The following is a 64,082-nucleotide window of genomic DNA, read 5'->3' as shown; positions in this document are numbered from 1 at the left end:
CAAGACATTTGGATTTTACTGTATTAACAGCATATAGATAACGTATTAATGGCATACATAATATATGGGTGTACAATTTGAAATTTGTTTTAATGGAAAAAACACCAAACGAAGTAACGGTGATCTTAAATTATTTATTCAACCTAGAGAACATTTTGAACATTTTCCGAACAATCTTTAACTCTAAAGCTAGAAACGATGAACATTTCTTCCCAATTAGGAGAAATAGTTTTATGCTCCCTGACTGAATGTTCGGTTGACTTGGATAGACGTTGAGTTTAATAACATATCCAGACTAATACTACACAGAATTTTCATCTAGTGCTACAGCCAGTGTTTTGTGTAGGCCTACGATTAGGAAGTATCCAGCTTTTAAAGGACATAAAGTCACGCATAATGCAGACGATTCTACTTAAGATCCGTTATCAACTTGTTTTTGTGTACTTTCCAGAGTATAAAACCCACGTTGACATCACGGTCTGCAAAACAAGGATGTGTTCTCTTTGGCATGTAGTCAGAGCCACTGGTCAGAACTTCTGCTTAATTTTGTTTGGATAAGTCCTTTCGATTTAGAGATAACGTTATTTTAAATTGGAAAAAAATATTTGTATTTATAATGTCTGCATTATTGGTATTTTAGTTGTAATGATTTCTACAGTTTGCAAAAGGAACTGATAGAAGCATTATTAGAATACAAAGAAAATATTAATTAGATATCAGAACGACATGAAAAATTCTCATTAATTTAAAACAAAATGTAATAACTAAGTTTGTAATAAGTGGCTTTAGCTAGAATGGTTATGAAAACACATAGGCTGTTATAAAATATTTTATTAGGATTAATAAAATTAATGTTATTGTTAGACACTATTAGTTAATTTACTATATGTTAATTACAAATACAATGCTAAACTGTTGTTTTAGAAATAAAATAAATGCACTCAGATGATTAATATTACATAATTAAGTAAACAGTGCAACGGAAGATAAAATAAATAACCATAGAATGATCTTAAAGGAACGGATTACCTAAATTAGATTAATTATTTGCGAAGTACATTATATATATATATATATATATATATATATATATATATATATATATATATATATACAGGGTGTACATAAAGTCCTGCACGGGTATAATATTTGAAGACCACAGGGGAAAAACTTGGTAAGTCCATTTTTTCGTTTTTTTTTATATTTTGTTGCCATGCAATAGAAGCAACTAAGTACTTTATTGGGGAAAAATCATATTGGGGAATAAGTTGATATGTCCACAGCAACAAGCATTTGAAAATGTAGTGTACAGGGGAAAAACTTGGTAAGTCCATGTGATACAGGGGAAGAACTTGGCTAGTCCAGAGAAATTATTCTTTGTAGTGATGGTCAGCCTGATTTACTCCATCTGTGAAATGAAAAACAGTGTTGTCTTCTGGTTTATAGGTTATGTTTTAAGCTCTGATTTACACATGTGCTGTTTATAGGTTATTTTGTAGGCCTTATTTCACACGCACTCTCAATTATAGTGGTGTACTATTAGATTGTGATTTAAGTGTATTAAACATAATGACCAGTGATTGTGAGGATTCGGATAATACTGTTATGGATATGAAAAATAGTAAGAAAAGTTTTGGGAGAGTGAAAGATGTACAGAAGAAGATGAAGTTACAAAGTCATGAAACAGGTGAACCTTGTTCTTGTAATAAAACATGTTTTGACTCCCTACCAGAAAATTGCAAAAAAGACATTATTGTCAACATGAACAATATGAAAAGTAATGATGAAGTAAATATGTACTTGGCTGGCCTAATTTCATTAGTCCCAATTCAACAACGGAGGCCGAGGAAAAATGAAAATGAAGGAAGCTTCCGTGACTGCTCAGTTTGTTATCGTGTAAGAATTAAGCAAGAAGGCGTTGTGGAGGAAATTCAAGTTTGTAAACAGGCCTTTATTTCCTTACACGGTATTACCAGGGGAAAGGTAGAGATTCTGGTTTCAAAAATTAAAAAAAATGGGGTGTCGCCTAGAGATTTAAGAGGGACTCACCAAAACAGACCTAAGAAATTGAAAGATGAAACTATTGCGGTAGTTAAGGAGCACATTAGTTCATTCAAAAGTAGGAACAGCCATTATAGTTTAAAAAAATCAGACAGGGTTTATTTAGATGAGAGCCTAAACATTCAAAAAATGTTTGACCTGTACAAACAAAAGTATCCAGAGCATGCAGTAATTTATGATAGCTATAGAACGATATTTAATAATGACTTTAATATAAGCTTTGGATACTCCAGAACCGACACATGCTCAACTTGTGACAAATACACAGCAGAGACTCGGGCTTTAGATTTGAAACTGGGGTCAAATGAAACAGATCAAGGTGTGAGAGAGAAGCTTTTGAAAGAAAAGCGTGCCCTAGATGTTAGCCACGAGGTGCATTTAAGAAAGCAAGAGACTTTTTATGTCCGGAAGAAAAAAGCTAAGGATACCGCAATGCAATATGAGACAAAAGAAGCTATTAGTATGGACTTCGCCCGAAACTTTCCTTGCCCGAATATTGAAACAAATGATGTTTATTATAAGAGACAACTTTCTGTGTACATGTTCAATATACATGTTCTGTCAAATAGGGCCAGCTATTTTTACGTTTATCCAGAAACAGTGGGTAACAAAGGAGCAGATGAAGTTTGTTCAATCCTTTCTCATTTTGTCCTAAATTTTCTCCACCCATCAGTTAGAGAATTGGAAATATTTTGCGACTCATGTGGTGGGCAAAATAAAAACAATGTTGTAATCAAGCTTTGTCACTATCTAGTTCATACTGTGAAGAGATTGACTTCTATTAAGTTTACTTACCCAATACGGGGACATTCTTATCTAGAATGCGATAAGAATACTGCTCTAATAAACAAAAGAGCGAGGTGTGAAATTCCAGCAGACTGGTGCCATGAACTGGAATGTGCAAGAGTAAAACCATATCCATTTGAAGTGATAAATGTTGAGAAAATACCTGACATAATCAAAGGTTGGACGAATCATTTGGATTTACTCTATGAAAAATCTCTTTCCTTTGCAACTAGGCCGATGAGAGAACTATTGATTGATGAAACTCACACAGTTCTGATCAAAATTCGTAATAATTTCAATGGGGCTTGGGAAGAAGTTCCATTGAAACCCCCCGTTCAAAAGAAAAGGAAAGCGAAACTTCAGTTTCCTTTAACAAAAAAACAAGCTGAAATCTTTGATCTAGAGAAGAAAAGGAAACGAATGGCTCGACTCATGAACAACCTTACTAATGGAGAGTTTCCTCTTCCAGAAATATCGTATGAAGGTAAGAGATATTAATAATATTTTAAGATTGTTACGTGACAATGATTATGACGTATTATCCAGCAAATATCTTGTTGTTCTGCATTTGTATGGTTTTTGAATCCATACTCGATCTAGACTAACCATTAGGATAACAACAATTTTATAGATACACACAAGCGTTTATCCTCAGATAACCGTGTTATTTATGAATGTGTTTTTTAGGGCTTTTACCAATATCTGAAGAGAAGTTCAACGACATAAAAGCACTGAAGCAGTTTTGTGGGCCGGAAGCTAAAGCCTACTTTGACAGCCTACCTCACAAAACTTGAAGATAAGATTAATTGTAGCCTACAGTTTAATATTCTAATACATACATTTCAATGATATTAGTTTAATCCTCATTTAAATTAAAAATAATTAAAAAACACAACGGCTTTACTTATTTACATACCTATACTAAAGTGAAAATCTAAATTAAAGGGGAAAAACTTGATAAGTCCAGGACGTGATTTGGAAAAAGTTAAATAATTAGGATATAACAATAAAAAATTATAGTTATAGGTGAAATAAGAACATACAACTACATAAAGCTGTTAAATAAATAGTTCAAAAATTAAATATATCAATATTTTTAATGTTTTATGACTTTTAAAGTTAAAAAAATGCTCTCCTGAAAAATTACCGAAATGTGACTTACCAAGTTCTTCCCCTGTGGTCTTCATTTTCTGAACGATAACAGATAAATCAACAAGATTTGGTACATCAATACTACCCCTAAAAAATCTACTTTTTGAAGGAACTATCAGTTTTCTGTAATATCATGGGGACGTCCCGCAAGGAGTCGGAAGGAAATCTTAAATAGGAGCATAGGTCATTTTAAAGGGCTTATCTAGCAGAGTTTAATGCCGAAAACCGCACTCAAAAAGATTGATCCAGTACAAAATGGCGGCTGTTCAAAGGTTTTACTTGGTTACATTTTATTAGTAGCCATAACCCCAGTAAAGCAAAACTGCAACCAAACGAATACTGCAGCTAACTACTACATTATGCTTGTCAGTTGTACAGAAGTGAATTATGACGTTAGTTATCCTCAAGGGTTACAAATTTGGTCCTAATATATTGATAACGGGGAAAACCTGATAACAGTAACAATTAGAAATCTCTTATCTTTGGGTCGCAGTTAGGACTTTCCTATTAGCCAGTCTATTTATAGTAGGCTATTCTAGTTTTCTTGTTTTAGTAGTGCTGTCCATCCCGCATAGGTCAATATGGACATCATTTTAAAGGGCTTATCTAGCAGAGTTTAATTCCACAAACCGCACTCAAAAAGATTGATCCAGTACGAAATGGCGGCTGTTCAAATGTTTTATTTAAAAAATATGTTTACTTACCGAATTTTTTCAGAGTAAATGTTCGAATTGTTCACCTCCGGTTATTTGACAGTTGTAAAGACGCACATAAAAACTATTAACAGAATTTTGCAGATAAAATTGAGGAATCGTCTTACATTCTTGAAGTATTCTTTGTCTCAGTTCATTTAAATTTTGAGGCTTAGTTTTGTAGACGTTGTCCTTAAGGAAACCCCAAACAAAATATTCTAATGGAGACAGATCTGGTGAACGTGCTGGCCATTCTACAGTCCCCCGCCTTCCGATCCACCTTTGCCAAAAAACAGTGTTTAAATAGGCTCTTACGTCGATGCCGTAGTGTGGGGGTGCTCCGTCCTGTTGAAACCAGATATTCTGGAAATGTTCTCCAAACATGTTTCAAAGTGCTGGTGTAATTTCATTTTCCAGCAAACGTTGGTATGATATTGCATTTAAATTTCCTTCAATAAAGAAAGGACCCACCAACTGGTTACCTATCACACCAAGCCAGACATTGACATTTAGTGGATACTGCGTATGTGCCTCCCGTATCCAGTGAGGATTTTCGCTACTCCAGTAACGGCAATTGTGCCTGTTTACGCTTCCATTCAGCATAAATGAACACTCGTCCGAAAACACAATATTGATTACATCAATTTCGTTGCGATCTATTTTGGCCATCATAGTTTCACAAAATTCTATACCTCGATCGAAATCACCTTCGTTGAGTTCGTGCACCAAATGAACTTTATAAGGCTTAAAATTAGACCCTTTCAGAAGTTTTTTAACAGACGAAACAGAGATGTCATGAAGTTTGTGCCGCTGAGCGTAGGGACTCTTGCGGATTCTCAATAAATGACTGCAATACATCTGAAGAGTTGTCTTCGGTTGTCGCAGTAGCGGGCCTTCCTGACCTATGACGATCGAAAACACTTCTTGTTTCCATAAAGCGTTGAACAGTTCTCTCTACAGTTGTTCTAGAAATTGGCTGCCTCTCGTGAAAGTAGTCATTAAATAAATGGCATGCTTCCTCGTGTGATCGTCTGTTATTTCCCCAACCAACCATCATAAGAAGTGTTATACGTTCACGTTCGTCAAGCGACATAGTGTAGTTGAAGAACTACAAGCAATACGACAAACTCTTTTGTACTAAAGCGCACTGATAGAAAGGATGGACAGCACTACTAAAACAAGAAAACTAGAATAGCCTACTACGAATAGACTGGCTAATAGGAAAGTCCTAACTGCGACCCAAAGATAAGAGATTTCTAATTGTTACTGTTATCAGGTTTTCCCCGTTATCAATATATTAGGACCAAATTTGTAACCCTTGAGGATAACTAACGTCATAATTCACTTCTGTACAACTGACAAGCATATAGTAGTAGTTAGCTGCAGTATTCGTTTGGTTGCAGTTTAGCTTTACTGGGGTTATGGCTACTAATAAAATGTAACCAAGTAAAACCTTTGAACAGCCGCCATTTTGTACTGAATCAATCTTTTTGAGTGCGGTTTTCGGCATTAAACTCTGCTAGATAAGCCCTTTAAAATGACCTATACTCATATTTAAGATTTCCTTCCGACTCCTTGCGGGACGTCCCCATGATATTACAGAAAACTGATAGTTCCTTCAAAAAGTAGATTTTTATGTGTAGTATTGATGTACCAAATCTTGTTGATTTATCTGTTATCGTTCAGAAAATATTATACCCGTGCAGGACTTTATGTACACCCTGTATATATATATATATATATATATATATATATATATATATATATATATATATATATATATATATATATATATATGGTATCTAATTAGTTAAACTTCTCCGTATGATACTGACTTTATAAAAACCTGAATACAAAAAAATAAAATTCGATGCAACAAAAACAGTTTAAAATATAACAATTCTGCGAGAAGCAGCGGAAAGCATTTTATTGAGTTGAAATTCGGCGGGTCGTTGCTAACTCAGTGACGTCATGCGCGCAAGCCGTCAAGTTTTCGCCCAGCGTATGAGCACATCCTTGTTTCCTTACATCACATATTAACATAAAATAGGTAGGTATACTGGATTCTACTTTTGAGGTGGCTAAATTAGCTACCTTAATGCCTTCTTGCTTAATAATTGAAGCATACAAAAAGTTTCCCAGTTTACCAGAAAACAATCGCAAATAAGTCAAAAAACGGTATTTAGCGGTTCAAACGAAAATGTTTGAAGTTTGTTTGTTACATTTGGTAGAATTGCTAAAAGTACGTAGGAAAACCCTATACGAGGTGACATAGTAGGGGATGAAGACATCAATATTATTATAGATGACGAATGTATGTTAGGTTTTTTCTTTGTGTTTAAGGTCATAGACAATTTAGTGTGGAATTTTGAATTGGAACTGGACTTCAACAAATTTCCAAGATGTGCAGTAGTACACCTTTACACCATTCACCGACCCACAACGAAAATTTGATTATGTGCATGTTTTAGGTTCCCTGGTTAATGGCCTGTCTCATACCCTTCGTGTTATATATGATATTGGCAGTCGTAACAAGAGCACGTGCATGAAAGAGATCGAAAGAGAAAGAAACGTGAAAAAGACGTGCTGGCGGATTGTGCTCGCCCACTATTATTGACCTGTTTTTAGCCAAAAGTCATATTCAAAACTTGGATTTCACAATATTGGTTAACAGTTCTACTAGATCTAGGTAAGCAATAATTGAAAGCTATTTTAATTGAGAACATACATCGAGTGCAGAGATGTGAATCAAGGTTGCTTTACACCGATAAGTTATAAGCATTTGTATCAGCAATCAATATAGTTATTGCAATTCATACCTTTTCATCACCTGATCGGTAATGTTTATTATTGCTCTTATATGTTTCTGTTTTCCCACATTCTTAGAATTCTACAGTGACAGGGGTTTTTGCCTTTGAAAACAGACACACGTATAGATGTACTTAACGGAGTTTTTAAACTGCTTACTCGTCTTTGTAATTTAGTTTTTATTTTAAACGGTAATACATTGAATAATACACTAACGATTATTTTGTACTTGGCAAAAGGCATAGACGCAGCAAACGCTCGGCGATGAACAAATATAGACATGCAAAATATGAACTTGGAGTTAAATATAATTTACAAAGCACGATATTTCGTTACTTTGGTTGTGTAATTTTAGGTTTTCATGCACAAAGTGTGACAGAAACACGTTATAGCGGTTAGTAACTATCGTTATAATTAATGAATGTACACGAATATAAATCGACGAAAGATACTCAAAAAGTCGTCATTGGTCGAAATTATAGGCAAGAGTGTACTGTATAGGTTTAGGTGGGCCGAATTCACGTGCAATAAAGCTGAATTTTTGCTTAATGAGTCTATTTGGTATGGACCACTTCTGAACCTATGAATCCCTCGGAAAATTCCCGTGGCCGCTCAGTCAAAGATTTTGGAAGACTGTCTAAACGTACAAAAAGGAAAAGAGCTCATACAATTAATGCAATTTCAATTTAGAAAATAAGTGCTTGTATGAATCTTGGACATCTACTTGACCTTACAACTTTTAGGCTGTTGACTCTTATTAGTAGACCCAAAAATCTTTCATGTAAATAATGAAATTCTGAGAGTCAGGCAATCAGTATATTTCAGACGAAATGTATATATTATTGTGTCGTTGGTGCTGTTACTTACATTTTAATCCACTTGACTTCATCATCTAAGCTGACAATCGTTCATTCTTGACCAAATCTCATCTCGTGCAATATATAGACCTATAAATGTTTGTAATTTCTTATACTACTTATAAAAACGTTTCATTTTTTGAACAATTCTTTGATTGACGTAGTTTTTACCCCCGTATTATTGCTTTTTAACATAATATTATTGTTCATAACAAATGTAGATTAGAGTGCACAGTCATGTATTCTACACCATTGTTATATAATTACATACATACATGTACACGTTTAAAAACGTCCAACATATATATACTATAAGAGTATAAGCTAAAACGGCAATTGATACATTAGCTTGAAAGAGATTTAACAGTGCTTTTTAATATTATGGCTGATTTATAATTAGCTTTTAGTATATCATTAAGGAAGACTAGTAAACTATATTATATATGTATATACTCTACTTGATACGTTAAAACCCTACTGTTATCGATCCATTACAAAAGTAATTAATCAATTACTAACTCGTTGGATAGTACCATGATCAATTTACGTGACTGAGATCAAATATTAATATGAATTTTCCATAAATATATTTTAGTACAACTGTTTCTATTTTGAAGTTATCTTTGAAAACTTTCGTAATAATAGAAAATGGTTTAAAATATTTGTTTATGCTTTTTTAAACGCCTGCGGTAACGGAGTTTTTTACGACTGTTTGTAACCTTACCTTAAATCTATAGCTATTTTTGTATAGCTACAAAAGTCCAACAGCTGCACAGTTGTCTGGAGTCCAACCGTTGGTCTTCGAGGATGAAAATCCACACCGTAACCTCTCATGCCATGAATCAGATATCCCATTACTATAATATATTATCTATGTAAAATTATTCATATCGCACAGTGGTACGTTCTAAACGATTCAGTTACATAAAATACATTACTCAAAATAAATGTCTATTAAGAGTTTGTCTAGAAGGAATACACAGATTAGTTTTTGGTTTTCCTAGTATTGGACCATTGTGCTGCGCAGTGCATACACTGCTCTCTCTTCCATTCGAGTAGAGAGCTCCGTAACTGCGACGCGCTACAGCCCATTCGCACAAATTGTTTTTAGCTCAAAAACTGTTTATTTAACCCCAAAATATGTATAAATAGTTTGCTACCCACTATAGAAACGATTATAAGTAATTTACAGGTTAAAATAAACATTAAGATTACCACAGGTCAACTCTTATAGGACACTGTTGTTCGGAAAATGGTCTCTGACAGACAGACTTGGAATATTGCCTCTGGCTATGGACGGGGGTGCTGAAAACCAATATACTAGAGGAAAGGTAATACAGCTACGGTGTTTCCCAACGTGATACTGTAGACATGTACCCTCTTGAAGTAACGTGGAAAGCAGAAAGAGAGAGAGTGATATCTGGGCGAATAGTTTTTAGTGGGTGCGAGTCCCACTCAACAACAGAATACACTGACCGTGATTAGTACGAGGGCTGTTTTTTTTTCAACTTCCGACGTGGTATAAAAATAAAACTAGGGAGAGTAATTAAATAAATTTATTATCAAAAGTTAGGTACATTATTAGTTACTTTTCAACATAATCGCCATTTAAATTGAGGCATTTTTTCATACCTGGGTACTAGCTTCTTAATACCTTCTTCATAGAAGTTTGCCGCCAGTGATTTGAGATGGGTTTTCACGGCGTCTCGCAACGCGTCGTCTGTTCGAAGCTCTGCCCTCCTAGCATCTTCTTCAGTTCCGGGAAAAGATGATAGTCACTCGGCGCTAAGTCAGGACTATACGCCGGATGGTCAAAAACATCCCATTTAAAACCGTCAAGAAGACGCTTTGTCAAAGCAGCACTGTGAGGACGGGCGTTGTCATGAATGAGCACTACTCCCGATGTGAGCATTCCTCTCCTTTTGTTCTGGATAGCTCTCCGCAAACGTTGTAACGTACCGCAGTATCCTTCCGCATTGATTGTGGTACCTGGCTCTAAAAACTCAACAAGCAATACACCTTTTTGATCCCAAAACACGGTGGCCATAATCTTTTTTTTTGTTGAAAGTTTTTTTTGCATTTTTTGGGTTTGTTTGGAGAGTTTGAATGCATCCATTGTTGGGACTGCTGTTTAGTTTCTGGGATGTCGTACAGAACCCATGTCTCATCTTCTGTCACGATTTTGATCAAAAAATCTTCTCCATCAGCTTCATAACGGTTCAGAAAAGACGTTGCTGACGCCATTCGCCGAGCTTTGTGGTCATCAGACAACATCTTCGGCACTCATCGCGCACAAAGTTTTTTGTAGCCTAACTTGTCAGTTACGATAGAGTATAGGGCTGACCTTGAAATCTCAGGAAACTGATTGGACAGCTCCGTAATCGTAAACCTTCGATTGCTTCTTACACTTTGGTCAACTCGATCAACGAGGTCATCGTTTGCGACCGACTTCGTCCTTGGCCCCCTTCATCATGAATGTCAACTCGTCCATCTTTAAATTTCCTACACCAATCACGCACTGCACTGTCACTCATAAAAGCTTTCAACCGTATACTCGTTCCATTCTACTGTGAATTTCTGCTGCAGATAACCCTTCAGCTTGCAAGAAACGAATGACACTTCTCAACTCACACTTGGCGGGAGATTCTATCATGGTAGCCATGTTTATGTGTCGCTAGATAAATTGGAAATGGCGTCGGCCGTCCCGAAAATGAGTGAGGTTGTAGTGGGAGAGGTGCGCAGTCGACTGCCGCACATTGCTGGCCGATACCGCTCGCCCAGCCATCTAGCGGCACGATCGGAAGTTGAAAAAAAAACAGCCCTCGTATTTCCTCCATTGCCATAAAAAGTACAAACTAACAACATTAGATATATCACACTAGATTGCTGTTATACTAGCAGTTTTGTTTATAAAAAACTTTCTATATCACCTTTTTATTATTGTCCATTTGGCAAAAATCTTTTTGTATCGCATTAAATTAACGCTTTAATAAGTTTGTAAACTAGGGAGGGTTTTGTGTATCCGCTCTTCACTTAATAGCCAGCCCAGCCATATCCTATTTGAGACATCACTTTCAAACCATTTTTATTCATTTCTAGTCACAAGAATGTTTAATTTCTTAAGCCATAACTTTCATAGTTTTATTTTTTTAATGGAGAGGTGGATCCTTTTTAAGCCTTATTGTGCTCGTCCTAATGTGCCACTAGCCTGTGCGATGATCTTATCAAACTGAATAAGGAGGAGAGTTGATACAGTACAATGTCAATGCTATTGATAAAAAGTACTACTAACACCAATAGACAGGATTGAAACCTGCGGCCACCTTAGACCACTCGACCATAGGCACTCTCAAAGTTGTCTTGTGGTTTCCTCTGTGGAATAGTTGGAAAGAACTGTTCAGATAATTTAAATAAAAAGTTTGTCACTTCCAACACACGAGTTCAATGTATACTGACAATATTACATTGTTTACTGATGGGAACAACTAATTCATTCACTTGTTACGTAAAAACAGATTAAATCGGTTGGAGATTTTTGTATAGGTTGAATTTTCATTCAGTTGTTTTTTCTAGTTTAGCAGTTTCAGTTTCAGGTTGATTTAATTATATCAACTATTTTCATTCAGTAGCTAAGTGAGACAGTCCAGTTAACAGCAATCTATCTGTGTTTTACTGAAACTTGTCAACACTTCTCAAGAAATTAATATTCTTCCACCATTTGTATTCATTAAATTATAGAAATTGGATAGTGTTTTTTTATTTTACAGGCTTTCAATTTGAAAAAAATAATATAGCTTAACTATGTTACAGAATATGAGTATAAATGATTTATTACATTATTATTATTATTAACAGTTATTAAAAATAACCTTTTTACCAACATATTTAATTTAATTTATAGTTACGATAAAGGAGATTAATTTATTTAATTAAGTTAAATACAAATTTTATGTCAATAATAATTCAATTGGTTGGAGTTTTTCATATTGGTTGAATTTCTCATCACCAGATGTTTTGCTCAATAGACCGAAACCAGTTTGGCAATTTCAGTCCCTTGATTCAGTTCTATCAAATGTGTTCATTCAGAGATTGAATTCGGTCAACTGCATTCTACTGGTTTTACTGAACTATTCTACACTTTTCAATAGGATGATTTGTTCCACCAGTTGCTTGTGTATTGTAATTTTCGGGCTTTAGATTTGAAATAAATATATTATTAATTGCGTTGCAGAATTTCAACATTCATTATTCTGTTATTGAGCGTAACTACTTAAAATGACCAACATATTACATTTTCCGTGATGTTAAGATAAAGGAGATTAGTTTATTTAATAAATTTCATGTACATTATGTGTCAATAGTGGTAAAAATTTATTTTTTAACTCTTATTTCCTTTCACAAGTATACAGTGTGTTTCAAATTTGATGCACATTGAAGGGATCTTGGAAACTATAAGAGATAAAACAAAGATTCAATATACAAAGTTATGCGTAATAACAAGACCAACAAATTAATGTGGTCAAGTTCATTATTGGTTGCTTTGTGTTCGTCCACTCACTGCGCTCAAAAAACTGTTTTTGGTCAAAATGTTCAAATTGTCCCAGCTCTCTTATTAGTATCTATATTAAAATGTTTTTTGCATGAAATCTGCATGAATTTCTTTTAGTTTTTAAATATTATAAATAAAAACAACCAAATGAAAAGGTAATTTTAAAATTCAACTGGTTGGGCCATCATTACCATTGCTGCAATTTTCCATAGGGCTTTAAAATCTCAAGACTAGCATCATTGGAGTTTCTGTAAGACTGAATTGATTAGAGGAAAACGGGAAGACAAATGTGTAATATTTCAATAATAACAGGACATTGTTAGTCCATTATCCATCGAAAGGCCTTAATTGTTAAATAGATTTGTCGTTAGAGAATATCAACTTTAATTTTGTTACAATAAGGTTTAGGACCATTGTGCCATAGAGTAAAGAATTTGTTAAGTTTCAATTATTATAACTTCAAATAACATAGGTATGGTGGAAAGGTTTAATTCAATATGTTAAGTTCAGCTCCTTTTTACCTTCTGCATAGTGCAGCGTCTTAAACTCACCTTTTCCTTTAGGTGATAAAGAGCTAAACTCAACATTCCCATTGAATTAACCCATCATCATACTTGCGTTATGTGTAGAAAACTCGGTTGCTCCACCATGCTTTGGGATTGTGTCTAAATCATTGTAGTGCACTCAGTTGTTCACCTGATGAGTCAATGAGAACACTTCATCTAGATTACAATTGACTTTGTAGTATAGATGTCTCTGACGTTATAATAATGCAAAAAAATCATTTGGAGTGCCTTTGTCGCAGACTTGATTTGGATCTCTTGAGATGGACATGGACTCCAGATTCCTGTATTTAGGCCTGTAACAGCATCAGATTCCAGACATTGCACTAAGCAGAAGGTGATATGGAGCTGAACTCAACATTCACATTATAACTTACCTTGCACTAAGTTATGTGGTTATGTTGACATCTTATTGAAAATGTTTCTTAATAAGATGTTATTTTTCACTCTTTTCACATAAGATTTTATAAGTACAGAATATAAAGATCAGATGATGCATTTTTACCCTCTCAGGAACAATATTTGCAATAGCAAAAGCTATTGTATATGTTTTATATATTTAAGTTTTTAAATATCAGAATTTTCAACTTTAAAACACTTTATTTTCAAATATATTATTGCTCAACCATGTTTGATTCACCTTCAAATATTCTTCTTCTCAGTTTTTAAAAATAAGTTTTTGTTTCCTGTCTGACTGTTGTCAAATAATGGTCATGAAGGGAAGTAGAAATGTTCTAATTCCTTTTCTCAAGCCTAGTGAAAGCAATCTCAAATGTCAATCAACTTTTGGAGATAAAACTCCAGTAATGTCATTCCTACTACTGAATTTTTCACTCCTGAAGACATATCTCAACTAATTGTGAGAGATATCTCAGTAGACCTCAACTTTATTTATACCACCTATCTTTAAATAGGTCTATTAGGAATTGAGTGTTATTAACTTCAAAGATTAACTTTTGGCATTTGAAATTAAAATTTTAAAATAAGCATGGAAGGCAATGTGTCTCAGATTCGTTAATAGCATTCAGTTATGCTGTGTGTAAAATAAAAGATGCAACAGGCATAATGATTTTAAGTTAGTATGTGGAAAATAGACTTGTGAACTAAATCTACTTTAATGAGAATTATTACATACTAAATTTGATGAAACAGGTGTTATACTGATCAAAAATTGGTTAGTCTCAAATGAGCTTGGTGCCAATTTCTAAGACATTTATTGCTTGTGTAACTATATATGTATATATTTAAAGTCAAAAGTTATACAATATTTGAGCATTACTTAATGTCCTCAGAAAATGAACAATGTCTTTTTTATGATTACATTAAGTATATTGCACAATACATACTCTCATTTAAATTTCAAATTTAAATCTTCTTAAATTATAACTATTTATTATAAACAAAAAATTTTAGCTTCAGTCAAGTACGGTCACATGAAAATTATCCGTACTATTACAGATCTGAAGAACAATTATTTATATCCAAACTTATTATAACTGTTGCTAAGATTGATACAGCCTTCATTCTTGTTATAGAATGAACATATGCAGACTATTTTCGTACCTTTTCAATGAGGACACTCGCATATGGTTTCAGTTTTAGCTGAAAAGCTTGGCTAAACAAAATCAATCAAGCTATTTAATCCTAATTACCTATTATAGAAACAAAAACCAAGTTATGTGAGTCCAAAGAGGTACTAGTGGATTACATGTTCACATTATGTAACTGATTGTCAAATGCCTTCTAGACAGGTAAAAACCTGTTTATTCCATCAACACCAGAAAACTTAAATTTACTTAAGTCATTTCATGTACTTTGGTAACATTACATCATGTAATTATAGTGTGTAGAAACAGTTTGGTTAACAAAATTTATGATAATGATTACACACATATTTATTAAAGAATAGCAGGTCATTACAAATTTTGGTTTTTTGGGGGGAGTCAAAGGCTGAGTGTTTAAAAATACAATATTTTAAGATTGAGTTGAATAAAGTGAGAATTCAAATTCTATCTCTGACCCAAGTACTAATTCGTACTGTTAATCTCTTTCTGCTTAACTCGTCCTCTTATTAAGATCCTCAAGTGGGTCTGTGCCTATACAAAAGAAAATAATAAGTTGAAAAATGATGCAATAAAGAAAAATGATGTTATTAAACTGTTTTTATTTATTTCCATATGCTATTGTATACAGGAAAAGAGTACAAAGATGATTCATAAAGTTGCATTTTTTTCAGTATTATTATTAATTATTTTGGGATCCTCATATGATGATGAAATTGGCTGGGCATGCAGATTTAATCTATTAACACCTAATTTTTAATTTTTAAAAATTTTAAAACTTTTACACTGAAAAACCCTGATTTTATTTTACTGTTTATATTAAAAATATACTTTTGTTAGTAAATGAAGTTCCACAAAAAATAGCTTTAATAATGTTCTCTAAACAACAATCAACCTAATCACTGATTTCATCCTTTACTGAGTTCTAGCAAGAGAATACAGGTAAGGCCTAGTTGTTAGACAAAGATGACGATTGCAGACAGTAAAATCAAGTTACTCATGGAGACTTTGAACACATTCTTCTTCACTGAATCAATTCCATGTTCAACACAGCAAGAGCTATCTAATTCAACGCAGTAAGGGTTATTAACTTTTGAGTAGTCACTTCAGTCATATTTAATTGTCGTTACTGAAATATATTATTTAAGTGTACATTTTGAACATTATAATACAAATGTTTATTTCAATGAACTTATTAAAGAAATTATGGATTTGCAAATTTAAGAGCTGTGAGGAGGTGCACTGCGTCTGCAACATGCTGCAAAAATAAATATTATATTAAAGTTTCAATCTTGCCTGGTATATTTTACATTATTTAATATTTTCAGAGAAAAACTATTATTTGTTTGTGATATCAAAATACTTTTGATATTACCACTTTTTATGTAGTTTAGAGCCTTTACCATCAGTTCATTATCTTAACTGAAATCTGTGGGCTACCATTTTTTACATTTCAATTGCATAAAGATCATTCAAAGAAGATTTTTTTACTGAAATATGTTTCTAGGATATGATTGTGAATTAGAACTGATTAATACTGTAAGCTGATAATAAGCAACATCTCAGTGTTTTCTATGTAAATATTCAAATTCTTACAAAGGAAATGGTTGAAGATATGAAATGCAGTACAAATAGTCACTGAATTAAACACGTATGTGATCAGAAAAATATGCAAATTTAAATTTTTATTTGGCAGCATGTTAAAGTGTAAGCATATTTTATTGCTGATTTCAAGATTCAAATTGTAAATTTTGTGATATTTTGTTAGTGTTTCTATTACAAAAACTGACAGATGATGGAAGAACAGTGTTACTTTATAAATGGACTGAAAAAGCTGAAGACACAACACATCGTAAAAGTTTTTTAGACCTTTTGTGAATAATAATTTATGTAGGTGGGTTGCACAGTATTTTCAATTGATTAGTGGTCATTTCTCATTTTTTAAAAAAACATTCTTTGTGATCATATCTATATTTAATGTTCCTATTTCCTTCATTATATCTCTAGCTGGAATAGTAAAAAATGTGTAATTTTCTATTACGATCAATACTAAATGTTTTTGCGTAGTTAGAAAACTTAGAGCATGTTATGTGTCCTCTATAAAATGGGATATATATACACATACATACATACATATATCTGGGGATTAGTACATGAAATTTCCAAAAATGCTCCTAAGTATTTCTTAACAATTATTAATTTTAAATTAAATCATCAATTTCTTGTGACTTTTCAAATTAAATGCTTTAAAAATATGTTCCCACAGATACAAAGTCAATAAAGAATTAAACTTTTCTTTTTCAAACTTTCAGTCGCTTAAAATTTTTACATAACAATAATAAAATAATTGTTTCCAATATTTAAAATTATTAACCAACATGAAGTAACATTTTCCCACATTAAAATTAAGACCTGTATTGTTCATGTAAATAAGTTATATGTTAACTATTCATCAAAGTGTAATATAGGTCAGTGACGGAAGACTAGGTAAGAAAAAGACCTGATGATTGGCTTAAGAAATAAAGAATATCTTCGATACTTATAACTATTACATCTCCTATGTGCACTTCATGTCCTTGCTGGGTATTATTTTCACCAATTAAATCCATTTCTTAAGGTTTGACTGGAAAAACTCGCCATCTCCTCTTGTTGCTTGACGATTGATTTCTTTATGTCGTTCTCTGCTAACAATCTCCTCTATGATTTCGCCTTCTCCCCGAATAAGTCTGAAAACATCAAGACATATTTAAATTACTTTTATACGAATTATAAATTTATGACTGTAATGTTTCAATATACTTATTTGCATAAAGAATATATACCAAAGAAACTTAATTAAAAATAAAATAGTAGCGAGTAATTAATTATAGTACCTAATAATACTTTAATATACGAGGGGGTACCGGAATTAAGTAACCGGAATTGTATTGCTGGCAGCCGGCAGCGTGTAGTACACATTCCTGCTGCTAGGCGTGTGTCGCGCAACCCATTGCGAGCTCAGTGACCCCAGTTCCGTTGTCCTAGTGTATTCTGTTCGTTCGTAGTGACTGTTTTCGCTAACCCTGTTTTGTTCTTGTTTCGTTTTTTGTCATGGCAAGTTTAAGTGAACAACGTGCAGCTGTGAAATTTTGTTTTTTACTTGGTAAAAATGCTGCAGAAACTATTTTAATGTTGAATACAGCTTACAAAGATGATGCTATGGGGAAAACTCAGGTCTACGAGTGGTTCGCTCGATTTAAAAATGGCGACATGTCGATTGAAGACAAACCTCGTTCTGGACGTCCATCAACCTCTCGAACGGACGAAAATGTTGAGAAAATTCGTGAACTTGTGCTCACCGACCGTCGACAGACAATTGAGGAACTATCAGAGAGTAGTGGGTTAACTTGGAGCTCGGTTCAGCGAATTTTAACAGGAGATTTAGGACTGAAAAGAGTTACTGCCAAATTTGTTCCTCGACTTCTGACTGACCATCAAAAGGCACATCGAGTTGAAACTTGCCGCCTTCTGAAAGAACATCTCGAAAATGATCCCGATTTTCTGGAAAAGGTAATTACTGGTGATGAGTCATGGTGCTATGGTTATGACCCAGAAACGAAGCAACAGTCAAGCCAATGGAAGTCGCCATCTTCACCTCGTCCAAAAAAATGTCGGCAAGTCAAATCAAACATCAAAACCATGTTGATTTGCTTTTTTGATGCTAAAGGCATTGTTCATTCTGAGTTTGTTCCTCCAGGTCAGACTGTCAAGCAAACATTTTATTTGGAGATTTTAAGAAGATTGCGCAACAGTGTTCGTCAGAAAAGACCCGATTTGTGGCAGACTGGAGACTGGTTCTTCCACCACGACAACGCACCGGCACACACAGCCATCTCAGTTAGGCAGTTTTTAGCCAAAAACAGCATGGTTCCGCTGAACGAAGCTCGAGCTTGCAGCCATTTCTAAAGATGACTACAAAAAATGTTTTGATCAATGGAAATACCATTGGGACAAGTGTATTAGTTGTAATGAGATTATTTTGAAGGAGATAAGGTCGTATTGTAAAAAATTTGATAATATATAATTTGTATAAAATAATTCCGGTTTTTTTTGGGTACCCCCTCGAAAACTATATTTAAATTAGAGTGACGTAATTGTAGAAACTGTTAATTGCCTTTGCTTTTTGCAAAAGTACATTTTTAAGTGTTCAATGAAAATACAACAAACAAAAATTTGAACTGAGTAGTTGATAGTGAAGACATTGAATTGAAAGTTACTAGAGTTCTACATTTTTAAACCACTGAATGTGTTCCTAGAATCTTCTGAACGTAAGTTCATACACAGACAAATATATACAGTACAAGTTGTATACGAATCAAGAAAAAAGTCAAGTTGTCTTAAAATCCGCTAAACTCTCTTGTGAACAACTTGAATATGATATGGAATTTATGTTAGAACTTAAACCTTCTAGGCAAAATCAATAGTTTCACTTTTGTAGGTATTAGACAATACAAGTGGAATGTAATGAAACAGCTGCTAGGTTGGCAAGATTGATCTTTCTTACTTCTTGTGGAGTTAGAACCTATTTTTTTATTACTTTGCATTATACTGATCATTTCTTACTTTGTTCTTGAATCTAAGAAGGTGTCAGTAACTGTTTTCCTCTGGAGTATGAAGAGCTAAGACAAGCCAAATAGCTCTTAGGTAAGTGTTATATAAAACTAAAGATCTGAAACGTGCAGCCACCTTACAGTAGAAACAAACTGGAAGTACTCATGGGCTTTCTCACTGACACTGCAATACTGGATTGCGATTGAAATATAGACACTTAAGGAATGTAACTAAATATAAGGAGTAGATAGTGAATAAAATCTGTGTCAAGATGGGTAATATTATAGTGCATCTATTATCAGAAAGCAAAACTATCAACTTGAAACCTTGAGAACAGTTAGAACATCTGGAAAGCATTTTCTGAAAATAGGTAATCTGCCAAATTCAAGATTTGTTCAACCTTAAAATTCATGGAAAGGTTTGGGTTTGTAAAAATGCTATAACATAAGCAGTAATAGGATGAAATTCAATAGACATTTATAGGTGACACTATGTGTAAAATTCATCCTTAATGATTTAAAAAATTTAAAATTTAAATAAATACTTATAGATTCTTACTTTCACAAAAATCAAAACAGCCTCCTCTCTATGTTCTCTATTGTCCTCAATAGATATGTCAAATAATAAACAGTGGGAACATTCAGAACTCACACAGGTGTCCTTTGTATATTTATAAAATCTTTCAATGAAAGTTTAGTAATTTTTTTTGTATCGTTTTTCATGAGGTCTGTAATTTTATAAATTGGTAATTTTTATACAATTTAAAGAAATACTTATTACATCAATGTACAAAATATAGGTAGGCCTACAAACAAAACTGTGAAGTACTCTGAATGATGTTGCAGAATTTAAATTTATATTCCTGACATTTTAATCCTGTATTAGTTGCGTAGTCTCTGATGTCATGTGCTATGAAATGTTTACATGTACTATTCACAAACTGTTTATAATGCTACGTTTACACTATGTTTCTGTACTATCCTTTAGTCTAGCTCACTTTTAAAACTACAAGGGGTAAAAATAATGTTTTAATGTATCACCAGTTTGGTGAACGGATTTAGTGTGCCTTCTGCATTGTTTTCCTAAGACACATTACTTATATATATATATATATATAACTAATTTTAATTTTATGTTTTTAATACAAAACAAATTAAGCAACATTTACTTTAATTACTAAACTGAAATTAGTGTTTTAATTTGTCAACACTGATTAAAAATTATATTTTGAATACATTTTACTACATTTTTCTACAATCTTTAAGACAACAAACACACTAGGAACATTTTGAGATGTAAATCTCAGAACTTGGACAAAAACGTTCAGACCAGTGTTTATAAACTGACTTTTTCCGATTGCCATAGTTTTTACATCGGACAGATAGACAGGTTGTTTAGCCAAAGATTTAAAAAGCATTGCCCAAAACCTAAATTACATAAATAGACTTCATTATTCGCTCAAAACTTGATGTATGAGAACCACACAATAAACTAAATTATTGAAAGCATGGAAGTGTAACTTATATTAATGTTGCAAAGGCAGCAAACTAAGCACGATTGAAGAATATGAAATTTATAAACATTCTAAAAGGAATTTATTATAGACGAACTCATGTTAAATGAGAAACTAAAATTCAGCTCCAATTATTTGTTCAACACATTACTTCATCGCAACAGCGACTCGCCAACCTGATAACGTAGATGTACCGAGAACTGGAATCACCTAGTCTCAGTTGTCCTGTCTTCTGATGGCCGTGATGTTTTATCATGTTTAATATTCGTGTGTGATAGGCCTATCAAATGTTGTGTTTCTCTTACAATTTATTTATTCGTTGTGTTTGTATTGTATTCGTGAATTTTAAACTATGACGACTCCAGATGGATAATCCTCGCTTTTAATATCTATTGACACAGACACCAGAAGATGACTTATTAAAAATCGAAACTATAGTAGTGTATGACTACAGTTTGAACTGTTTGACGAAGGTATATAGTTATTGTTATTCATATTTATAACAAGTAATGATTTAAAACTTATTGTATTTTAAGATCTATAAAATAAATCCACACTTTCTTCATATTTAAAAATAATAAAATCACTGTAAGCCGCTGTGCAATGAAAGTTTTTTCAAACGTCAGGGGGTTTTTAACTGGCAGGTTTTATCTTATTCATTCACAGAAGATTATTCTCTAGAATACAGACTAGGATCAGTATTGGGCTCTTTTCAGTCCCTAGTGAGTACAAATGACATAACCTACTATACTCCCTCACTCCTACAGGTATGCTGATGATACTTAATTTATGCATTTACGGTTACAATTGTATACATATATGTTTCACCTTGTTTTTTAATATAGAAATATGTTATTCATAGAGTAAGGAACATTCATTAGACATTATTGGTAAGTGCCGAAAGTAAATTTACAGAACAATGTATGGTTATCTGTAATGTGATGGTTATATAGTCTGGCCTGCCTGTTTGCTTTTAGTTGTAAGTCTGTGATTAGTGATGGTGCTGCCACAGCCCACACTTTTGGCTGGAGGAATTAATGTGCGATAGTACCTATAAGTTAATAAAAAAAAGTCAGGAGGATTTGATTATAAATGTATATTATTCATGTTTTACTTAAGGCCATTGACCGCATTAATAATGAGGAAGTGTGATCTCAAGTAGTTTATATAACTTTGTAAATGATGACACTAGCACTTCTAATTATGACTTTCCAGGCATAACATTAACATTTAATAATTCTGTTCTTTCTGGGAATTCAAATTTAGGTACTTTCTAATATAAACAATGCAGCCTAAGTAACACATCACAGTATCTTACTGTATAAACATTTAAAGGAGACTACATAATTTTGTATAAATAATCCAATTTATCAGGTGTACAATTTTAATCTAAAATATAACTGAAAAATATTTTAATAGATATTTTAAACCATTAGATAGTGATGTATAGCCTACTTGAGGAAATCATGAACTATTTAGATAGATCAATAAAATGTAACATATACATAGGCCTACAGACATTAATGTTACTGTAAAATATGTAATAATATAAGTCTAGAAACAGAAAACGTAAATAAATATAAACAATAGAGATTTAATGTTTTAAACAAAATTTACCTTGTCCTGCCGGTCTCTTCATCATAGACTCTTCGAATTGTATTTTGCTGTTTTTCCCACTCTTCCTTTGACATTGGAGCCATTGACTGAGCTTTTTTCAGTAAGTCACCAGGGATATCAGGCCCTATAATTGCTTCCTCTATATCTTTCACGTCACACTTTTGTAAGTGTACATCTTTAAGCTTACTAGTTTTATTCTTTTTATCTTTAACATGTTTATGTCTCTTTTTGCACTTCTTGTGTTTGGTTTTAAACTGTTTTAGTGATGATTCATCTTCTGATTCCCCACTGCTTGAAGAATATTTTCTTTTTTTGCTCTCTTTCCTTGACTTTTTCCTCTTTTTGGTTACAACTGAGTTTTGACTTGTATCATGTTTGCTGACAACAATAGTACTTGTAATTTTACCTTGAGATGAATTTCCTTCCATCACAAGATCAATTAGCAAACTTAATAAATTGAGAATAATTCAACATAACTGTGTGGCTTGTAGATGTAAATGTTTGAAATAGCAACAGAAACCCTAATATTAAAATCCAATAATGTATTTTAATTACATTTAACAAGCCAGTTTCAAAACAATAATAGACTAATAATTAATTAAAAAATAACAAACCTAATCTTTAATATTTTGGTCCATACGAATTATTATTACACTACAGTACAATAACTGACTAGCTATAAAACATATAGTTAAACAACTTTGCTATTGTCATTACCACTTGTGTCTTATATCTGCCCTGCAGGTAATCACGGATGCCTTTTTTCTAATAGTTTGGATTTCACATTAATGATTATACGAGTAAATAATAATACATTTTATTTTATCACTATGTATTTCACTTGCAAGTATTTCACACCATGTAATGAGTAAACGGATATAAGTATAGAGTTGGAAACAACCTATACAAATTACACGATTAAACAAACTTAACCTCAATCTTACACAAAAAAGTGAAATTAGCAGAAGCTTTTCTCCGCCATTTACTTGGCTGGCCATTACACTACAATTTATACAGCCTTATTGTGCATGAGTTTGGGGTTGCTCGCAGATTACAAGAAATATGATTTGTTATGTAACGTTAATGTTGACTGCTGATCTGGTAATAAGTTTTACTTTAGTGAGTAAGGGATTGTTATATCTATAATATCATGTTTTCTTTCTTTCAGTTCTGTTAGTTTATTTTTAGACTAGTATTTGATTAGAATGTTTCTACAGGATATAATACTTGAGGTTTTGAATAGTGATATCAAGTAACTTCCCGTACCCTTACGGTCCCTACCCATTAGAATAGATCTATTGAAAATGACGGTGCATATTAATATTCAATGATCTTACTAAATCGTTCAATTCTAAAGTTTTATATTTAAAAAAAAATTACTGATGACATACAAACCTAGAAATTAGTTAAACTATCAAAAAGTTTGAGTTCCTAGAAATTTAGGGTTGTGTCAACTAAAATGATTTTTATTGATTAAGAGGGAGTTTGGCAAATGGAAGAATTTGATCAAATTAACAAAAGACATCTCCGAGCAACAATAGTATTCTCTATAGTCTGAGAGTGAGCATCAGATTAACAAAGAAACGACTCAAGAAGTCAAGGCTGTAACAGTTACCCATTAATTAGAACATTTGCCTGTACCTTTGTAGGAGTACTCTGTAATGTATGAGTCTAAATCAGTATGATTACATTTTTTAATCGGTTACTGAAAGTATCGGGTACAGATAGAAGCCACAAGTAAAAGTAAGAACTTACCTCACTTTCGTAGGTGCTGCGTGACAGTGAAGTTAAAATATTTACCGTTTTGAACAAGATTGAATGATCATATGTGCAGTGCCGTGTACTTCATAAATTAAAATAGTTTTATTTTGAATGTGTATATTTAAATAAATAAATAATATGTAGAAATGCCTGTTATTAGGAACGTTTCTCAGAAATATTTCTGGTTTACAGAACAACTCAATGTCAAACATCACACTTATGACTAATATTACTTAATAAAAATAAATAACCCTTATCAGCTAGGCAGGTACATTGCCTTTAAATGGCTTTTAAATAAAAAAACATTCCTTAAACTTTCGAGGTGGCCATTATGCATGGTGAGGCCGAAATAAGAGAAGCTTCTCCTGCCCAACTCCAGCCTGAATTTTTGGAAGTGAAGCTGTTATCAGAGTATGTGCTACGCTGGAAGACCGCATTCCGAAATCACGGCCTCTCGCACAAGTACTGCGGCTCTCCAGACTCCAGAATTGTATGCATCATGCAGTTGATCAATACATCGCATAGCGTTTCCATTTGGATCATATTAGCATCAAGCCGATATGAAGACACGTATCCAAAACGTTTCAAACATAGTGTAATGCGGCGTTTTATACTCTGATTTTTTTTGTGTCCTTCGATATGCTGTTGCCTTTAGCGGGATATTGAAAGAACCAGTGACAGCATGAGCTGAAACGTGATAGGCTGTGGCAGCATATTTCTAAATCTATACAGACCACCAGATTGAGCACATTACACTTCTCTCTATTTAGCTTAAGGCCATTATTGACTGACCAGGTGGACACACATTGCAGATCAACATTAATCTGACTAATGCCCTCTTCAATGAGTTCCGAATCATATGGAAAATGATGCTGACAATCATCTGCGTATTGATGGGGAAGTCAGAGGTGTAAATATTAACCCTTTGAGTGCCTCAGCGTCGCTAATTTTGACCATATGAAAAGTGCATAAAATGCCGGCGTCGCTAATTTTGACGTTTTGTATTTCGATGATATTTTGTCAAATAACCAGATGGCTATATTCAATAGGTTCCAAACCATCGATAAATATGAGTTTTATGATGTTTCCGTACTCTTTGACCTTTGAAACATATGGTGTTTTGGGTACTTATCAGGAGGCCACTATTTTGTCTTACCGGAGACAAAATAAATTACAGTATAAAAAACCCAGACTTGTTTTAACCAATTTTGAAATTTACAAGTTATTACGATAATCAATGAAAGCAAAGACTAAAAGAACAACATTTTACTATTCGAAAGTGACACGTGATTCATATGTCTAAGCCTACTTGAAGGTCGCTCGTCTAGGCCTATTTGCTGGCGATTTGGCGATAGGAAGTATGATTCATCGAGTATCTTTCGATTCATCATGGAAGAAGGAAAGTATTAGGAACGTATAATGAAGTTTATGTTGGTCCCCGATAAGGAAAACTCGTCTAAAATTAGTAGGCTGCGATAATATCGAAGTACCTACGCGATGATCTTATCTACCAGTCACGACGTACCATGTTCCGTAACGATCATTCTTGTTGTTTATGTGCCGATAACCAAGAATTGAGTAAATACAAACTAAAATAGTAACTTAACCTGTGTTTTACCGTATTTATTTATAAAAGTAATGTAGTGATTTGAGTTGTGTCCAAGCGGAAAACGTGAGTGTTCAGTATAAATGTAATAAAGTTATTTTGTTTTTTTACAAAGTTGCTGACACTCAACATACATACAACAGAAATGTAAGCAAGTATTTGTCTCTACATGTACTAATCGTATTTATGTGTGTCATCTTGATGTTTTATTTTATGTATTGTGAAAACTACACTATGTAATTACACTATGCAATTTCTAAACTCTGACAAATGAAGTACAATTTATAAAATTTCGGTACCGGGCAGCATTTTGTTTATACATATAATGCCATGTTTGTTTTTATCGTAGAATCATATTTTATATATGGGTTTTAATTAGAATTTGATGGCTTTTATCATTGTATAAAGGAAAAACCTTAAAACATAGCATATACACTCAAATTAGGTGCAAACCTAACATTTTATAAAAAAGTAAAAACACTTTTGTAAAAACTAACATTCTTATATTTTTATAAAGCAAATTGTATTTGAAACGATATGTCTCATATTCTTCATTTCATTAGAAAAAGAACGGTAACAAATTATGAACATCTGTTGGATAGTTATTTTACAACAGCTACTTTCCCAAAAGCTTACAAATATGCAACAAAAACTGCCTGGTACTTTATGCATATGACCTGGGAAAATGCCAGCGGTACTCTAAAGGTTAAATAACATAGGACCTAGGCAGCTTCCTTGAGGAACTACACGTTATTTTTCAAGTGCAGCTACTTTCGCCTTCCAACCTTGCAACCTGTGATCTGTCATCTAAATAGGACGTGAACCACTCAATAGATGGTTTTTTCCAAACCCATGGAAATGCAGTCAACAATTTATGATCATTAGAGTCCAAAGCCTGCGAATAATCCAGTAACACCAAAGAGCTATATTTTCCCACATCTTTTGAAACAATTAAATCACTAAAAAGATTCACCAGGTAAGTGGGCGTGCTGTGGTTTATCTTAAACCAGATTATATGTTTGGTAAACTACTATTTGCCACAAGACGATCTTTTCCAAAATATTTTACATGGCTGGCAATATAGACATGGGTCATAACTGATGGACACTTTTAGAAGCATTCACCTTTAGTAGTGGACAAACAGTGCTAGTTTTCCATATTTTTGGAAATTTTCCACTTGATAATGATTCATTCACCAGGTGCGTGGTGGCTTCTACAGCAAACGGACTCACAGCTTTTACCATCCGAATAGACATATCGTCACTGTCAATTGCTCTACTTTTATTTTCAGTCATGGCTGTTTTAGTATCATTCACAGATACTGGCGAAAATTTAAAATTTAATGTAGTTGACAGATTCATTTCTCACTTCATTTTTTAAATAATTAATCACAGTTTCGTCAACTGTACACCCATTTCCCATTTCTACAAAATGCTTATTAATATCTTCTATCTTTAAATTTTGTGGGATCTTTCCATCTTATTATCACTGAGTATATTACGTTATCTTAAGCTAGCCCACATGTCTCTTAGATTTATTATTGAGCTAATTTTTGTATGTAAAATATTTCTTTTTTGTAAGCCATATAGTGGAATTCAACTGATTTCTTAATAATTTGTAGTTACTCCAGTCTTCACTGCTCCTGGTGTTCCAGAATTTTTTTATAAGTTTATTCTTGAGCTTAATCGGATTCCACAGTGCTCTCTTTCTAGTTACTCGCTTATAAACAGGCACTAACTCATCAAACACATTTTTAATATTCTATGATATCTACTGTTTAGTCATGTACATATTTGATTATGATTGATTTCAAAGTTCCAGTATAAATTGTATTTTCAGTCTTAAACAGACTACTAGGCAATCGATTATTTTGAAAGTAAATGCTCTTGGTTTGGGGAGGGGGAGGCAGGCTTGTTCGTCATCTGTACAGTAGTTTCAATATGTCTGGCCAGTGTCCAGCTTGGTTATTGGTCTTGAGCCTGTAGCACTTTCACCCGACAAGCCTGACTCATTGTCTCGAAAGATGTAGTTCGGGAAAGAGTCTGAAGGAGAAGTTTGATCCCATCTTTCGGACCTAAGATAAACTGTCCATCTAATGACCTGAAGGATCCCACATGAACAATCCAGTCAGAAGCCAGTACTCATTGTAGTCGAGCAACTGTGTCGAGGTTATTTACCTCCTGTTTGGTTATTGACCATTTCCATAGTTTTGTTTTGATTTTTTAATTGCCAATCTGCTGTCTGTGAAATTTTGATGACACGTCTTTTCCTTTTACATAATTACAGTTGTCATGATAACGACTGATAGTTGCACCTTGTAAATCAGATGCAGTTTGACTTCAATCAATGATGCTCCCACCCATTGTTCCAATCGTAGACTCAATGTTTGTATTATAAAATGCCGTGTCTGTTAGCTTAGGGCTTTGGCAACTGATAAAAACCTTCCATTGTAATTCAAAGCAAATGTATTTGTGATTGGAGAAAGAAGCATATTTTTAAATAAATAAATAAATATATATATATATATATATCTATTATATTAAATATTATATAATATAATTATATTAATAAAATATAATTATATATAAAACACAGGGTGAGGTATCCTGGGCCTGGTAATTGCCTCTCAGCCATCTGGCTCGTTGTGCACCCTCTTCCAGGTTTAAGCTGTATTAAATCCCAGGCCTTTACAAAACCTTGAGATCTTCTGAATAATGCTTGCGTGTTCAACCCCCCTTCAGTATGCCTAAGAAAATCTAGGGATCTTGAGCGTTTGCTCTGTAATGCCAGGCATACAAATATGACATGCTCAGGTGTCTCATAAGTCTCGCCACATTTCCTTCAGTGTGTTTCCTGAACCGGAATACCTATTCTGTTCATGTGGCTTCGGAATTTTACGGATCTCCGTTCTACTCATTCTAAGGACGTTACGGACGTACGCTGCAATGTTCCTTGATGGTCCATTGAGCAACCGCTTTGCTTGTGCGTTCCCCTCAGTTCTCCTTCAAAGTTGTCGGTGTTTGTTAAACATCCACTTGGCAACTGATCTCCGTGCTAAGTTATAGGAAACCCTACACGTTGGTTCAGGACCAGTACAAGTTAGCACAACTGTCTGTTCCTTCATTACTGTGATTCCTCTATGCCCAGGCACTCATGTTAGAATAACTTTATTGGTTTTCGCCAGTAATTTTATGACCTCATGGCATTCCCATACTGTCTTTGAAATACAGCCATGGTTGGCCAAGGTCTGCAGGGCAGCCCTGCTGTCCAAGTTAAAGTAGATGGTTTTGCCTTTGTAGCCTCTTTCCACATTCATTCTCGCGCATTCCGCAAGGGCTGTAACTTCAGTCTGAAAGACAGTTGCCAGTTTGTATAGGCTAAAGCTAAGGCTAGCTCTAGGTCTGGCTCCCCCCAGACACCTACCCCAGTACCCTCAAGAGTCTTCGACCCGTACGCGTACCAGGTTAGAGCCTTCTTCATTTAGACAGGCTCACCGTTTGACCATTTCTCTCTTTCAACAATGTTGACTTGAAATGGTTTTCCCCCGTCCGTAACCTTTGACATTCTTTCAGACATCATCTCTAGAATGTCCAGTGTGAGAATGTCATAGATCTTCGAGTGCTTGCTAGCATGGTGATTATGACAGTTCCCATTGCACTGCATTCTGTAGGCAGCCTCTCCTATGACAAATATGGCAAGAAGTGGTGTGCATTTCATGACGCCCATTGTCCTAATCACGCCAACCGCTGTACCTTTGATAGGTTTTTTTTTCGGCAGTCACCTTTTGAACTTTTGGCCACCTTACCAATGAGTCATACACCATCATCGGTCTAATGATTCTGGTGTATACAAAATGTAACATGTTGGGTCCAAGCCCCCATGTGCATCCTACCACATGTCTAACCATCATCAATGTACTCTGAGATCGACTGTTTATGTATTCCAGATGTGTGTTCCAAGTGAGTTTATAAATCCAATTTGACTCATAGATAGCTGATCTCCGTGCTTACCTGTATCTGGCCCCCACATAGGACTGGCTGTGTAATTTCCAGCTTCCTCCTTCTTGTAAGTGGTATCATGACGGTCCTCGAAGGATTCACCGCTAGTCCTTCTTCGTCACACTATCGCTACACAATTGACAGTGCTCTCTGCATCATTTCTAAGCACGTGACCATATGCCCCTAACGAGTATTACAACATCATCTGCATAGCCTTGAGCATACATGCCCTGTTCATTCAGAGTCCAGAGTAAGTTACCCACAACTATGTTTCACAGACACCACCTGGTGGACATTCTCGCTGCGTTTTGACCTCTCTTATGACTCCAAACAGAGATGCCTGTCCTCTTCTGCTACTAAGCATATTCTTTACTCATCTAACAACAGTTTTCCAATACCCCTGCGTATAAGCTTAGACAGAATTGAGTGAGTATTCGTGTTATATCCAGGAATACTGCTAAAACTATTTCCTTTAGTGCAATAACTTGCTCAGTCTTGCCAACTAAACAATGTAGGGTTGTTTCACAAGATTTACCTTTCTGATAAGCATGTAGGTTTGAATGTAAGAGACAATTTATGAGAACTGTGTCCCTTAGATGCCTATCTAGAACCTTTTCCATGGTCTTGAGGAAGAAGGATGTTGGGCTTATTGGTCTGTAAGCTTTTACAACCTAATATGAGGATTTACCTGACTTTGGGATAAAAATAACCCTAGAGATCCTCCAATATGAGGGAATGACTCCTGCAGAAGAGCAGGAAAGATGCAATCGGTACCTGGTAATTTGATCTCCTTAAAAGACTTTAGGGCCCATTTGATTCCTAAGTAGATGATGACAGTCTTAGCACAGTTCCAATCCTCGGTAGACGATCTCTCTCTAGGTGCTCGCCGCCATTCACTAGCAACTGTTTCACTGGTCTGAAAAGATCCTGGGAAGTACGTGTTCAGTAAACACTGAAGAGTCTCCTCTGGAACTTTGGTGTGAGTCCCATCTTCACTAAGTATAGTACCCACCACGTTTATGGGACTTCGAGCTGACTTTTGAAGTTTTGCATAGTCAGGTACCTTATCAATGCTCTGACAGAATTCTCTTCATGAGTTTCTCTTAGTTCTTCTCACCAATTTATTATATTCTTTTATTGCAACATAGTACATATCCCAGTTCCCTACACGTCTGCATTTATTATATGCTCTGTGAAGGTTTTTCCTCAAGATTTCCAGCCCCTGGTTCCACCAACATGCTTTTTTTCTTAATTTCTTTTCTGTTACAGGGCAGACTTTATGGTACACGGGGCTTTTATGGCGTTTTGCAGAGAGTTAGCCATATCATCGACTCTTTGCCCTTGACAAACATTTTCCCTTTCTAGATTTGTTCTTATCTCTGCACTAAAAGCTACCCAATCTGCTTTCTTTGGATTTTGTAAGTCTCATTTATTTTGTTCAACCTCCTTTTAAAGGAGATATAGCTATGATCTGAAACAGATGCTTCATCTAGCACACTCCAGTTTCCAATGTCCTCATCTTGCCCTGCCTCTCCCTTAGAAGTTGCAGCACAACACTAAGAGGGTACATAACCCTTGATTCCATCTGGGAAAGTTGCTGATGCTGATGAGGATGCCAGTCCCCCATGGCTTAAATTAAAAAAGCCTCTTGACTAACATGCTAATTCTCAATGATCTTTGATATGCCACATGATTCAGTCCACATGATAACATCAGTAATCTCCTTCCTGTTTCGGGTGGCTAAAGTTAGGAATTACCGATGTTATATATGTATGTACTTTGAGATATAAGATATTGGGAAAGAAACTCATCTGTAGGATTTTTGTCAGTGCCTCTCCAGTCATAGCGGTGGTGTGAGTTGGTATCACAACCTATTAGGAGTTGCTGGTTGCCAACTTAAGAGTACTCCACCAAGCTCCATACCTTGTGATGGGAGAAGATTGTTGGAATTGTACGGTAAATAGACTTCACCAATGGCGTTTCAGGTAATAATCACAGAGGTGATATCCTTAGAAAAAAATTGCAATAAGGGTAATAATTCCACTCCTCTCCCCGCAATATAGAACAACACACTCTTGATTTCTCCCAGGCCCGTAACTCTCCATTTACCAAGCCAGAGCTTCTGTATCAGATCCAGATTAAAACCTTCTTTGAATAAAAACTGGCAGAAAGTACCAGAAGCTACTTTGACCCTGAGCATATACTGATAGTATAGTACAGTTCAATATCTCACATAACTTGGGTCTCAACTCGACCGACTGATCCCCTCCGCTGACCGTCACACTCCTCTCCTCTCCACCAGTGTGACATGGATCTATCTATGTGGTCGAGGTTTCCCTACTCATTTGATACGTGTCTAATAAGGTTGCTTGTTTAATCTCCCTTTAAATTTACCACATTAAATACTGCTAAAAATACAATGATCAGATAAAGCAAATGGTTTATAATTTATATTCAAAACAGAGTTTCTTTTGGAAAAGTCAATACTAAGGATTTATTCAGAATATGTTTAAAATTCATTATTGGATTGGTTTTTAGTTTATTTTCTTTTAGTTTATTTCTGTTAAGCCTTATTATGCTCATCCTCTGGGGCCACTGGTTTATCCAAGGATTGACAGATTCTCATGAAATCTGCATCACATAGACAAGATTTGAACCTACACATTTCTAACCACAGGTGGAGAAAAACCACCATTATTTATAAACTTTCTGTTTATGTGAGCGATTGTGAAACAGAAAAGGAATATAGATAATAGAAAGAAAAAAAAATCATGTTAAGCCAACTAGTAACACCATATTATATGGTTTTAATTCTTTAATTATATACTTATTAGTTAAGCCTGAATAATCAGAGATATACCACTAGTGATTAGGAAATTTTATATGCTGTTTTTAGACTGCTGTTGAGTATACTCACCCACATCATTCCTGAGAACAACACATGGAATTAAATCTTGCGCTGTTAAAACTGTATACTTTTATACAAGTTAAGTGAGTTGTAATAAATTTCAGGTAACAAAGAGTGTATGAAGCTGCAAATATGCTAATTCTACCCATAATAGGCTAAGCTAATACTTCTAAACATTCAATTTTAAGATATTTAATTTGATGTGCAATCAATGTTTTATTCAATTAACATTTAGCATCAAATTATGAAATGAATAAGTGCCTTTATTAAAGAGGCAGAGTTATCAAGCTCTCAGTTAAAGTAAATTATTAACTTTATATTAAAAACAAAAAAAGTTGTGTAACTTACAAGATTAAATTCATTTAAAGTAAAATTATATATATTTATATTATATATTATATATATATATATAATATATATATATATATATATATATATATATATATATATATATATTTATTGAAATGAATTCAAGTAAACTTAAAATATAAAAGAAAAATCTTTATATATATATATATATATATATATATATATATATATATATTTATTTATTTATTTATTGCAATTAATACAAGAAAAGTTCAAAATGCAGAAAAAAAGCAGAGGCACATTCAACCATTCTAAACCATCGGTTCTCATGCATGTAACGAGCAGCACTACCCTCACAGGGTAAACTCCTGACCCCTGTCCTGAAGAGTGCATTGTCCTCAATACATCTAATATCACCAGAGAGATCATTCTAAAGGCGACCAACCTGGACAGTACAGGACCTGTTAAAATTGTTAATCAATGAATTAGAATTGATAATAATGTGGCTCCCCTTCTTGTAGGTCGTTCACTAATATCAGAGATAAAGTTGAAATGATGGAACAGACAAACAGGATATTTCAATAGAAAGAATTCTTCAGTTTACTTAGATGATGATGTTTCCTGAGTGGTGAGTGTTGAAAATATTTTGCAACAACCAATTTCTCAATGGTCATGTCACTCATCACAACATCACATTAGACAAAGCGGACTGTAAGTGTCTTAATGAGCATTACCTTAACATTGAATGGCAGGTACAAGGCTCCGCTTCAAACCGTGGATGCCAGGAAAGATTCCTCTGTAAATTATAATAAATTGGTCAGTGGATTTGTGATTTATGTTCATCGTGAGTCAAAGATTTTTCAGTTTGTTTTGGTAATTTCGTTCACAACTGTTCATTTTAAATTTAATTACTTTTCAAGATTTTTTCACTCTTGAATATTAATCAATTATTAGAGTATTCAAGTTATCAATTTGGTGTTTTGATTTTTCATTTAATTTAATTTTTTTATCTAATTATGTTATACTTCTTGATAAATGACTAGTTACTTCCTATAATATATGCAAGCTTGATGTCAATTATACATATATAAATACTGTAAGTTGACTGAACAGTCTGGATAGAAGTATCCACTAACTCTTCTTTTTCAATACCAAAACTAAAAAGATCACTAAGCGTTATTCCTCCTGTCCTAAGATATTTTAAAAGAGGTTCCTGGCCTAAAAACAATCTTGTCAGATTGTTTAATTTTTCTTTTGTCAGGGTTAAAGCAGTTGCATTTTTCCCCAAAGAGTCTATAACCAGCTTTGGTTGTCTTAATCAGGAGATATTCTCTCAGAATGAGGTTGTGGTTTACTTTTTCCACTTCTTCTCAATTATCTCTTTAAAACTAAGGGAACAGTAACTCAAGATTCCAGACATGTCAGAGTGAACTGACCCCTTACTTGCCAGTAAATTTGTTTCCTCATTTCTCTTGATACCTTCTTGATCTAAAATTGAAACCAACTTTGCCTGATATTTTGCAAGTTCTTGAAGGAAATCTGAAGCATTTGGTGAAAGTTTATTTTAATTCTCAAATAAACTTCATATGTTCATAGGCTTTAATCAGCTTGATATGTTTGGGGATAATGCCTTAATCCATAATCCTTGATCCGTTTGAGTAAAAATACACAGTTTAGTAACACTAAAATTGCCCTTCTTTGTGGTTGAGCAGGAAACAAAACCATTTGTCATGATTCAGATGGTTTACAGACTTGATGGTCTTCAATGCATGTCTGACAAAAATAGGAAGGGTCTATATTATGCTCTATCCAAGTACCATTGTTCCAGGAAGTGGGTTTCTAACAGCAGGATGTTTCCTTTGTAGGATTTTTTCTATTGAGGCTTCTGAAAGACTCCCTGTTTTAACTGAATTTATAAATTTTCAAAAGTGTTCATAGTGTGGTTTGCTATGGTTTTACCCCCATTCACCACTTGAGGAGACACCCAACGGGAAACTAACAACTCAATGTGGGAATCATTACAGTAATGGTTATGTTAATCATTAATTACTATATGGTCACAACTTTAATTTTTTGATATGATGTTATTTGATGACATTTTTATGATTTGTTATTGTGTCGTTTGTATACCTTAAATCTGAATTCCTAATAAAGAAAGGAACATTCCTATTATATACAGACCAACATGTCTGTATATAATACTTGCTCATCAACTAATCCATTGTCTTATCAGAACTAGTACTTAGCTGATAAGATTTTAGTTTTATCTCCAGTTAATTATTTTAGATATTCCCTCTATTTGGTATGTTATAGAACTGTACTACTTTTAATCATGACACATCTTTAAATATAAGCAGGTAAACCTATTTCTAATCACCCACCCATATAACAACATTGCTACTGACTATCATTATAGCTTTTAATTTCTTTAAAATAAACAATATTTTTGTTTAGTTTTTACTTTTACAAGTGCTTATCCTGAATGATGATTATACTGAATTGGCAGAGATAACACATATCATGCCAGTGTAATCTCAGTTTTATACTAGCTCTTTCATTTGTGAATTGAACAGTGTTGTGCAACAAGAGGCTAATCCACAGCACAAAATTGTGCATGTACCATTTGGATTGTTGTAATTTTACTAAATTGGATTAAGAATAAAATATACTTTTAATGTCAAATTATTAAAGTTTAACATAAAAAATGCAAATATGACCATTTAAAATTTTATCTTTAAAAGAACTAAACTTATGCAAAAATAATTTTGTGCTGTGTGTTGGTTCCTTCTGTAAATGTTTTCATTAAAAAAATGAAAGAGCTACAATAAACTTGATGAAAAAATTAAAACTCCTTACTATATTTATCTAACTTTAATAGCTTAGTATTACCAAAATATAAATATGAACATCAGACTTGTTCTTGAAAATAATGTTAAGTTATAAAAATTCATGCAAACAATACAAACTGACTGAGAAGAAACCCAGCTATGCAGGTGCCAGAATGTGGAATGTCCTTCCTCCAGAGCTGAAGACTGCAAGCATTCAACAGTTTCGTCACTTGCTGAAAAACTGGCTTCTTGACCACCCATTTTACTCCATGACTGAGTTTTACGGATGGCGACAATCACAGGAATTTTGATCCTCTAGAAGAAACATTTTTCACCATTCTATTTACTATTGTTATTGATAGTACATGTTGTTTTTTATTAATTTATGACGCAAATTCTGTACTTAAAGTTCATGAATAAAGCATGCTGACTTCTGACTTCTGACTTCTGACTTCTGACAAATGGTACCTCAATAAGTATTAATTTTGATTTTTTTCTTGGGCATAAATCTGTCCAGCCTTCAATTTACCAGCCTAATGGAATATTGAAATATAAAATTAGTTTTAAATTTGAGTTAGTTTAATAATTTTGCCAACCCTATTTTATACTCTAGTTTTTTTAATGTAACTGTTAATAAATATAATTCACATTCAATAAATAACAAACAAATGCAATTTTATTTATTATAGTGCAAGTTCTAAATAAATACACAAGAAATAAATGTGTGTTATTTCCTTACGGGATATCACATCTGTTTGGGATATGTAATTGTTAGTGAGAAGTAAGGAATTATTATGAAATGCAAGAGAAAATGCAATAGCCAGCAGAGCTGGCCACTCGATCTGAGAATGATTCTTAAAATATTATTCGGAGGCAAAGAGTCAGAAACACATAAGTTTAAAGAACTATTGGGAATGTTTATTTACTTTTTTGGTCATGATCTGTTTTTACCCTTTTGTGGAATTTAAATGTAACAGATTTGTTCCTACCTAAAATAAACAATGGAGAGAAAAATATTAATAAATTTAATACAGAGACTAGCTGGATTCTGATTTCCCAACATGTCTTTACGAGGGTGTAGACAAATATTTACACAACGAACAGTTATGCTTGGTAGGATGCTTGAGTGAAGTGTACACATGAGAATATACATAAAAACTCCAGAGAATTAGTTGTAAATAACCATAATTAATGTGCGGTGTCACTTACTGTCTGTTGTAATCTAAGTGACAATAATGAGAAAGGCTTCATTTATCAAACATGGTCAGTTGCTGGTGAGTACATGAATGTCTCCATAAATGAGAAGAGGCTGTTCAGAGTTCAATTTTTAGGTTGATTACTGTACAACAAGTCTTGGGGACTGGCATATTGTTTTAAGAATTGTAATGTGTAAACAACTAGTATGGTTTAAAGGTACTAATTAAGGATAACATATATTCAGACATTTGTCCTCGTTAAAACATTAAATTGTAAAATAGAATACTACTCTTTTAGGATTGGAACATAACCATAAAGTTTAAGCATACAAATAAAATTTAGAATTAATTTCTATATGCTATATTAATTACTTGCCAAAGTCAAAGTTGACAACAGAACAAGTTGTATATAACAGAAGTTTAGGTATATACCTGATAGTCCAGAGGGAGAATAACTGCTCAAAACCAGGTGCACTGAACAACATACCAGTGAAGATGTGATACTGAGGAAAAATCAGTATTGGCACTTCCTGTGACAACCCGGTATGTCATCTGAGAATTAAAAAAAGAACAGGGTGGCAATTTTTGGGAGGGGGTAAAGGGCAGATGCCTTTGACCTTACGATTTTTGTTCTCGATATCTAAGTCACAAAATACATAAAACAAAGGATAGTTAATTAGTTGTTTACATTTTATTTTAATTAAGGAAAATTTTAAAATCGCATATCTGATATTTTTAGGATATTTAAATTGACTCAGTATTCTAAAATTTTACAATATATGTTTGGATTAACAAATTGTTGACTTGACTAAATTACGTGACACTAGATACTATATCTGTTTTCACCTAGTATCTATTTCCTTGACTTATCTATTACTATTCTTGGTTTTACACCTTTGTTTTCCTGATTTGTTTATAATAACTTGCCATTGGATTCTAATTGCTGTGGAATTACAATATCAGTGTCAGTGATTGCATTACATGTGGAAGGATGTAAGGTGAGAATTTGAATGTGTAATTGTTTTATTTCAAGTTCAGTCAAATTCCGTTCTGAATGTTTCTACATGGGCCTAAAATATTTTTGTGATATGATTTTCATAAAAGCCAGATTTAACTTTGTGTTTGTTTTGCATTTTAAATTTAACTCATCATAACACCAGTCCATTTAGTTATCTGTACAATCATGCTTGTCAGGCAATGACAGTGCTCGGGTACTCAAGTCGGATCTTGTATTTTAAGTCAGAATTATTACAAAATGTCCACAAAGCCACCATTGGTGTAGTTGTGTGCCAGGTTATAATGGATTTGATCCTGTACTATCAACAAGTTTTTACTTGCAGACCCCTCAAAGATAACAAGCTTGTGGTAATGTTATATTGGGTTCTTTCTGTAGATATTGTAGCAACAAGTCTATCCACTGTCAATATTGGCTGTTTTCAATATTTTATAATATAAATATAAAATATATGGAAAGCATATATCCTATGACACTTTGTTACCAAAATATCATAAACCTATATATATATATATATATATATATATATATATATATATATATATATATATATATAGAGTTTTCTCTTATATTATGTTTCTATTTATTGTCATATTGAGATCTATTGACTTAAAACTTTCTATTTAATTATAATTCTGTATAATAATATCCAAATGAAATTGGATGTATAACATTAAACATACTATACGTAAAATAGCAATTTTTTTCCTAATAGTACTGAGTTGAACAATAAATGTGACATTTACTTGTTTATTTGAAGGAACTGGATGTTTCACAGTATAACTTTTCTAAATAAATTCACTACTTGGTGTCCTTTTCTTTAAATCAGACCACTCTTATAATGAGGCTACAAATTCTATACAGTGACCTTACACAAATTGTAGTAATCCCCTCATATGTGGTCCCTTACTATGAATTTTGAATAAAGTCACAATTGCATATATTTAAATAAGCATTTTTTATGCTTATACAGTGCCATACAGTGGATTATATTCTACCATGAGTGTATATATGGGAGAGCTCAGAGGGCCCAAGACCCCCCCCCTTCAAAATTTTGAAAGTCACACATTGAAATTGCACCCAGTAGTTTGTTTTAAGCTAGAACACATTTATGAGGCCTTAACACATTCACTGCTAATGTCTCCGATTGGAGATGCTCCGAATTCACTGTGGGTTTTGGCTCAAGAGACCTTTGGCCATTGTTTTCTACATACACTACAAATTTTCAGCACCCCAAATGAATTTCAATTTTTTTCTTAGCAGTGAATGTGTTAAAGCTCACAATTTTCCAGTAGAAGATTCCAAAACCATTATTTTTTAGGGTATTTTATACCTCCTAAACCACCCTTGTGTCAGCTCCCTCCAAAATAATTTTCTATATATGCCACTGTATGGTATAAATATATCTCTGTGTTATAAATTCTAATTTTCTGACCTCTCCGTGAAATATAACACAGTATATAGACCAATTAGAGAGAATTTACTTGCTCTAATCAGAATGAAATGATTCAGCATGTGACGGGTAACTGTCAGTAGTTGGAATTCACTACTCAAACCTAAACTAACAGAGTAAAGCGTTTAGTAATTAAATGTCTTGGTTACACAAAAGTCACATGATGTCTCTCTGTATTATGAAAATAAATTTATAGTACAAAAGTACTTGAGATACTAATTTCTTCTTTAAAGTGTCATGGGCCGTTCCTGTCACTTTAATTAAAAGTAACTATTATGTAAATTATTTTTATATTATAAATTCTAAATGTTAGAAATGAGACCCAGTATATTTTAACTAAAAAGAACGAAAGTGATAGAGATATATTATGTAAAACAGCGACTGTACAATGCCTGCCTGAGCAAATAGGTACAATACTCATATGTGTTGCATCTGCTTTAAATGCTTTACTCTCAGCGTATTTAAGAGCTCATTGTTTTAGAGTAAATACTTATATCTATAATTGCATGTCAATTTAAAGATAAAAAAATCTTAAAAAATATTTATGTTCAATTTTTAATTGCAATCATATGGGACGGTTTCAGATGTTTATTCATTACTTACGTCATTCTTTGTTTTTATGCTTGTAATGAAATGAAAAATCTCTTTATTAAAGAGGCAGAACTACGGCATCCCACCCTCTCTACCACTCAACCTTAAGAGTAATGACAGATAGGAATCTCTCTCAGTAGCAATCTAGCACCTGGTATATTTTTAGCTTTTCATTAATATATAATAAAAGCTCAACTTTTTAACTTTAAACAATATTGTTATAGATTTGTAGTGATAGAATGGTACACCTTTAATAGTGGTCTAAATACCTTTTTATTAATTATTTACAGTGATAGACATTTGCTTTTAGTATAGTGACTTGATGCCAGATTATTCACAAACCATTAATAGTAAAACTATTTAATTTATTATTTCTTATAATTTAAAAACACAAAACATACATAAATGTATGTTTGTCATTATTTTGTATACAACTCAACTTTTGTCACTATATCAGCTATAAAAAGAGTAGATATTTGTTTTTCTTATTAAAAGCCTTTAATGTTCACTTTTTTACTTGTGTGTTTGAAAATTGGTTATCCTTATATCTTGTTATATTGACTCTTAAATTTTTGTGATTGACAAATAACATGAGAAGGAGTTACTATTCATAACACATATAAGTCCAAGAAGAGTTTCAAATCTTATAAAGAATTACATTTTTGGTAAATTCCATGTTTTAATTTAAAATGTTTAAACATCATGAAGATAGATAAACTCATATGATTGACACCTAATCTAAATAAAACTTATCTTAATTATGTCTTAAAATACAATTATAAAACAATAAACATTTGGCACATTAATTGTTTTGAGTATAATTGTTCAATAACCAATGTAAACAAGTTTTTATGCAATTATACAATAATTACTATCTATGATCAGATTTTACTTCTGCTGTCTGATTTATTCAGGGTTTTAAGAGATATTAAATACTTTAAGTGGTTTGTTTTCTCTTAAATGTCATTCTGATTTATTGATTACAGCTTCAACACTTATATATTAGGCAAACACAGTGAAAAAATCTGAAGTCACCTTGCAATGATCGTGTGTTTCCTCCTTGTGTTTTTTGCAGGTATCTCATTAAATTTATTGATTAAACTTATCCATTAATTTAAGTTAATTCTCTGTGTATTATTTAATAGAGGAACAATTTCACTACAAAGTTATGGTTAGAATTTCATTTATCGTTGTACAGTTATTGTTTGAATACCTATTTTATTTTCTGTAAAAGTAATTACTATAGCAGCATTTTTATATGGGAAATATGTTTTCAATAAATTGGAATTATTAAGTTAGAGTAAACATAAAAACTTTTATGCACTCATAAATGTTAAAAATAAATAAGTGCTAAATGTGTGATATAAATTTGTAATCTTTTTGTGTGTACTAGCCAGATTATGTGATTATATGATATACAGTACTAGTAAAATCTGTATTATATAAGTAAATATACGCTACATACAATACTGCAAATAATGTTTTAAAAGACAAGTAACATGAACAAGTACAATATTCATATTAAATTATATAAGACTAGAGCGATACTACTAATCAAATAACGTTTATAGTACCAAAAGTGATTTAATGCACAGAATAAAAATGTTTTCATTGTATTAACTGCTGTATACATCGTATATATGTGTGTGTTTTAAACAAGTTTTCTTTAGATTACCTACTATATTGATTAGTAAACAACACAATAAACGTAACATTTATAGCAATATGCACTATCTTTGAACTACAACTACCTTCTGTTTATCAATATTTTAACTTATATGTGGTTTTGATAGGCATGTTTCAGGGATTTTGTGGGAACCTCTAATCTAAAGCCTTCTGTTTACTCCTATACACTTGTAATCCTTCAAATACCTTCCAATTCTATAGCGGTTATCAAAATTTAACTCAAAATTCAAATCTTACTTGATGGTAAAACTATTCTGGATATCTGTAAACCTCCTGAATCAATAGAAAATATTGGAGCTATCTACCAATATTTGGCCAAATACCCAGATGTATTTGGAGATCAATGATGAACCAATACAATTATTAGTAAAATACCTGGAATAACTTGGATTTCAGTACATCAAATTGGATGAGAAGGGTCACTGCAAATTTAGTTGGTGATTTAAACTTTTTTACCACGGTACTGGGTTTTAACAAAAAAATTACTCCCTAGCTTCACACCTCTTACTCGCCTGACTTCACTCTGCATACAATCTGTTTGTTCCCAGAAATCAATACGGAGGGAAAGAACATAATTTTGATGAAGTGACAAAGGCAATGTACCTTGTGAAATCCACCATGTCAAAGAAAAGAATCAAGTGAAATTGTTAAAACAAATTTTACTGTGACTACACAATATTCCTAAACTTCACCACATTTTATACTAAAATAAATAGAGGTTAAATGTTATTTTTGTACAAAAAGAAATATTTGGGCTACCAGAACATGCAAGGCCAGCAATAGGATTGATACAGAAACTGTTGAGCACTCCCATTATAGGTTGTTAAACAGTTTTAGGGCTATTTCTATGATTTGTTAAACTAAAAAAATTATGTATCAGTGTAAAACAACATGTGAGTCAATCCTTTTTCTAATTTTTCACGGTGATATATGAGAGTCAGTGACTGTGAATATTTCTGATTTTAAGTTCGAAATGACAAATCTAACCGAGGTTGAAAAAACTATTCTTTCACTGAAATCAAAACCCTCAGCTGGAATTGACGATATATCATCCACTGTATTGAAATATATAGTCGAAGAAATCAGGCTTCCATTGGCAAACATAATTAACAAGTCTCTCTTACAAGGCATTTTTTCCAGACGATCTTAAAGTAGCTAAGGTTATCCCGATAAATAAACAAAAGACATGCAAAGTTGCAAGTGATTATAGACCTATATCTCTTATTCCTACAATTTCTAAAATAATTGAAAAAATTGTTTTAACAAGATTGATGAGACACCTCTCTGCTAACAATCTCTTATCTGAACACCAACACTGCTTCCTACCTGGAAGATCCACCACTACAGCCATCATAAGTTTTGTTGAAGGTGTAATAGACCAGTTGGAAGAAGGAAACTTGACCACAGCTTTGTTCTTAGATTTTTCTAAAGCATTTGACAGTCTGGGACATAACTTACTCATTAAAAAGCTTAAAACATTGGGAATTCACAATACAGAAGAAAGCTGGTTTTCAAGCTACTTGAAAAATAGAAAGAACTCAATTGGTTGAGATCAAATATACAGTGAACAACACAACTTACCATGCAAGATCTGATCAACTTCCTATCAGTAGAGGGGTTCCTTAAGGATCCGTCCTTGGACCAGTACTCTATATACTGTTCACTAATGACTTACCCAATCACCTCAGTGAGTATGCCTCTTCTACAATGTATGCAGACGATACTGCTTTGATGTTGGCACAAAAGCAACCTGATAATTTAGACTGTAAGGCCTTCATTGCTTTAAATGTAGCCAAACAATACTGTCATGTGAACAACTTGGCACTAAACGAAGGAAAAAAAAGCAAGTACTGTTTAGTAGAGCACAAAATGAAAATGTTGGACTCCCGATGTTAGAGGTGGAGGAAGAAACTAAGTACTTGGGAATTATTGTAGACAGTTCTCTATCTTGGACACCTCATGTTGATTTGGTCTGCAGCAAATTGAGTACTGCCCTGTATGTGCTCAAAAAAGAGTCAGAGCTGTCACAGACCTCGCAATAGCTAAAGTTGCTTATTTCTCACTATTTGAATCCCACATAAGATATGGACTGCTTTTTTGGGGTCTATCAACTGCAGGAAATCTGAATAGAGTCCTAATAATGCAGAAAAAGGCTGTGAGAGTGCTAGCAAGCTTGGGACCAAGAGACACTTGTAGAAGTGTCTTTAAAGACCTTGGTATCCAAACTGTTACTGCCTTGTTTATCTTTCAGTCCATCATTCACATTCTCACAAGCAATGCTGAACAATTCATCGACATCCATACCCACAACACCAAAAACGCAGTAAATTTCAACCTTCAATCTCACAGACTTGCAATGTTTGCCAAAAAACCTTCCTATGCAGGAGCAAAATTTTTCAATCTACTGCCAAGACATCTCAAAGAAGAGAAGAGACTATTGCCATTCAGGACACGTCTCACCACCTGGCTGACCGACAAGACATTCTACTCCGTTGAAGAATTTTCAAACTGGAGAGATTTGTCAACCTAATTTATAATTACTTTTATGTATTGACACATATTCTGTACTCTACATTCACGAATAAAGTTTGCTTTGACTTTGAACTGTCCCCTGTTTACACCTATGTAGATAAACATCCTATATAATTTTGATCTGTTTACTGATAAATGTTAATATTTTACAAATATTAAGGTAGGTTTTGTCCGTATTATAAAGTAATATAGTTGTTAATTTATAGCATACACATGCAGCCATGGTGGACTTGTGGAAAGGCCATTTTACTTAGCAGAGGATCTCCAGTTGAACATCCATAATGGAAAAATTCATTTCACCCTTCCTAACAAGGGTAAGTATTAATTTGAGAAATTATAATATAATCCATATGAATTTAACAATAAGTATAAACACTTGGTTATAAAGTTTTTAAAAGATACCAATTATTTTGATATTTTTATAGCAAATTCCAATGGTATTTTTTCATTGAAATTTATCAGTGCATAAGCGAGCATGACCACTTTAAAGATACTCTTGTAGAAGCCGGGAGTGCCAAACATGTCATAGTTGAGAGTTATCTGGTGTTTGTTGGTCCTGGCTTCTACAAGAGAATTTTTAAATTGGTCGAGCTTGCTTATGCATTGACGGATTTCATTGAAATAAGTACCGTTGGAATGAATGAATGAATGAATGAATGAATTGATTTTTTTTTTGTTATTTCCCAAAAATATGTACAATATTATAATACAATCTGTACAGTAATTTCTAGATTGTTACAATACCGAACAATTTTGAAATGTGAAGATAAGAATAAGAAATAATCATCATAGAATAAACAACATAAAATAAACATCATAAAAATAGCATCATGTATAAAAACATTGTCCTCGGGAAATGAGCCTGCATGGGCTATGATGCCTGTGCGCAGTCTCGAGTTGTTCACGCCTGAAAGAAATAACGGGACTGGATTAATAAAAAAAAAAATGAATATAAATATAGTACAAAATAATAACACCATTACACACCACACACATACATACACACACACATACATATATACACATATACATATGCATGCACATACACATGCGAATATGCAATGAATATATTAAAAGGAAAAAACCGCGTAATTTTAGCTTTGTACCTGTTTTAAAGCATTATATATTATTAATTTTAAAAACATATACATATTAGCAACAATGGTAATTAAGCAGGGTCACGCAGATTATAATAGGTTATTGATAATGAATGATGATGGGATAGGAGTGGTGGCTGTTTACATGTCAAACTGTCCGTCTGTAGTCCGAAGACAGCACTGCCTCGGCCTCCTCAATAGACAATAATAATAACCACTGGTTAACCTTCCTTTTAAAAATAATTGTAGAAATATCACTGAAAAAACTAAAATTTGGAAACTGTTTACTCATATTTATAAAAAGCACGTGAGCAAGATAGTATGAGTTGGTGTTAGAATAAGAATTTAGTTAATTGCAATGGTAGAATTCCTGTTGATCTAGAATAACGGTGTGTTATGGGTGTGTTGAGTTCTTACAAATAAATCATCTAAATTTTTATACATGTGTATTAAAGAGATTTTATAAAGTTTGTCTTATTGTAAACATTTTAGTTTCTTGAAATAAAATGGATGTTGAAAACCTATGACATTTTTTTAAAAGCTACTTTCAAAATTGTTTTCTGAACCGTAAAAAGAGGATCAAGATTTGATTTATAAGCTGCCCCCCAAGAAATTATCCCAAATGCAAAAAGAGATTGCACGTATGCATAATATACCATTTTCATTTCTTGAACAGTAAGAATATCCCTAAGTTTCTTAAAGGCAAAGATATACTTTCGGGTCTTTTGTTTGAGATATTCAATATGGTCTGACCATTTCAAACGGAAATCTAAAAATAACGCCAAGATAATTTATACGAGTTTTATTTTTTCGATTGCTTCACAAATACAGGTACTGTTACTGTGATTTTCCACAATTATGTATGATCAGATTTCCTAAGACATAATCCGACTGAGATTCAAAAGAAATTGGCATAAATTTTGTTTTAGTTATATTTAAGGAAAGGACATTCTGATCAAAACCACTTTTTCAATAACATTAAATCACTTAATGCTTCTCGTCTCACATCCGCCCATGTATTTCCTTTCAGAAAAAATAAGTGTGTCGTCGGCAATTGTAATAACATTGTCCCCAAACAGTTGATACCTTATAAATTTTTTATAACTGATGTAATACAGCTGATGCTTATTAGAAGACAAAATGTTTTGCTGCTTCTGCTTGTGCAAGCGTACTTTTAAAGTGGTTGTGCTCGCTTATGCATTGACAGATTTCATTGAAATAAGTACTATTGGAATTGTAATAACATTGTCCAAACAGTTTGATACCTTATAATTTTTTTCTAACTGATGTAATACTACTGATGCTTATTAGAAGACAACATGTTTGCTGCTTCTGGCTTGTGCAAGCGTACATTTAAAGTGGTTGTGCTTGCTTATGCATTGACAGATTTCATTGAAATAAGTACTATTGGAATTGTAATAACATTGTCCAAACAGTTGATACCTTATAATTTTTTTTCTAAGTGATGTAATACAGCTGATGCTTATTAGAAGACAAAATGTTTGCTGCTTCTGGCTTGTGCAAGTGTACTTTTAAAAGTACCTAGTTGTACTCGCTTATGCATTGACAGATTTCATTGAAATAAGTACTATTGGAATTGTAATAACATTGTCCAAACAGTTGATACCTTATAATTTTTTTATAACTGATGTAATACAGCTGATGCTTATTAGAAGACAAAATGTTTGCTGCTTCTGGCTTGTGCAAGCGTACTTTTAAAGTGGTTGTGTTCGCTTATGCCCTCACAGATTCCATTAAAACTGCTACCGTTGGAACTGCAATTAAATTCTCCAAATAGTTGATGTCTAGTACATTGTTTATAACTATACTGTTTTTTTTTTTGTTATTTGACTAAACATTTTCAACAGACGCCATGTTGTTAATATTAAAGAAAATAACACAATTATTTTTTTTATTCTCCTCTTACACATTCAAACCTATGTGCCAAATTTGGTTTCTTTAGCTTTACTAGTTTTAGAGATAATAATTTGTTAATAAAAAATTCAAAATGGCAGCTTGCGGCTAAACAAAGTGGAAATTGGAAACAGGTGTTTCTTCATTTTTCTGTACGTTTCAAGAGAATAAACAAAACAAGAGAATAATGTTATTTTTTCAGTGTTTTTGTAGTTTGTGTAAGTTTCTTCTGTAAGGTTTTATATTGCTGACTTTCATCAATATAAGTAAGCTTAGTAATTTGGTACTTCCGTAGCAATAAAAGTGAGATTAGCCTGAAAGGAAAAGCAAGGGAGACACTTTTGGTTAAAAATTCACTTGCCCACCAAAGCAACTAAGGGACTTCCATAGGTTCAGGGAATTACCTATATTATTCATGACATTGGCCCCAATGTAGAACATTTCTGGGTAATTGCAAAATCAGATTTTTATTAGTTGGATTTGATTAGAATCTCCTCTTATTCCTTAAGTAGTCCTCATATAAAGTATTAAAAAATATCTAATACCATGTCCTGTATAGCTCTATGTTTATACTGAGTGGTTTAATTTAACTAAGTAGTTCTTTTTGCAGATTGAATATGGCTATAACTTAATGAAATATTCTCTGTTTCAGAAAATGATGATGTTTTAATGGGTGAGTTTGGAACAATGTTACCTTCACATCTGAAATCACCTCAAGTTTGTGACAATGACCAAGACAATTGCCTTCAGTTTAGCTCTAATATACGACTGAATGCAGTGAAGGTTGGTCAATGCTACAAAATAGAATGGTTCACCAGTGGAAATCTGACACTTTCAGATTGCTTCGACTATGGCAATGACAGCTGGTATGGAGGTCCTGAGAACAGCAAGCAGTATTGGCCCTTCAACAACATGACATTCAATATGTTCTCGTACATCACTAAGCAGGACCAAAACCAGGCAGTAGCTGAACCCTATTGGCTTACCTCTTCAGGAGGTTACATCTATGTTAACAAAACTGTTCCTTTGTTTATTGATTCTAACAATTTATATCCAAACGGCTTATGCCTTATATCTCAGCAAACTCCTCCATACTTACCTAGAAATGGATCGTACTTAGGTTATAAGATTTGTATGTACAATAATGCTAAACAAGCTCATATGAATGCTGTCAAGAATGATTTGGGAAAACCAACTGGAGTCCCAGATGAGAGGATGGTGCAGCACCCTATATGGTCAACTTGGGTTCGGTTCAAGTATGATGTCAATGCCACTGCTGTGAAGGCCTTTGCACAGGATATTGTTGACTATGGATTCAACAATAGCCAGATTGAAATTGATGACAATTGGGAAAGTTGCTATGGAAGTGCCCAATTTAACAAGTCTCGTTTCCCCAATATGGCAAAGCTTGCTACAGAACTCAATGAAATGGGCTTCAGGATAACTCTCTGGAATCACCCCTTCATCAATACGAACTGTAATCTATTTACAACTTTGAAAAATAAAGGGTATTTAGTGAAAGACCAGAGTGGGAATGTGGTGAGCTCCTGGTGGGACGGAATAGGAGGTGTCATCGACTTCACTAATCCTGATGCTGCCAACTGGTATCTAAACCGCCGCAGAACACTAATGAAAAACAACAAAATTGACAGCTTGAAAATGGATGCAGGAGAAAGCAGCTGGCTACCTCAGGTTATAAATTTTATAATTCTAAAATTAAGTTACGGAACAATTATGTACCTATGACAATTACTACATGTACACTGATAGTTATTATAATATTATATAGATATTTTATAAACAAGAAAATATCTGAAAAGAATAAGTATAAATATATTTCGAACCATTTCTGGTTAAGTTATTAGATACAGACTAAATATAGAGGTAAATCAATACTATAAATACTGGAAACCATTATAATAGTTTATGTTAATATTTTTATACAAAACTATACTACATTTTTATTGCATGACTGAAATTATTGTTTTAAGTGATGCGAAGTGAAGTCTAGATGATTTAAAAGGTGTATTCAAAAAGTATCTGACCTTATTTTAGTATGTAGGTACTCTTATATACATTCAATTATTTATAGTGTGTATGTGTAGGTCAGTCATGTGACTTTGATATCGTCTCACTCGTCTGTAGCCCGTTAAGGACTACCTGTAATGGTGGCCATCTTGATTTTATCCAAATAATAACGATTCTTTGTTTAAAGTTTGTTTTTTATGATGAAAGAATTGTGCAGAAAATAGGGCTTTATCTGACATTTGCTATTGGATAGAATAGAATAATCTCATTATTTGTATTTTCTTTGAGAAAAACAATGGTGACAAATTATGTTTATTCAGTTTACAAACATTGTAATCTCATAAATGGTAAAAATCAACCAAAGTGAAGATTGGTCTGTTTATAGGCCAGTTTGTTAGGTTATTCTTCACAGTGTTGCCACTCAGTATCCATAGATGACCTGGGAGATGGTTATGCAGTTTGCTGGCAATATAGTCAGATTTCTTCTCAAAATGTGTTATACAGAGTCTTGGACTCACAAAGTGAGATGCTTGTCTTGTTTGATCTCCAAGGATATTGTTATTTCTTTGTGGATTTTTGTTGTGAGCAATATAATATTACATCTCATATACAAGTTAATAACTGTCATGTTCCTTAATTCTCTGAAGGCATTTCCATTTGCTGTTTGTTAACAGGATCGTAATTGCTGGTTTTTTAAAACCAAAACTCTCTCGATATTTGTCTTAGATGCGCCTCCCTATGCAATCAGACCATATCTGACACGGTCCTCATAAAGTCCGAAGTGTGCTGTTCTAGTTGTGGTGTTGTCAGCAATGGTTTTATTCTTTTGAAGGAAAACAATCCAGTCAAAAACCTTTAATATAATTGGTCAATGTTTCCAAGTGTGGTCTGCATCAATAACTAGTCCCAGAAACTTCACTTCTTTTTCAAGAAGTATGTTTGCAAGCTTTGTTAGGTTGTTTCTGTTTCAAAACAAAACATTGTTTAGCGATACAAGAAATAAGTAACACTCTATTTCGAGATCTGCAATCTGACCCCTTCCTCAGACGGATAGTTAATCTAACTCATAAATATAATCTAAGTTACAGTAAACAAACTATACCAGAGCAGAGCGTTGTGACATACATGTCAGGAATCACAACAAAAATGTACACAAACTCCATGCACACTGCCTCTAAGACATGTACGTAATAAACACAAAACACTAATTATTGAAACCGAAGTAGAGAATAGAAGTCACAATAAGTCTGTGCTGATTGACCAACTACTGAAAATGGTTTGGATTTCCTGGAGTTAACATACAGCATGTTTGTTATACTCCTCACCTATGTATGTCACAACTCTCTGGTATGATTAGCTTATTTCAACATAGATTTCAGTTATGTGTCACATTAGGTATATATTTTAAATTATTTTTACAGATACCTGCATTAAATTCCAGCATCTATGACCAACCAAATGCATTTACGTCAGCTTACGTGAGGACAGTTTCCAAATTCAACAGTATGATAGAGATACGAGCAGGCCACCTCTCACAAGACCTGCCCACCTTTGTGCGGATGTTGGACAAAGACTCCAAGTGGACTTTTGAAAATGGCTTACCTACTCTGCTTACAACTCTATTCCAACTGAACCTCAATGGTTACACTCTTGTGTTGCCAGATATGGTGGGAGGTAACGCCTATGGCAAAGATGTTGTTACCAAGGAACTCTTCATAAGATGGCTCCAGGCTAACACCTTCATGCCATCCATTCAGTTTTCTGCTGCTCCATGGGATTTTGATAATGAGGTATTCAATAGTTTATTTCATCCATACATATAGTTCTGAGATTGAATTTTCTATATGCGACTGAGTGTTACAAGCAAGATGATAGCCATTAGAGGAAATTTTATAAATGACTGTATTATACTTTAAGTAAAATATGTTATGAACCTTTACATTAAACTTTAATTTGCACAGGATTTATCCAGACCAAATTGAGCTAAGGGTTAAAAATTTTGTATATACTCGTACCTTCATTTCTACATGCCAACATTGTGAAATATTTTAACGAATATGTAAACTATAAACTCAAAGGGTATCAGAATGGGTACAATCTATGAATTTTGATCTTGGGCAGAACATGCCAATTTCAATATTCACAATGATATTGGAATATCAACTTACAGTATAGAATGGTATTTAATACACATTTCCTATGGTTTTATTCATGTTGATCATAGTTTATTTCATAAATGTTGAGAAAAGAAACTCATTTAAGTAAAATTATGTGATTTGTGTGGAAATACATAGAACACATATACTTTTTAATAGTAATATGTTGTTAAAATAAATTAGTTGTCAAACTTATGAATCATAATTTGGTATTTTGAAAACATTTGAATCCTTTATGAAAGGTAAAGTCATTATAGGATGTAGGTTACCCACTTTTTAAAGCCTTCTGAGTTATAAATGGCAAGATTTTTCACTCAGATAGATGGTGAGAGCACTCAGTTATACTGTACTGTCTCACCCAAATGTGCTCTCGCTATCTACATGTTAGAGGGTGGGCTGCACACAGTTCAGCTGTGTGCTCTTACCTTTTGTGTGTATGAATGGTGAAAATATGTTTTGGGTAAAAGGATACTGTACCAATAAAAATATAGTGGGACTACACTATAACACACATTTGGAAAAATATTTTACTCTTGTTTGATAACATTTCTATTAATTTATCACAACATTAATGTCGATCAGTGAGTGGTATAAAATATAGATATACATTGCAAATGGTTGTGTTTTTATTTTTTTTTAACTAACTTTAATCATACTGTTTTTAGACTGTGGAAATCTCCAAGAAATTCACCGCATTACATTATTCTTACTCAAACAAGATAATCACGCAAATGGAAAAGTGTGTGAATACAGGAGTGCCAGTAAATACACCCATTTGGTGGATTGCTCCCGAAGACAAAGTAGCTCATTCAGTTTGGTCAGGTAATTCAAACTACTTTTTTAAGATTGAGTTCAAATCAAATTGAGATCAGAATAAAAAATGCCTTTATTAGTCGAGCGTTTCTCTGTACAAGCAGTTTTTCAGAACAACTCCAGTCATCTAAAACTAATGGACTAATGAACTAAAATTTATTTATTTACTCTTAAACTATATAAAACAATACTAACCTAATTGTCAATCATCAACATTTCTTTTACCTTGACTTTAAAGGCAGCCTCCTTGAGTGATCTTACATCACAAGGGAGGGAGTTGTACAACTTGGGGGCAATGTAAGAAAAGCCTCTCCTCTCTATCTCGAGCCTTACTTGAGGGAAACGAAGTTGATCGTCCTGTCAGGTTCTATGATCAGCAACCTTTAGGCTCCAGCCACGGTACAGGAGTCTCTCTACCAAGTACCGTGGTTCCTGAAGAGACAGGACATAGTGGATTAGGTAGCAGGTCTACAGCCTGCATATGGTTTATATAGGCAACAATCCTGCAGCCCTTCGATGGGCAGATAAGTGCTTGTATTTACATAAATTGTAAATAAAATGGACAATAATTCCACAAAGAATAAAGTATAATCTAAAGTAATCATAAATATATCTTGACAAATTAATAAAACTATTTATTATTTATATTTTGAGTGAATGTTTTTACTATACTCAAATTTGAACCATACCGGACATTTAAATAATACATAGTTTATGATGTTTGGAGTTGGGTGAACATTGTTATTGTGAGTATTGAAGGGGGCCTGGGTATGGTTTGTCCTGTGCTTTATGAAAATAAGGATAGTCTATTTATAGTAAATATATTTAGAAACAATTTTAAATGTATGAAATGTGTTTTTCTCTCCTATTACAAAGAGTTGGGTGTACTAAGAAGTTGAAAAATCGAATAAACTAATCTAAAATGTTCTACAAAACTATATACAAAATAAGAGTTCATGATTCTGTATAAGAAAAGTTATTTGAAATTTTAGTACATTTTGTTGTTTTCTGAATAGAAGGGCTAACAGCAACAGGATTATATGAGGGCGAGTCAAATATTATCTGGACTTTTTGTTTGAACATTTATTGGTAGAGTAAATACAATTTTGACCACATCATATTTTTCTACATCATTTCCTCTTTCATTTATTTTATTACGCTGATCACATCTGTAACAAATTACATGAATGTTTCCACTCCTTTGTTATCATTAAAGTGTTGATTGTTCGGAATTATTCTTTAAGTGGGCCAAACAATGGAAGGAAGTCATATGGTGACAGATTGGGACCGTAAGTTTCAAGTGTATCCCAATGAATCTGGGCCAACTTTTCTTGAGGTAATGTGGCTGTGTGTAGTCAACCATTGCCATGGAGCGTGAATGTACTTTGAATAGGCATATCTCACCTTTTTTGCCACCTAAAAAGTCTCAAGTGGTCCATCGAGGCCACTTTCACAGCATCAAACAGTTAGTTGTAGTACACAGCATTGTAGTACTGTGCGCTGTTCATTGAGAAAATGAACGAGCAGTATGCTTTTGTTGTCCCACAAAACAAACATAGGAAGAACCTTCACTGCAGAAACATGGGTCTTGACTCCGAGGTTGGTATTTATGTGTCTAGTTTTCCACTAACTCTGGGCCATTGTAAAATTATTCGCCCCAGTCACGGACTTGGGTCCTTGAAAACATTTTTTCAGCAAACTGTGCAATTACTTGAGACCAAATTTTGAGAGGTTTCATGACCTTCCGTTACAAAAATTTGATAATAATGCTTTACTCAACAGATATATGCACCTCTTGCTCAGACATAATGCTACAAATAGCCTGTCTGGTCTGGTGACTCGCACGGTCCCCCTTCTCTTCTGTTGAAATCTTCACCCAACATAGATAAAGATATCATGTCATTTTCTTAACCTATAGAGTCTTGAAAGGAAAAGTCCAGTTAATATTTAATTCATCCTTGTATCAGTCCATCATAAATATCAATAAAAACAATTGAAAGTTTTGTTTGTAACATTGTAATACCCACATTGAATTTGTTTATTTAAGACACCAGAAACATAAAAAATGGGATATACTAGTGTGTAAATCCCACTAATTAAATTGCGTGCTCTTGCTCTCTATCTGGACAGAAAAAATATCTCAGGAGCTTTAAACAAACTTTTAACTTAAACATTATAGAGGGGTGTAGGTCAGGCACTGCACAGCTGTGTGCTTTTACCATCTATCACTTAAAATTTGTTGAGCATAATCCCAAATTGCCTTCCTTACCAGCATTTGTTGTGTTGAGTTTGGTAATACGTTTCCATAACAACTCTATAAACGCAAAATCTAACATTCTTTAGTAATTAACTTCCTGATAGAAAACATAATTTCTTAAGGTTCTAATTCCTAGTGAAGCCTAAACTTTTGTTACGAAAGGTACATTTTTTAAAGTTTTTCTTTTTTGAAAGATAGTTAACAGAGTAAGATGCATTAACAGACCATCTAAGAATCTCATAAAAGCGAGCACACTGACATTAAAGACAGTCCTGATTTTCATGTACTTGTGAGAAATAAGATCATAACAGCAACATTTTGAATAATTCATTCCTTTTTAGGCCAATAAAAGGTTTACTTCAGAGTGTAGTGGGAAGAACTTGTGTTTTGTCTGTTTTGTAGTAACACGCGATGAACAAAAGCAAAGTAATCTTGTAAGTTGTTTGTTGAGACAGTAGAGCAACTCAGCAGATATGAGGTTTGACTTGGCTTTAAAAGGAGTGTAGTTTGTTAAGATATGTTGGGATTAAATACATACTCAAACAAATTAATGTGAATTAATAAGGTGTATTTGATATGCTAGAGTGTACCATGTACTTCATTGGTTGATATGTCTTGATGTTCCAGAGTACATGTTGGGCAACAATTTGTTGGTGGCTCCAGTAGTGGAGGAGGGGGCAGTTTCTCGGGATATCTACCTGCCAAAGGGCAAGTGGAGGGATGAAGTATATCAACAGAAGATATATCATGGACCTAAGTGGTTGAAGGACTACCCTGCTCCCCTTGATACCTTACCTTACTTCACTCGTGTTGGCAAGAGAACTGAAGAAGATGAAGATATGTAATATAAGTTGTCATTTAATTTTTCATTGAGATGATAAATGCTAAAAATACTTTCAAAATTATGTTAGCTTTAAGATCAACTTCATGATAAATTTCTTCTGAATGAGGCCTTTCATTCAATTTATCTTCCTATTGATGTATTATAATAAGGATTTGTAATGTTGATGTAGTTGTTATTTTGGTGTTGATTATTTGTCTCTATTTTGCCTGTTATACAAGTAAACAATCAATTTTGAAGTACTGTTTTTGTTTGACTGGATTAAAAGTATTTATTTAATTTCTGAGAGAACAAATAAACTTTATTTTTATTTAGCTTTCTTTTAAATGAACCTATCCATGAATGTGTTATATATGACTAATAAAAATCCAATTCAATATTTTATATACCAATTCCACCACAGGTTTTACAACATAATTATACAGGGTGTCCACAAAAAAGTGTAAAAAACTTCAATGGCTGATATTATTCATGTAAAAAAAAAATTCATATAAACGTAGGTCGAGAAATGTCTTGTATAGCCGTTAATCGCAATTTTGTATTTTTATTGAAAAATTATTATCTCTAAAACTAGTCAAGCTATAGAAAGCAAATTTGGCACATAGGTTTTAATAGATGAAATAAAAATAAAAAACTATTTGAACAATTTCATTATAACTCCAACAGTACGACTACTTTAAATGTATGGTAGGACAAGCCGGGAGCAGCAAACATTTTGTCTTTAATAGACAGTAGCTGTATTACATCATGTATAATAAATTTACAAGACCAACTAATTTTAATTTTTGTAACAATTCCAATGGTACTTCTTCCAACGAAATCTGTCAACTCATAAGCGAGCACGATCACTTTAATGATACGCTCACACATGCCAAGAGCAACAATCAAATGATACCTCTCTGTGACATGTTTAGCGCTCTAAAATATTAAATAGTGCAGTGCCTGTCCTCTTGGATCATAGTGCTAACCCGATCAACAGTGAACAGCAAACAGTGACCTGCCTGTATGTTTATTGTCTTGAAGCCAATTACCAACCTCTTCGTGCTTAATTTTAGAACTTCCTTAAAGAAACTTGGACTAATAATTATTTAGATTACCTTAGAAAGAAGTAAAGAATTAGAAATATGATGCAATATTGTATTAAATTGATTTAAATAATCGATTTGCTGCTATCTCACTTTTAATATTTTACAAATGTATGTATTAATGATTAAGTACTACCTCCAAGGTTTTACTTAAGTTTTGAAGTTTAGCTTCAAAAAAAATAAATTAGAAGTAAGTGGATTATCAATTAGGCCATTAAAAAAAGATAAAAAATAAATACGAATTGTCTGGTTACTAAAATATTACTTATGAATTAACTACTGGATTATTTAAAACGTTGCTCTTGCAAACCGTATTACACTACATCGGTTGGACCGTCTCGCACCGCGGCGGTGCCCCTTCACACATGACCAGCACTCTGAAGAATTCCCCAAAGACTCATTGTTTTCCATCATCCAGCATCCTCTCCTCTCGAAGATTTCTCGGCCTCGCCTACACTACCAGAACCAAAGTAACCTAATTGGCGGCTAAGAAAATATGTCTGGAGTTAATTCTAGAAGGCGGGAAAATTCCAATAATTTATAAAGCTTTGTAAGGATTATGCATGTCAAAGTTAATTTACGTGGCAAAAGCATACGGTCTGTCTGTGGATTGTTACTCTGCTGAGTTATGGAAAGGGTAATATATGATAGTACATGTTTTTCTGTAGTCTGTCAGTATGGAAGGTTTCGCTAAGGAAGAAATGGTGGTCTGTAAGGAAATATCTTACACTCCTTGAGGGCAAGAAAGAATTCGTCCCAAATTCTTTACCAGAAGATGTCGTGAAAGGTAAGAAGACGGAGGCAGAGCCGCGGCTAGAGGAACGCAAGATGTGTCGTTTGCCCCGAGCGGCAAAGAATTTAGAAGTTTTCTGTCTCCACGCGAATCGCTTCTAGAGGATCAAAAGGCATAAATACCTTAAGTTTGAACGTTAACCACAGACTAAATAGTAGATGTACAATAACGAGAGTTATATTGAAAGTTAGCTTGTTTATTTCTGCGTTTGGGCATATAAAGCAAATAATACATTTCAATCAAACTGTAACTTTGAAAATTCATACCTTGGAAACTTGAGATACGATTAAGACCAAATATTTTGTACAAGATGCGTACAGGTGTTACACGCAGGGCCGTACTCAGCTCGGGTGTGCCCTGTCATGTCCCGCCCCGTGTTAGTAACCTTTCTGTCCGTAATCTACATGTATATGCCAAGACAGCGTAGAATCTAGAAAAATTCCTAATCATTTTACACTCTCAATTGTTGTTTCTTTCAAAATTGCTCTACTCAGAGTAAATACCAAGTGTTGGGTCTTCTCTGCGTTCATAAATAACATATTGGATTTATACCAGTTATCGGCTTGATTTGAAATAATTTTAAAAACATTAAAAATTAAATCTAATGAAGGTTGAGTTGTAAAAAAGTAACGTCATCAGCAAATATAACCGATCTGAAATTGACATTGGTGTCTAAATCGTTAACTAAGACCAAAAACATAAGTGGGCCCAGACGGACCCCTGTGGTACCCCATGGCCAACCTTAGCATAATTAGAATAGGTATTATTGCTGAATGCCGTTTGAAAACGATTACTGTTATAGGAATTAAAAGGGAGTTCATCAATACCAATTATTCCATAATACTCTAACTTTTTTACAACATTCCCCGGTCGACTCAGTCAAACGTCCTAGAAATATCACATAATGTAGGTAACCTGTAGTTACACCTAGCTGAAACTTGGAAAGTATGTGGGACACAAGTCCCTCGACCGCGTCGATCGTGGACATTCCACACCTAAAATCTTAACCGAATTTTACTGAAAAAATTGTTAATTCGAAAAAATAAATTAATTGAGTTTTTAAAACGTTTTCAAACACTTAGGAAAAAAACAGGGGACCAGAGAGATCGCTCTGTAGCTGTTTATTTTACCGTAGTTACCTGTCTTAAAAATAGGTACTACCTTAGACATTTTCAACTTAGTGGGAAAACTTCTCTCTAGTAGACAAGCATTTATACATTTAGTCAGTGGATATGCTATTGCATTGATTACACCCTTCACAATTACTGACGATATTTTTCAATATTAGTTTCGATAGTTTCAAATGTTATATGTTCATCTTCAAATTCATAGCAACAAAATCTTGCTAGTGGTTTAAATTGTAAATGTTGACGTTTTTAACAAGTTTAAAATATTTTATACACATTTACAGTGAAAGAGTCAAGTTTTTTTTAAATAGGTTAGATTTAAATCGTCATGTTTCTTGAGATGTTTAATTTTAAATATATATATTTCTAAAATATTTTAAATTTGATAAAACATTAACATGTTTTTGTTTGGTTTTTGTCAGTTTAGGACAAGAAGTAGAGAAACCTCTTATTGCACTTAGTCCAAAACGGATTCAGGATGAGTACAATTAGAGATAGGGCCCACCTGCTGCTGAACCATGAGGAAGGATAGCGGGCGCTATATATCAATCATGTTACCTTGAAATGAAGAGAGACAAGCTCTGCAACATCCTCTTAAGTCAAAGCGGGTAGGGGTAGCACATCCTTATGTTGAAGTTAGGCTGCCATTAACGCTAGAGGAGCACATTGGAGAAGCAAACTGTCGGAAGCAAATCTCGCGAGTCAATTTGCTCCTACAATTATGTCGGACACTTACTCCATGCATTCGAATGGGCCGCTGCACACGTAGGGTTTGTATCGATATGAAGTGAGCGCCTGTCTCAGGATTACAATGCCTACAATGCTTGAAACAGTGTAGAACAGTGTGTAGAATGCCTAACATAAACTGTATGTCTCACGAAAACCGTCGAAGCAAAAGGTCCAACCATGCACCTACAACGACAAATTAGCCTAACCATACTTTAGTCGTGTGCATCGCATGTCTGTGTTATTTTGTGTTACGTGTTTTATTCCAAATGTCATAAGGAGTTATTGATGAATTAGTATATTTGGACAAACTTTTGGTAACGGTAGAAGCTATAGGCCTACGATATCTCTAGTAAAGATCAGCTCAACCAGAATGAAACATATCCAACATTTGCTCAAACTACGGTAAGCCCTCTGCAACATTACATTCATCCTCATTTACGCTGAAGTTTCAACAGGTAACCAGTTATTTTTAACCTCTCGGCTCAAACTGTGTCTTTGTCGGAAGCTATTGCACACTGGAGGAGCAAAATGTCAAAATGCTTTCGAAAACATGACTCGCGATATTTGCTTCCGCCGGCTTGCCCTTTATGTGTACGTCCAGTCTAAAGGAGATCGACCTTCCTTTTGCCCGTGATCGCACCCCGCTAGGTGTTTTGTTTGGCTATGCCACTGATCTTAAATAAACGAAATCGGTTTAAAGGACTTAAAACCAGAGCAAGGCACTGGATGACAGTTATGTAGAAGATTCAAACAAAGAGGAACCGGTCAAAGAAATGGAAGGTTTTCCAACTTTTTAACCTCGACCTCAACAGACTTTTAAATTATTATTTTTGTATACCGTTTAGACGAACGTTGCCCAAACATCACAACGTAACTCCAAATTTCCTTACTCTTCAACTCTCTGTCTCTTCGGTGGGGAACAAGCTGAAATAGATTAAAAAATATCAAAAGCACTATGAAACAGGTTAAAAATTTACCATTATCATTAATTAGTACCATATCAATTGAACATCAAAAAGCATAACAATTCCATTTAGCATAATCAATATATTTGCAGCAAAAAAATCTTAAAAAGTTAGTATTCAGTTTTTTTCATCACGTGGCAATTTTTTATAAAGTTTTCGTGCAAAGTTTAGTGTGCTTTTTTATAGACAATTGTGCCTGTTTCATTTATAAAAACAGTTTGTATTGACTTGGAAGAATGTCAAATATTAGTAGTTCTGTTGGTTGTGCCACTGTGACAATTTGACAATAATAAGTAGTAAGTAATATTACTGTTCTAATATTTAATCATGGCAACATAAACATTTTGTAAAATTTAAAATGTACGTAATTTAACACATCCAATGGAGAATGGGTAGTCTTCAAGGAGTTCTGCAAAAATGTTTAACATAAGCATAGCCCAAGATGTACATTATTTAAACGAACAATATTTGATGTGAAGTGTCAATAACTACCTTAAAACTATTTCTTTAGTCTAGTATTCATTTATTAAGTTTAACTTCACAAATTTAGCCAAGATAAGAATATTGTACCACCTACAACAAGACCTACATTGTAAATGCTGAACTTTAAACCAGCGAGTGAACCTTTACAAGTCGGATTTGCGGCATTGTATTCCTTTAATAGAGACCTTTAATTTGATGTACTACTTTACCTATGCTCTAATTTAAGATTTCCTTCTGACTCCTTGTGGACCATCCTCCTGACATGATAAAAATTGTAGTTACTAAAAAAAGTAGGTTTATAAGTGCAGTAATGACGTATCAAGTTTTATTGCCTTACCTGTAATCGTTCGGGAATTATCACGCTTGTGCGGGAATATTGTTACACCCTGTACGTATGTTAGTTGGGTAGAGTTAGATTTTAATTTAAGTATTTTAGAACTTTTAAAGGTTGAAAAAGACTGGTGAAATAAAGTAAACTTGGTTAAAGGATGACGTTGGCTGGTGATGAATTGTGTTCTAGGATCAGTTAACTTATCAGTTCTAGGATCAGTTAACGTATCAGTTCTAGGATCTCATATGAAGAAGATGCAGAATGGTATAAAAAGTTTTCGTCCTTGGGCAAATTGCACCTGTATAATGGGTGTGGCAGTGCAGAAATGTGCACATGTTGGTGTGGGAGGTGTTGAACGTTGTTTCGTAGAAGTAGATAGAGTTGAAAGGCATAAGCAATCTCAGTACTTTAGTGGCTCTGGTGCGTCTTTTTGGAGTTAAAGTTGATGGCAGAACGGAGTAAAGGTTTTGAGGAAAGCACTCTTTCCTGAATACTTTTTATCTTTTCTTCTCTGCAGTGGGTGGTGTGGATTGGGTGGTGAGTGGAGAAGCTTAATATCGTGTAATAGGTTAATGTATAATGACGCTTTATGTAATATAAGATAATGTTATACAATGGTTATAAACATCTTAACACACGGTTTATTGGAATGTTTTTTTAAACGTTCAAGATAAATAAAGCAGTAATTTTAGTGGTAATCCTGGATTTGAGCTTTCATAGTCGATATGCCGGTAACTGGAGTAATACGATAGGTAATTCATTGTTCTTACGATGTCTTTCTTTAATACTGGTTTGCTTATTTAAATTAAATTAAAGCTACGGTGGACCTACATACAATAATTATGTGCAATGAATAGTGCGGAGAGGAGAGGAAACTGGAAAGGGAAGGAATGATCTGTAAGGAATGTGTTGATACGAGCAGAACGCATCGGCGCGTCAGGCGTCTTGGTCGCGAGGCAGATAATTCTACTGACATCGGATAAGATGCTGTGTTGGCTTTATATTTCAAAGAAGGAGGAGTACATGAAATGAAATAAAAATAAAACACAACAATATATCTTTATACAGTATTGTATACAGTATAATTTATGAGCATTCGATTACTTATTTTTCTATCAATAATGTAGGTTCAGAACACCGTTTACGATTTGATATATAACGTCCGTCCCGGCCGAGGCTATAACAAATGGAGTAATAATATTGTATTGCTATGAAATCTCTATTCATTTTATCTTATCACCGTTATAAGTTTGTGATATTTTTTTTATATTTACAGTTACATTTATAGTTAAGTTACTTAAGAGTATTTTATTTGTAGGAGTACTAATTTGTACATAACCCTAGGCCATTAGGCTTTAAATAATCGTTGTATAATATATATTTGATATTTATATACATTCTGATGGCTTCAAATTATTGGTATAATTTTTTATTTATACATTGGAGACATGTATGTACGTACATATCTGTGCTTGCAGGGCCGCCCAGAGGGAGTAGGGCCAAAAGGGGCAAGTTGCCCTAGAGCCACAAAGTCAGGGGGCCTATGTGAAGTTTACAATTTTCATTCCCAAAATATTTGAAAGTTTTTAGTGCATTAAAAATGAAGACTGTATTATCCGATGCTGTATAGAGTACCTATATATGGCTCCATCGGTGTTTTACCTGGCGTGAGTCATTACAATGATTGAGCACCTTCGGTTCTTTAGCCGTCTTCTTACTTCCCCATTCCATTCCCCTTTCTATGGTGATTTAACAAACAACCGAGTTAAAAATCGAGCCGCTGCTCGATTGTTTTTAAATCAGGTTTAGATATTCTCAACTCAATTTACATAAAAGTGTTAAAGTCCATGTTTGCTCAAATATATTCATCCCTTTGACTGTAATGGTTGCTTCTGTTAACGTAGCATCTGGGGATAGAGAATTTAGTTAGCTCTTACTAATAAAAGATCGGTTAAGGTCAACCACAACTTCAGGCAAAATAAAAAATAAAATATCAATGCGAAAATCAGGTTTAAATGCATACATTTTATTTGATAAAACATTAAGTTGCTATATATTAAACTAAACAAACTTTTTCAAGGCAAAGCTAAATGATTTTGCTTATTTGCAGCAAAATCATTAATTGCTTGGTCAAAAGACAATTTATCTGCAAGATAATGCTCAATACTCAGCAACGTCAAATGATTATCAAACCAGGCCTATCAAGATGCGACCCTAAAATGAATTAAAACTTAACTATGTTTGAATTCCAAATGAGTTTCTTTCTAAATGGTGAGTTTAATCTTATTGTGTATTTTTAATCCCTGTTCTTAAAGTAACTACGTTATTGTATTTATTCTTTGTACCCAAATGACATGTTAATTAATCGCACTAAACGTGTTCACGGAAAAACGGTTCCAAACCCACTTACGATATTTAGTGACATCCAGGGAATCGATCACGTGACATCTAGGTGAGAGAGCTGTAGTCTTACCACTCCGCTATGGTGAAGATAACTTTTTAGCTTAGTAGCTAAGTACATACTTAACTGGAAGGTATAACTGAATAACTAAATAAAGATAAAATTAATGTTCGATGTATGTTGTGTCTCAAGTTGACAATTTGACTTCTAAGAGGGGAGGGAGGAGCACAAAGCGAAACACATAAAATGTAACGAAACAGCTTGATTATACGACATTATAAACATTTAACTCTGCCCCGGGTTACAAAGTCTCTAGGCGGCCTTAGTGCTTGAAATGTAAACTACTTACTATTCATAAACGCCTGTTATTAAGTGTATGCATATAATAAAGTTGGGGGATATTTGTATTGTTTTCGAATTATTGTCTAC

At 33.6% G+C, this 64,082-nt stretch overlaps 2 protein-coding genes across 2 annotated transcripts; one reads left to right on the top strand and one right to left on the bottom strand.

Annotated features, from left to right (window-relative positions):
- Window positions 1-17,537: 17,537 nt before the first annotated feature.
- Window positions 17,538-23,703, bottom strand: LOC124369321 (ADP-ribosylation factor-like protein 6-interacting protein 4). The gene is made up of 2 exons (XM_046827271.1): window positions 22,751-23,703; window positions 17,538-17,756 (listed from the first exon to the last, which is right to left on the bottom strand). Exons 1-2 carry the CDS (start codon window positions 23,176-23,178, stop codon window positions 17,630-17,632), a joined length of 555 nt encoding a protein of 184 aa, XP_046683227.1. The 5' UTR covers window positions 23,179-23,703; the 3' UTR covers window positions 17,538-17,629.
- Window positions 23,704-35,643: 11,940 nt separating this feature from the next.
- On the top strand, window positions 35,644-56,053 carry LOC124369320 (myogenesis-regulating glycosidase). The gene is made up of 7 exons (XM_046827270.1): window positions 35,644-35,689; window positions 41,402-41,490; window positions 44,840-44,947; window positions 48,297-49,336; window positions 51,094-51,462; window positions 52,494-52,650; window positions 55,526-56,053. Exons 2-7 carry the CDS (start codon window positions 41,457-41,459, stop codon window positions 55,741-55,743), a joined length of 1,926 nt encoding a protein of 641 aa, XP_046683226.1. The 5' UTR covers window positions 35,644-35,689; window positions 41,402-41,456; the 3' UTR covers window positions 55,744-56,053.
- The last annotated feature ends 8,029 nt before the right edge of the window (window positions 56,054-64,082 follow it).

This window comes from Homalodisca vitripennis, chromosome X (genome assembly GCF_021130785.1).
Source record: "Homalodisca vitripennis isolate AUS2020 chromosome X, UT_GWSS_2.1, whole genome shotgun sequence".
In the NCBI taxonomy this organism is placed as follows: domain Eukaryota; kingdom Metazoa; phylum Arthropoda; class Insecta; order Hemiptera; family Cicadellidae; genus Homalodisca; species Homalodisca vitripennis.
The sequence above is the reverse complement of the archived record's forward strand: the minus strand, read 5'-3'. Positions and strand labels throughout refer to the sequence as shown.

Excerpts from the sequence above, each read along its gene's own strand:
- LOC124369321 (XM_046827271.1), bottom strand. The coding sequence starts at position 23,178 with ATGGAAGGAAATTCATCTCAAGGTAAAATTACAAGTACTATTGTTGTC. Across the intron at positions 17,757-22,750 it reads GAAGAGACCGGCAGGACAAG|ACTTATTCGGGGAGAAGGCG; the intron begins GTAAATTTTGTT and ends TGATGTTTTCAG.
- LOC124369320 (XM_046827270.1), top strand. The coding sequence starts at position 41,457 with ATGATCGTGTGTTTCCTCCTTGTGTTTTTTGCAG. Across the intron at positions 41,491-44,839 it reads CCTCCTTGTGTTTTTTGCAG|CATACACATGCAGCCATGGT; the intron begins GTATCTCATTAA and ends GTTAATTTATAG. Across the intron at positions 52,651-55,525 it reads AGCTCATTCAGTTTGGTCAG|AGTACATGTTGGGCAACAAT; the intron begins GTAATTCAAACT and ends TTGATGTTCCAG.